This window comes from Hypomesus nipponensis, chromosome 22 (assembly GCF_054491055.1).
Source record: "Hypomesus nipponensis isolate SF chromosome 22, ASM5449105v1, whole genome shotgun sequence".
Taxonomy (NCBI): Eukaryota; Metazoa; Chordata; class Actinopteri; order Osmeriformes; family Osmeridae; genus Hypomesus; species Hypomesus nipponensis.
This window is the reverse complement of record NC_140382.1, coordinates 20529276-20601364: the sequence shown is the minus strand read 5'-3', so window position 1 is coordinate 20601364 and position 72089 is coordinate 20529276. Positions and strand designations below refer to the sequence as shown.

General features: G+C 43.0%; 5 protein-coding genes and 1 long non-coding RNA gene across 6 annotated transcripts in view; 5 read left to right on the top strand and 1 right to left on the bottom strand.

Annotated features, from left to right (window-relative positions):
* mxd4 (MAX dimerization protein 4) overlaps positions 1 to 291 on the bottom strand; it is a 23429-nt gene extending 23138 nt beyond the window's left edge. The window contains exon 1 of the mRNA XM_084687598.1: positions 84 to 291. Within this exon, the coding sequence (XP_084543724.1) occupies positions 84 to 147 (64 nt within the window). The 5' untranslated portion in view covers positions 148 to 291. The remainder of the gene's footprint in view (positions 1 to 83) is intronic.
* A 16295-nt stretch (positions 292 to 16586) lies between these two features.
* Positions 16587 to 21422, top strand: LOC146237141 (interferon-induced very large GTPase 1-like). The gene has a single exon (XM_084686252.1). It carries the CDS (start codon positions 16650 to 16652, stop codon positions 19953 to 19955), a length of 3306 nt encoding a protein of 1101 aa, XP_084542378.1. The 5' UTR covers positions 16587 to 16649; the 3' UTR covers positions 19956 to 21422.
* A 7677-nt stretch (positions 21423 to 29099) lies between these two features.
* On the top strand, positions 29100 to 36894 carry LOC146237140 (interferon-induced very large GTPase 1-like). The gene is made up of 3 exons (XM_084687091.1): positions 29100 to 29349; positions 29859 to 30131; positions 30698 to 36894. The coding sequence occupies exons 1-3, from the start codon at positions 29160 to 29162 to the stop codon at positions 35389 to 35391; spliced, it is 5157 nt and encodes a 1718-aa protein (XP_084543217.1). The 5' UTR covers positions 29100 to 29159; the 3' UTR covers positions 35392 to 36894.
* A 6576-nt stretch (positions 36895 to 43470) lies between these two features.
* Positions 43471 to 44216, top strand: LOC146237139 (uncharacterized). The gene is made up of 3 exons (XR_014740922.1): positions 43471 to 43528; positions 43769 to 44075; positions 44193 to 44216. It is a non-coding gene; the product is annotated as an uncharacterized LOC146237139 (long non-coding RNA).
* A 288-nt stretch (positions 44217 to 44504) lies between these two features.
* Positions 44505 to 51774, top strand: LOC146237138 (interferon-induced very large GTPase 1-like). The gene is made up of 5 exons (XM_084687090.1): positions 44505 to 44619; positions 44708 to 44977; positions 45073 to 45345; positions 45502 to 45753; positions 45902 to 51774. Exons 1-5 carry the CDS (start codon positions 44505 to 44507, stop codon positions 50506 to 50508), a joined length of 5517 nt encoding a protein of 1838 aa, XP_084543216.1. The 3' UTR covers positions 50509 to 51774.
* Positions 51775 to 70784: 19010 nt separating this feature from the next.
* The window catches only part of LOC146237137 (interferon-induced very large GTPase 1-like), an 8275-nt gene continuing 6970 nt past the window's right edge, over positions 70785 to 72089 (top strand). Inside the window, exons 1-4 of the mRNA XM_084687088.1 lie at positions 70785 to 71169; positions 71322 to 71594; positions 71702 to 71974; positions 72083 to 72089. The exon at positions 72083 to 72089 is cut by the window's right edge and continues 266 nt beyond it. Coding sequence (XP_084543214.1) covers positions 70785 to 71169; positions 71322 to 71594; positions 71702 to 71974; positions 72083 to 72089 — 938 coding nt within the window. The remainder of the gene's footprint in view (positions 71170 to 71321; positions 71595 to 71701; positions 71975 to 72082) is intronic.

The following is a 72089-nucleotide window of genomic DNA, read 5'->3' as shown; positions in this document are numbered from 1 at the left end:
TGAACCTTCTCAACTTTCACATCTCTACACCTACAGTAGGTTTTTGAAACTTGTCATTCTAGCGTATTAGAAAGAAAATATACCTCTATCTCTTCTTTCCAAGTACTCTGCAGCCTCCAGCAAAATTAAAAGAGAATTAAGTTCCATCTCGTTTCTTTGCTGTAGAAAAAAAAATAGAAAAAAATTCTGTATGCACAAAAAATACTGACAATGCAAAATAAAAAACGTTAAATGAAATAAAAAACTAAAACTGGGTAAGCTCGATATGAACGTCTATGTTCAGTTCTGAGTCTTGGGGACTCCCAACTAGATACATATCAACAGCACCTTACTAAAACTCACGGGATGATTGACGGCTGTGTAGTCCACTTACGAAACAGCCTCAACTTCACGGGCGGACCACCGGGAAGGGTCTTAGCCAATGATAAAGCTCAGCGACTGAAGTTCACAAGGAGAATGTTGATACATCGCGAAGTGGCTTATGATTGGTTGGACCGTGATACTAATAAGGTAGAAGCTATACTTCGATACCCTAGCAACAGCACGTGTGGCCCAGCCCCGTCAACGTTCATTGGTCTGACATCTTGATAACTGGCTTCTGATTGGCAAATAGAAGAATTGGGCGTGTCCTTTTTTCCCCTTCCTCTCAAACATTGAACTTGACTGTTGTTGCTGTATGGGTTGCCAGTTTGGAGTCATTTAAAGTGTGAGTGTCGTGAGGGAAGTCACGTCTGTGCTTCTTGAGAAAAGGAAGGAAAAGGCTTCTGTTGCAGCTGGAAGTGTTTAGAAAGTAGAATTGGCATATGGAGTTGAGGCAATACTGTGAAAACGTTGCAAGGAAAATACAGAAATGTGATAATTGAAGAGTGAAATAACCCTAAAGAGACCTTTAAATACACCCTCTCACAGTGCAAAATAAAACAAATCTTCTACTAGTTCCTCCTGAAATGGGGCGGGTCAAATATGAATTTTTCAGAGCGGGAGGGTCTATCCCACTAAATAGGTCAATATCTGGCAGCCCAAAATGCAGATAATATAATAAGCAACCTTCATGCATACAAATTGCACAGTTTGTATCCAGGCAATTGGGACATTCAGGTCATAATATGAATCTGTCTGGTTCTATTTCAATTCTTCCTACATGGTATTGTCTAAGAAAGAAACTATTTAAAGCAGGTGTTTGTGGGTCTTATTTTTTGACTATGCTGTATGATGTTGCTCAATGCGCTCAGTATTTTTTGCCTAATAGGCAGTGTAACCATGAGCAATGTGAGGGTGAAATAAAAGTTCCTGTATTGGACCTCCTCCTCAGTGTCCTTCCTGCTGAACCACATCATATCTATCATCATATCTATCATTATATCTCAATAAAGACACACATTATGTCTATGACATCATCATATCTCAGTGCTGCTCTCAGAGAGCTACTATAACTTACAGACAGGCTGTTATGGTTTTTCAAAGGCCTATATTAAAGCTTTTGTACTTTAGTTTATTTTATTTACCCGTGTGTTAATTGCCCTTCAATTATTGTTATGTTATCATAGGGAGTTTTCCAGTGTTAACAAAGCCCCAAAATTATTATTCATCATTACTATTATTATAAATATTCAAATGTAAACAGAATTACTGGTGATCCATTTTGACATTCAGTCATTTTAACAGTGTAACACAGCCAAAGATGCAAGATGATGGTATAAAGATTAGACCTAAAAGAGTCTAAAAGAGAAAAAATGTTACTATTACTTCATAAAGAGGGCATTACGTGGACATCAACTAGCCATACTGGGCATTCAAATATTGTGAAACACACACACACACACACTTCCTCTATGAACACATATTATTACATCATCGAGGAGACCAGCCAATGGTGACAGGCCCTTGCAGAGTGAAAGGCAAGGCAAGAATTCCTCTCTTGGTGATAAATGGAAACTTGTCAAAGCCCTGCCCAACCCTGTTTCTAGTAACTGCTGCAGTGGTTATGTCACACATCCAGCAGGGCCGCATGGGTGTGGCAGGGCCTCCACATCTGGGTCCTCTCTAAAGGCTACACAGACATGTCTGTGGGCATGTCTACACACACTGACTGACACACACAAAACAACCTCCTCATCCACCAGCATGGGATTGAGTATTTGTCTGGCCTTCAAAAACAAAGCAGGTACAGGCCTACATAACACAGCCAAGTCACTTCAAATGTCAGAAAACACATCCATCAGATGCCGGTGCGGTTGTTTGGTCGAACTGTTGCCCATTTGTCTTTTACGTGCCATTAATCACTGTAAGACTGTTAGGACTGTGCTCCTCTATAGATGAGCATTACAATCTGCACGGGCTACTCATAGGATCAGAGGCACATGATTACAAGGTTGATGTTTTTACATGCAGTGTGTACAATAGACAGATAGGCAGCCATCCTGGATGTAACTTGTCATAGAGTGTGGTGGGGGAGAGGGGTGATAGAGTGACAAAGAGGGAGAGGGAAGGAAGGGTAGGGTGTGAAAGAGAGGGAAAGAGGGAGAGAGAGCTTGAGGAAGGGAGGCAGCAAGCGAGGAGCGAGCGATATAGACAGTGATATCCACTTGTATTGATTGCCAAGATGCTGTTTTAGGAAGTGAGGATAGGGTTTTATCAGATTAGTCAGACATCTCTGGATCATTTGCCCCATCCCCCAGCTCCCATCCCCCAGCCCCCAGCCCCCAGCCCCCAGCCCTCAGTCCCCAGCCCCCAGCCCCCAGCCCCCAGCCCCCAGCCCCCAGCCCCCAGCCCCCAGCCCCCAGCTCTCAGTCCCCAGCCCTCAGCCCTCAGTCCCCAGTCCCCAGCCCCCAGCCCCCAGCCCCCAGCCCCCAGCCCCCAGCCCCCAGCCCCCAGCTCTCAGTCCCCAGCCCTCAGCCCTCAGTCCCCAGTCCCCAGTCCCCAGTCCCCAGTCCCCAGTCCCCCAGTCCCCAGCCCCCAGCCCCCAGCTCTCAGTCCCCATCCCTCAGTCCCCAGCCCCCAGCCTCAGCCCTCAGTCCCCATCCCCCATCCCCCAGCCCTCAGCCCTCAGTCCCCAGCCCCCAGCCCTCAGCCCTCAGTCCCCAGCCCTCAGTCCCCAGCCCTCAGTCCCCAGCCCCCAGCCCCCAGCCCCCAGCCCTCAGCCCCCAGCTCTCAGTCCCCATCCCTCAGTCCCCAGCCCCCAGCCTCAGCCCTCAGTCCCCATCCCCCATCCCCCAGCCCCCAGCCCTCAGTCCCCAGCCCCCAGCCCCCAGCCCTCAGCCCTCAGCCCTCAGTCCCCAGCCCTCAGTCCCCAGCCCCCAGCCCCCAGCCCCCAGCCCCCAGCCCTCAGCCCCCAGCCCCCAGCCCCCAGGCCCCAGCCCTCAGCCCCCAGTCAGTCACATCAGACAGTCTGATTTACTTACTCACTCCCTCACGCATCACAAAGTTTACCAATCAGAATCTCACAATGCAAAACGAAAGATAGCCGATCTGTAGCAGTTTTGCTTCGTTGTGAACAAATGTCAGGCACCAGTCTTGTTTTTATTGTGGTTTCCAACTGAGTTTCTTTCATGGTGCATGTGTGCTGAGCAACAATCCGGACGAGGTGTTTCAGAGCATATTGTTGATACTGCTAGTCTACCACGCAGATGAGAGACAGCATAGAAAGCGTTAAATGAATCAGTCTTCTGAAACCAGGACTCTTCTCAGGCTTAGGCCCCTCTGTAGTTAATGAGGGAAGTCCTTGTCTGCACTAAGACCTGGTGAAAACACAGACCTCAGAAAAGGACTGGCTGCAAATCTGTGTCTGGTTTTCATTCTTTCTCTTGTTTTCCCTGTCTCTATCTCTTTCTCTCGCTCTCTTTCTGTCTGTGTCTGTTTCTATCCCCCCCTCACTCCCTCCCTCCTCAATGACTGCCACAGCTCACTGAGAGAATATGACATTATGCAACCAATACGTCTTTATCCTCTGTGGTTTTTACCATCTCTGCCTTGCTCATAAAATAGCTGTGACATCACTTCTTGGGTTCTGGTGATCACTGACCTCTTTATCAGGGCAGACAGCGAGAAAGAGAGTTCAGAGGCTAAAGGGCTTGCTTCATGGATTGATGATCAGCAGTCACTGTTGGAAAAATTAGAAGGCATGGGTGCCCTGATAGCTTACAGGATAAACCCTGTAGGCTGAGGCCCTACTGCAGCATGTCCTTCCTCTCTCTCTCTCTCTCTCTCTCTCTCTCTCTCTCTCTCTCTCTCTCTCTCTCTCTCTCTCTCTCTCTCTCTCTCTCTCTCTCTCTGTGTCTCTCTCTGTGTCTCTCTCTGTGTCTCTCTGTCTCTCTCTCTCTCTCTCTCTGTGTCGCTTTCTCTCTCTGGTGCTCTCTGTGTCTCTCTCTCATTCCCTCTCTCCCTCTACATCCAAATCTTTTCACCTATCCCCCTCTGCCTTTCTCTCCCCCTCTCTCTCTCCCCCTCTCTCTTTCCCCCCTCTCCCCTTTGGTCCCATTACCTCCCTCTCTGTCTTCCTGGTAGCTATAGAATTCTTCTAATAGTCATTATCATCTACATAATCTCCTCTCCAAGAGGTTTTTCTTGTCCGCCAGCCTTAGGCCTGGAAACAGCTGGTCCCCTCCCCCAATCTCTATCTCTTTACTCCTCTCTCTTTTCCCCCCAGCATCCAGCCTCTGCCTCCCCCCCCCCCTCTCTCTCTCTCTCTCTCTCTCTCTCTCTCTCTCTCTCTCTTCTTGAGTTTTTTTTCGATGCTTCCCCTACCCTGCCCAGTCATCTCTACCCTACTTCCTGTATCCAGCGGTAACCAGTAATCATGCTTTGAGAGTCAGAGGGGGCTGTGGGTGTCTTGGGGGGGGGGGATGGATACTGTAGCTGCACGTCGTTTTGGAGATCAGCTACAATACGTACAAAAACCTAAAGATAAAAAGTAGGCCTGTTCGCTTTAGGACACAGGGATGGTGTTTCCCAGGCTTGGAGTTTCCCACGATGCATTGCGACGTGACTGTTGTCTCTTTCTCTTGAGGAGCTACTGTGATTATCTGCTCCTAATCGCCTCATTTCCTGTCTCTGTTGTTTACTGGTGTGTTGCCGTGGGCCCATTTGTTCAGAGATCAAGCTGAATGTATGGCACAGCAGTGCCCGCCTGGGCGGGGAAACCATAAACGCCCTCACCAGCACCAGCTCAGAGCTGCCCAGGCAGATAACACAAGGATCCATTGGTTTTGGTTATCTGTTTGTGTCATAGCTGAAAAGTGCATAGCGGTGTATTATAAAATCAAGGAAAAACGCCGTCCTTGCATCAAACGAGCGCACTGAGAAATCTTTCAAAGTTCGGCCTTTACGTGACTCCATGCTGGCGATAGTCCTTGCTTTCGTTTCGCCCCAGTTAACTTCCCAGTCATGGAAGCCTGCGATCTGCTCCCCCCCACGTGTCTCCCCCCCCCCTCACAGAGACACCCAGACAGGGCTGCCAGATCTTAGAGTGATAATCCCTCAATCAGAACCAGGCTGTAGAAGTGCAGCTCTTAGTGAGTGAATGCTTTCAGCGAGTGTCCTGGAGCTGTTTGAGGTTCTCGTCACTAGGGAGCCCTCGGCCTCCCTGGCGTTTAAACTCGTGTTAGTGGCTCGTAAAACTGTTTTCTGCGCTAAATGATCCGAAGGAGCCGGTGCCAGAGCAGCAATCATGAGGCAGCCTTCGCCGCCATTATCTTCTGAGGGGGGTTGGGGGTTGCCAAGGTTACAGAGTCTTGGTAGTTCTAGTCAGTTATAGCACCACTTCAGGGTGTGTCTATGTGTGTGTGTGTGTGTGTCTGTGTGTGTGTGTGTGATGGGAGGGGGTTTTCACTGTCTGTTTATCTGAAATGCAAATTGAGGGCCTAAGGAGCTGTTTGTTAGTTTTGGGTGCCCTGTGACAGGATGAACTGAAAGCCTGTTGAACACACACACACACACACACACACACACACACACGCCTAACTGCCACTTAGGAGAGGTAGCAGGACTTCTGGCTGAACATTTTCCATGTTTGTATTTTGAGCGATCTGTGTTTGCCTCCGCTTATTGCATGTTGATCTCTTCACAGGTGGTGAGGGTGAATGTGTGTGTGGGTGGTACCCTGACACCCCGTGTCACGAATTGTGTGACAAGTCTAGAAGACGTACCCTTCCACGATGAGGAACTATTTCCCGAGCGTCTTGTGAGGTCGGTCTCGACTCGGCCGCTACGACGTGACGAGCTGGAAGTGTTCATCTCCATAACTGTTGGCTGCCTCTCCTCTTTCTCACGCACACACACTCTGTCTCGCACACACACACACACTCTCTCTCACACGCACACACACTCTGTCTCGCACACACACACACACTCTCTCTCACACGCACACACACTCTCTCTCTCTCTCTCTCTCTCTCTCTCTCTCTCTCTCTCTCTCTCTCTCTCTCTCTCTCTCACACACACACACACTCTCTCTCTCTCTCTCTCTCTCTCTCTCTCTCTCTCTCTCTCTCACACACACACACACTCTCTCTCACACACAGACTCTCATCTCTGGGTCCAAGGTCTTGCTCTGACCAGTGGGATTTTAGCTGCAGTTGTGTGGACGGCATTTAGGTCCCTCATATAATCTGGATTAGACTCTGGTAATCCATCTTCACTTCCCTGTATCTGCAAAGAGGGGGAATACACATTCACACAGCATTACAACCCACTATACAGGGCAAGATAAGGGATCAACAACTCAATATTTGACCCTGTTCATGTTTGACTCGTAGGTCAAAGAGTTCCATAGTTCTTATCTCATCATAGCTGACCATACAGCAACATGCTGTTAGCGGACCTCACAGCAACATGCTGTTAGCGGACCTCACAGCAACATGCTGTTAGCGGACCTCACAGCAACATGCTGTTAGCGGACCTCACAGCAACATGCTGTTAGCGGACCTCACAGCAACATGCTGTTAGCGGACCTCACAGCAACATGCTGTTAGCGGACCTCACAGCAACATGCTGTTAGCGGACCTCACAGCAACATGCTGTTAGCGGACCTCACAGCAACATGCTGTAAGCGGACCTCACAGCAACATGCTGTTAGCGGACCTCACAGCAACATGCTGTTCCCGTGCGAGCAAGAAACCGAACCTCACCAACACAGTGAAACCCTTGTGACATGAGTGTAGTCTGCTAGTCAGGTGCTGGAGGAGGCAACAGTTATCACCTGTCCACACATCCTGATCTCTGTACAAGAAACACATCCTTCTTGGACCAGGACTCCACCCCTGTGGCCCTAACCCCACCCCTGTGGCTCATCCCTGCAGCTACACCTGTTTGGTCTCCACTTCAGTGGAGCTCCCCTCCCTAACCTGCTTGGTGCTTAGTCACTATAGAGGACAGTGCGTGCCACTTATCACCCCTCCCTCCCCCACACCACACCAGCCTACAGTACACACACACTACACACCAGTTACGCCAGCCTTCCACTCAAGCCTGAGTCACTATTACTGTAACGACAGTAGTACACTAGCCACGCCCCCCTTCCGCCTCTTCGCTTCCTGTGTATCAGCATGCCGATCACCTGATCACCTGATCACCACAGCTAACTGGAAAAGTCCTCTTATGACTGCGTGTGTGAAGTCACGCAACCTTGGAACCAGAGGTGTGGTTTTGTGACGTGTCTATGCGTGTGTGTGTGTGTGTGTGGGTGTGTGTAGAAACTTCACTAAGTTGGTTGCCAGGTTTGTGAGATCCGGACATCTCATCAGGTGATGATAATTGTGTCTTCTAGCACTGATTCAACCTGACTAGCAGATTGCACTCGAGTGGTGTCATTGTGTTGAGCTGTGTTGAGCTTCCAAACCTTCTTGCTCCTTAAACGCCCAAACCACACCTGCACTCAGAGTCCCAACTGGAAAAGAACCAGTGACCTCATCCCAGGAACACAATGTTCTATATCCACAACTCACACAGTCTACCTGGGTATACTTGAGGAGCTGAGGCCGTGTGGTTGCCTGGTGAGGAGGAGGATGAGGATGATGAGATGCTGGTGATCTCTGCTACTGTTCTCCAGAACCCTCAGCAGAACCCTCAGCAGGTGGCTTCTGGAGAACCCCTCCCCCCACATACACACACACATACAAGCTCTTCGCACACACACACACTTACAACACACCGAGTGCTTGTGGCAGCAACCATCCCACACCCACACATACATTCTCGGTTTCTCAGTCAGACACACACACACACACACACACTCTCAGTCGTACAGTACACACACACACACTCATCCAAACGCACGCCTTCAGACACACACACACACACACACACACATCGGCTCCAGATCTCTGATGCAGTCGTGTTCTGTGCTCCGCAGCACTGTGGTTGGATTACTGTGGCGAACACACAAGTGTTCCTGACGTCAGCCCTCTTAGAACCCAGGGGTTCCTGTTTGTTCCAGGGGGTTGTTTTCAAAACACAGATGGTGTGTGTGTCCGACAGTCTATCAGTGTGTGTATCTGTGAATGTCATTGTGTGTGTGTGTGTGTGTACGCCTGTGTGTCTGGATCTTTTCATCAGTTGCTCAAAAGTGATCAGGAGGTGACAAACACCAGCTACAACACAGCCCTGTAATTACCACAGGCCTTCTGGCCAACCTTAGTGTGTGTGTGGGTGTGTGTGTGTGTGTTTGTGTACGTGCGTCTGCGCACGCAGTAATAGTCAGGCGGGGGTGGGATGAGGAGAGACAGGGTACGAGTGTGTATGTGTTATTGTAGAAGTGTGTGTGTTCTGTTTCCATCAGCTTGCCAGGCAGTGTGTTGGAGGACATTACATGAGGGATGACTGATTCCTTAGATGTGCAGCCCCAGTTTGAAGCTGCTCACACACACACACACAGACATCTGCACAAACACATACATACCACACACAAGTACACACACTCACTCACAGTGACACACACACACACACACACCCATAAACACACACTGAGCATTACACACACAAACAGATGTAAATGTACACAGACGCATACTGGAATGTACTCATGTGCCAAAGATGCGCACACACACACACACTCACACACACACAAACTCACAGGCACACACACATTGCCCACACGGGGGTGATTACCTGTCTGTTTGGCCTCAGGCCCAAGGGACAACACCTGAAGGGTCTCGTGTGTGTGTGTGTGTGTGTGAGTGTGTGTTTGTGTGTGTCTGTGAGAGGTAAGTGCAGACTTGCTCAGAGTAATATGACCTTTGGGCCCTTTGTAACTTGTGTTTAGCATTCTCCTGTAACTCTCGGTTACTGTAAGTCTTTCTCTCTGTGATGCCTGCACACACACACACATTCCCCCCTGTTGACTGTTGACTCAGGAAGTTGTAGAGTTGAGCGGAGTTCTTCTGAGACAGCAGACACAGGTGTGACTCTACAGGGAGGAAACTTGGTGTGTGTGTGCGTGTGTGTGTGTGTGTGCGTGTGTGTGTGTGTGTGTGTGTGTGCAAATGTGCGTAGTGTTTGTATGCATGTTGGTATGTGTAAATGTGTTTGTGTGCAGAGGGCAACTTGTGGGGGTATGAATGAGTACTGAGAGAGATGGAAGACAGACACCTTAACACCAGAGTACTGAGATGGAAGACACACCTTAACACCAGAGTACTGAGAGAGATGGAAGACAGACACCTTAACACCAGAGTACTGAGAGAGATGGAAGACAGACACCTTAACACCAGAGTACTGAGAGAGATGGAAGACAGACACCTTAACACCAGAGTACTGAGAGAGATGGAAGACACACCTTAACACCAGAGTACTGAGAGAGATGGAAGACAGACACCTTAACACCAGAGTACTGAGAGAGATGGAAGACAGACACCTTAACACCAGAGTACTGAGAGAGATGGAAGACAGACACCTTAACACCAGAGTACTGAGAGAGATGGAAGACAGACACCTTAACACCAGAGTACTGAGAGAGATGGAAGACACACCTTAACACCAGCAGAGGGAGAGAAAAGAGGAGAAGTGTGTGAAGAAAAAACAATGACTCTGCCCTTCTCCTCCTCCGTGGGTCTCTGTGGCTTTTACAAATTGCTGCATATCTTTATTAACAACACAGACCCTGGACAACGGCTGAAAAACAGCTGACCACAGCTTGGATGCTCCTGATTCATCAGCCCTGGTGGAGCAGAGGTGGAGGGAGGGGGGGCGGGGAGGGTGCACACGGGGGAGGTCAGGAGCCGGGGTGAGAAGGGTTCATGGGGGAGGGAGGGAGCGAAGGAGGGAGGTTTTGGAGCGGGGGGGGGGGGGGGGAGTTGGGGGCTGTGGAGGAAGCAGGGGGTGAGGGGGGATGAGGAAGGGGGGGGTGAGGGAGGGGGGGAACGTGCAGGAAGGAGGGATGAGTGACAGTAGAGGAGGAGGAGGAGGAGGAGGGAGAGGAGGAGGAGGAGGAGGAGGAGGAGGAGGAGGAGGAGGAGGAGGAGGAGGAGGAGGAGGAGGAGGAGGAGGAGGAGGAGGGTCCAGGAAGGGGAGTACAGCTGTTTCTCATTTGTAACTCTGCACCCTGGGCTGACCTACATTCTGCAGCCAGAACCCTGCCTCTCTGACACACAGAACCCTGCCTCTTTGACACACAGAACCCTGCCTCTCTGACAGACAGAACCCTGCCTCTCTGACACACAGAACCCTGCCTCTCTGACAGACAGAACCCTGCCTCTTTGACACACAGAACCCTGCCTCTCTGACAGACAGAACCCTGCCTCTTTGACACACAGAACCCTGCCTCTCTGACACACAGAACCCTGCCTCTCTGACAGACAGAACCCTGCCTCTGACACACAGAACCCTGCCTCTCTGACAGACAGAACCCTGCCTCTCTGACACACAGAACCCTGCCTCTGACACATGGGGGAGAGGCTATGAGAGGAAGGGGAGAGAAGGAGGAAGGTTGGCAGCAGAAGTTTTTGTTTTTGAGTTTTTTTCAGTTTTAGTTATTGATACTGAGAAAATGAGAATGAGTGAGTGACAGAGAAAGAGAGAGAAAGAGACACAGAGAAAGAGATAGAGAGAGAGCACAGCCACAGTGCCTCGCGTGTTTGCAAATGTGTTTCCACAACCCACAGTGCAGCTGTGCACCTCTCCATTGGAGAGAAAAAGAGACAAAAAATCACTCAAAGAAAGCCGGGCAGAATGAAAACCAGGCCTCTGAATGGACTAACCTCCCTCCAACATCTTCTGATCTGACTTTGTAATGCACCACTGATTCAGAAAATCCTTGTTTTTCTAAATTGCTTTCCTTGTTCAAACACGCAGAGCTGTCGGTCAAAGTGTTCATAACGTTCTGCTGTCTGCATATCAATGACAACCCCCCCACACGCACACACTGTCGGGCCAGCATGCCTCTGCCCTCTTCCACCTCTCCCCTCTTCCTTCCTCCACCTCTCCCCTCCTCCACCTCTCCCCTCTTCCTTCCTCCACCTCTCCCCTCCTCCTTTCTCTAGCTGGGCAGCATTCCTTGAATGCAGAGAGGAGGACCAGAGAGAGGAGAGCCAGGGGACCCAGCACCACCCCTCGTCCTCCTCCTGCTCCCCCAGCTGAAGAGGCTCTCCCTGGGCTGAGCTGGCTGGCTGGCTGGCTGGGGGAGGGGAGGCCTCTGTTTCTGGCAGAGAAGACAAGTGGCCGCTGCAGAAACAACAGGCAGACAGACAGACAGACAGACAGACAGACAGACAGACAGGCAGACAGAGAGGCTAGGAGACAGACAGGCAGACAGAGAGGCTGGGAAACAGACATGCAGACAGAGAGGCTGGGAGACAGGCAGACAGACAGACAGGCAGACAGAGAGGCTGGGAGACAGGCAGACAGACAGACAGGCAGACAGAGAGGCTTGGAGACAGGCAGGCAGACAGAGAGGCTGGGAGACAGACAGGCAGACAGACAGACAGACATACAAACTGGCAAACCTGTAAAAGTAATTGTCAGCTGTAACTTTCCTGCCATGTTGCCATGAGTCTGTTACCACAGAGACCTGGAGGAAGTCGAAGTGGGTCACTGTGTCCCAGAGAGAGGGAGAGGGGGAGAGAGAGAGAGGGGGAGAGAGAGAGAGAGAGAGTGAGAGAGAGAGAGAGAGAGAGAGAGAGAGAGAGAGAGAGAGAGAGAGAGAAAGAGATAGAGAGAGAGAGAGAGAGAGAGAGAGAGAGAGAGAGAGAGAGAGAGAGAGAGAGAGAGAGAGAGAGAGAGAGAGAGAGAGAGAGAGAGAGAGAGAGAGGTGAAAAGATTTGGATGTAGAGGGAGAGAGGGAAGGATGTAGAGGAATGATTCCAGGAGGGGAGGAGGGGGGCGGGGTCTGAGGTGTGTTCCAGGAGGAGGGGAAGGGCAGGGGGAGGCTGCTGTAGGGGTTATTTGAGGAAACTGTTCCAACGCTCAGAATGAGAATGAAAGCGCTCTGCTGTCTCCCCCCCCCCTACCCAACACCAACACCAAAGGGCGTCGCCAGAGTTTTGGGGCGTCACTTTAAGGTATGCCACCTGGCCCATGCACACACAGCTCAGTGATGTAGTGTTTTACATCTGACTGCAGATCAAGAGGTCGTCTCCTCCCCTCATGTCTCTGTGGACGAAGGCATCTGCTGGGTCAGTGTGTTATTATGATCTAGCAAGGACTGGAAAGAAACTATTTCTCTCTCTCCCTCTCTCTCTCTCCATCCATCCCTCTCTCTTTCCATCCATCCCTCTCTCTCCATCTCTCTCCCTCTCTCTCTCTCCATCCATCTCTCTCTCTCTCTCTCCATCCATCTCTCTCTCTCCATCTCTCTCTCTCTCTCTCTCTCTCTCTCTCTCTCTCTCTCTCTCTCTCTCTCTCTCTCTCTCTCTCTCTCCTCTCAGCTCCAGTATGAATCACAGTTGTCCACATTCCCTGTGGCTCTACTCTGAGTCAGGGACTAATTACCCAGAGGCCCATGCCCACCCCTCCATAATTCATCTAGGATGAGAAGGCCTCCCCCCCCCCCCCGACGCATTCTGTGTGAGTTCCCAAATGGTCTGTGTGTGTGTGTTGCTGTGTGTGTGTGTTTATCCTGTGTGAGTTCCTATGGGTGGGCAGTGCATGACTTTATGCTTGACATGGCTGAGTGAGTGAGTGAGTGAGTGTGTGTATGCGAGTGTGTGTGTGTGTGCGCGCGCGCGCGCGTGTGTGTGTGCGTGTGTGTGTGTGAAGGGGACATAGGTGAGTCCTGGAGGAATGCAATAAGACCTGCCTGAGGAACTGATTAAAGCTTCAATTCATTACTGTAGGGTACATGCATCCCACACATTACCACACACACACCCTGCCACACACATACACACACTGCCACACACACCCTGCCACACACATACACACACTGCCACACACACACACACACACACTGACACACACACCCTGCCACACACATACACACACTGACACACACACACACACACACACACACCCACGGTTCTCTCCCCACCCCTCCAGTGTGTTTAGGTTACTACGATCCTCATTCGGTGGTAACTTAATACAAACTTTAAAGTTCGTATTAGGCCTGTGGATTCTTTTGAAATAGAGGATGACACACACACACACACACCACAGTCCCAGGATCAGCTGAAGTCTTCCACAGTATCACATGATGTTGTCATGGTACCTAGAGCGTCTGCTGTGCTGTCAGGGTGTCATTATGACCTAACCCTGCAGTCCAGACACACTAACAATCATCACACATCATCACTAACTCTGCAGTTCAGGCACACTACTGTAACACTCAACACACCATCACTAACCCTACAGTTCAGCCACACTACTGTAACACTCAACACACCATCACTAACCCCTACAGTTCAGCCACACTACTGTAACACTCAACACACCATCACTAACCCTACAGTTCAGCCACACTACTGTAACACTCAACACACCATCACTAACCCTACAGTTCAGCCACACTACTGTAACAGTAGGGGGTTGGGGGAGGAAGGGATTATGTCAACTAAGCTTCTACTGCCATCTAGTGGTGATGAGGGTTACACTACTGTAACACTCATCACACACCATCCCTAACCCTGCAGTCCAGACACACTACTGTAACACAGCCTACAGCCCCTCCTGTCATTCAGCAGTACTAGAGGGGGGAGGAAGGGTTCTGTTACAGTAATTAAACTTCTACTGCCATCTAGTGGCGATAAGGGCTACTGCAGAAATAGCAGTGGAACGTATGACTATGTCATGGGCAGGATTCGAAGTCGAACAATTAAACGTGTCGTTCGCTCGTATTTTTTTATTTGGAATGTCATAAGTCATTTATAGAGGTTGTAGGGAACATTGTTGTGCTCCATTGACACACCTCAATGGGTAACGTTCGCACACTTCATCTAAAACCATCACCATGCACTTCTCTTTTATTTAGAATATGATCACATCTCCTTCATTAATCAAATATTTCTAGGATGTGGGTTGATACCAGCCCTAAAGCTGACAGGAAAAAAACATTGTTTTCTTGGACTTCCCACTTTGATATATAAAAAGCATTAATCGACTACACAGCCTTCATTAGGTCTAAATCTACTTATATTATAGTGATTCCATTATCACAAATAGGCAATTCTTATACATCTGTAAAGTAGGCAGTGGGTATATTATATAATTTTTCACTGGTCACTAAATCGTTCTATTGTCTTCCTTGCCTATTTATGTGCGTCGTCTCTAAAGTGAAAGTGAAATTTAATTTTGACGGGTTGATCGTTCCCGTTCGACTTGTCTAGAGGAGTTGGTCAAAGGTAGGCTCAATAAATTATGTTTTATCCAAATCATCATGCCAACAATGACAAGATGTGAAGCAACTTAATTAGAAGGGATTAAATTGAATAGCGCAGTTCAAAATGGTCAAGTGTTGCCTGTTTACCTGTAGATTCTGTTGTAGCTTTCCGCGTATTAGGAAGTTGAAAGGAATGCACACCACGTACACACCTATAGGTGTGTCATATACTGTGTGTGTCGGCGTTAAACGAAGTCCGTATTGGTTTGATTTCAGCTTTGGCCATCAGTAGTAAAGAAATGCATTCATTTGAGCCCGAAATACTGCATTTTACTCATTTCAAGTTGTATAAAACACACCTGCAGCGTGTTTTGTGCTCTTAAAGGAGGAAACAGGAAAAAGGCCTGATAACGGCCGTGCCTGAGGTGCTTGTTCGGAAAAAAAATCTTACATTTCTCTATCAATCCCTCAAAAAGGAACATTTATTGTTACGTAAAATGTGGCCAAACATGTACCAGATGTACTGCTATAGTGTGAAAACAACAGGTCAGAATCATGGTACAAGGTTCTCATCTGGATATGGTTTGTTTGTGACTTGCCTCTACAGGCTGATAGGCTGCCTGCCTGCCTCATGCTCCAGTGATTCTTGGGTCTGAGGGTTGAAGGAGCATCCAGGAGTGGAGAAGAGGAGGGGGGACTAACCCCCAGAGCAGCATGGAGGAAGATACAAGTCCTCCTCAGGAGGAAGTGATCTCTCAGTTAAAGAGGTGAGACTGAGATTAGCGCATGTATTCAACTTCCTGTGCATTTTTACCTTTACAAACCTTACTTTAGTTTAGATTATGTTGATTTATGATTAAAAAAAGGCCTAAATCAACTTGTGGAGTACAGGTGAACTTCCAAACTACCATTTGTAACTATTATGTAAGTGACAAGAGCATGATAGTGTTCTATAGAACCATGTCTCTGTTTATCTAACTGTTTATCTTTATACATGTCAGGAATATTAATCTATCAAGCATAGCACAGTCAGTCGGTGAACAAGTTAAGAAAGCTTTATTACTTGCGTCCGCAAGGAGACAAAACATCACGAGCCATTGTGCTACAAAGTTTGTCTGCTAGCATGTTGTGCTAGCAACCTATTTAAACAGAAACGCTCTTGACAGTGATTGGCTAAAACAATGGCATGCAAATGTTCCATGGCTCTTCTTTCATTGGCTCTGTCAGGCCAAATAGTGTCCTAGGGCCAAATAGTGTCCTACCTGACGTCACAATGCCGTTCCGAAGCAAGGACGCGTCCGTCGCTATGCCGACCTTAAATTCCTGAGATATCTACGCGTGCTAGCAGGAAATTGTCATGGTTGCTATACTGGTTACTAGGTAGGAAGTTTTGTATTTAGACTTATTTAAACCAGTTTATCCTACTCTACTATTTAAAGTTTTCACTCGTTCGATAGCTGGTGCAAGCTAGCTAGTTGTTTTCGTCAAAAAAATTACTTATTTTGCATCAATTTTAACAGACCTGGAAGGCAACACGTATAGTATTCTACCTGCGCGCGTTGCTGTCTCGGGAATGTCGAACGAGTGAATACTTTAAATAGTAGAGTAGAATAAACTGGTTTAAATAAGCCTAAATACAAAACCTGATTTGGGTATCATAGTTGATGAAGACTACAGTCCATGTAAGAGTGCGAAATCTAAAGCAGACAAAATAACAGCAAATGTCTTTGACATACCAAAATACAAGGACAGACAGTTGCCTTTACAGCAGGACACTTGGAAAAAGCTGACTGCACTGGAAAAAGAAGAATGCAAGCTTAAAAAAGCAGGAGACAAAGACATTGATAAATACAAGAAGGAATTTGTTGAAGAGAAAGAGACACTGAGGAAGAAACAAGTGGATATAGGCATGAGTCAAAGCATCAAAGATTTCATTGCGGGTTTGAAAACTTCAGAAGAGGAGCGCTCTTATTTCCTCAAGTGGATGCAGATCAACCTGGACAATTTATCTAGAAAACGCTTATCTGAGCTCAGAAGGAAGTATCGAGACATATGTCAAAAATGCCCTGAAAGAAAAGACCTAAAAGCAAACTTAGATGAACAGATATTGAACAGTTCCTTGGGTACTGAGCATTTTTTCAGGGAAGTTGGCCAGCTATATGAGGCAACCATGTTCTCTGCTGACCTGAAACAGGAACTTCAAGAACTGCCAAGAATCTGTGCTGAGTTCATGTTGGCTGGCTCTCCATTGGAACTCATGGATGGGGATGCTTCTAACATTCCAATGAAGTGGATAACTGATGTTCTGAAGGAACTTGACTCTCTCACCAAACCCAACCACAAGATCAGAGTGGTTACAGTTCTGGGGTCTCAGAGTTCAGGGAAGTCCACTCTCCTCAACACCATGTTTGGAGTTCAGTTTGCTGTCAGCAGTGGACGATGCACCAGAGGAGCCTTCATGCAGCTCATCAAGGTCAAACATGAGTTCAGAGATAAGATCCATTGTGACTTCATCATGATCATCGACACAGAGGGTTTAAAGGCTGTACAGTTGTCACAGATAACTGACAACTATAAACATGATAATGAGCTGGCCACACTTGTGGTAGGACTGAGTGACATCTCCATTGTGAACATTGCTATGGAAAACGGCTCAGATGTGAGAGACCTTTTGCAGATTGTAGCTCATGCCTTTCTCAGGATGAGAGAGTCAGGAAAGATGCCTCGTTGTCAATTTGTACACCAGAATGTGACAGATATTTCAGCTCCTGACAAAAACTGTATGGACAACAATATCCTGTTAGAGCAGCTAAATGAAATGACAAGAGTTGCAAGCAGGATGGAAAAGATTGATGAATGTGATTTCACTGACATCATCATGTACAACCCTGAGGAGAACTGCAACATCCCAGGTCTGTGGCATGGCAGTCCACCCATGGCTCCTGTCAATGAGGGTTATAGTGCAGCTGTGGACAAGCTGAAGCAGCAGTTGATCAACACTTTACAAAGTCAGTTAGTAGCTGCTCAAACCTTCCCAGAGTTCTGTGAGTGGTTAGAATGTTTGTGGACAGCAATTAAGAAGGAGAACTTCATCTTTAGCTTCCGCAATAGCCTTGTGGCTAAAGCTTACAACAAGCTGTGTGTGGAGTTTAGCCGATGGGAGTGGAAGTTTGAGAAACACATGTACAACTGGCTGATGAATGCGAAAACAAGGGTGGCAAACTATGGTTTGAATACATTTGAGGAAATATCTGGCTTGAATACTATCTTAGATCAGTTGAAAACTGATGCAAGCAAGGAGTTAGACAGTAAAAGAGAGGTTTTTCTAAATGAAGTGACAACATACTATGAAAACAAACGAGGGACTGCCCACCTGGTTGAAGAATACAGACAATCTTTTACAAACAGCGTAGAGCACCGAACAAAGGTGATGAACAACACAATGGAAAGTCAACTGGAAGTTGCTGTGGATATGAGAAAAAGCACATTCACGGTAGACAGCATTAAAAGAAATAATAGAGAAACTCTGGACAAGAAAGTATCTGAACTTGTGAAAAAAATTGATAGAGGGGATCAGCCAATGACTGACCAGGAAATAGAGCACGAATTTAAAAAGATGTGGGACAAAACCATAAGAGAGCTCCCATTCGGAGGTCTGGAGGTAAAAAATGTGGCTAAAGATATCCATGTAGATCTAAACGTCAACTTGGGAAAAGAACCTTCAAACATAATAACAATGCTGAAGGCAAAACCCATAGAAGAGCAAGGGAAGGGTGAATTTGAAGTGAAAAAGTACGGCCATTATGTGATCAAGTCAATCAAGAAAAAAATGTCCAAAGAAACAAATGAAAGTGAGAAAGCAAAAACAGAAAGTAAACAAAAGTTTGCTAATGAAATCATAGTCAAGTGTAACACACTTATAGCAAACAAGTTGAAGCAAGGACTAGACTACCACTGTACTCACACCAGGGAAATACTGGAATTGATAGATGAGAACCTTGAAAAACAGTGTGACTTTAACATCAGTGCTGAGATTGCTGCAGCTCTGAAAATACACATCTGTGGGCATGCAGCAAGGGAATTCCAGAGCATGCATGATGCTTTCATCAGAGACAATGACCCACGACAAAACCTGGAGAAATTGAAACCACTGTATCTCAAGGACTTCAAGGACCTTTACGACAGTAAGGATTTGTGCAACAGGAAGGCTGATGAGTTTACTGACCAATGTGTTAAACAATCTGTCAGAGAACATATCAAGAAAGGTATTGGAAAGAGAATTTTTGATGAAATGAAATCAGATAACTTCAGGTCATTAAGATATTTTCAGTTCTCTATGATGAAAAACCTGATATCATCAGACTTTCCCACATTCTTTAGGTGCATTGATTACTATGATGGATACTCCTATGAGTTCATGCTCAATGTATTGGTAAGCCATTTGTCAAAGGGAAATGTCAGTCTTGCAGACATCCAGGTGAAACGCTTAAAAGAAATCTGTTTTAAGATACAATCCGCTGTTTCAAAGATATCACAGGAGTTAGGTAGTAATGGAAAGGCTCTATCAGTCTCACAGTTCATTCAGAAATTAGTCACAGAACTGTCAGAAGATCTGGTGATTCACAACGAAACAACAGGATTGAATTTGGACAATTCCAAGACCCAAGAATTCTCCAAAATGTTGACAGAATGTATCACAAAAATGGAAAACTGCCTCATAGAAGAGTTTCATAGTGATCAGGATGTGCTGGAAACGTTGATAAGTTTACCTGACTTTCCTCAAGACATGCTTCACAGTAGTTTACTCGGCTGTGGGGAAAAGTGTCCATTCTGCAAGGCACCCTGCAATGTAGAAGGGAAAACTCACAGAAAGCACCGATCTTTCATTCATCGACCTGTAGGATTTGGAGGGATCTTCATGAATTCATCTGATAAACTTCTGACCGAAAACTGCTTGCATTTTCAAAAAAAAAAATTCATGTGGTTACCTGAGTTGGTGCAATATCGCAAAATAAGCAAAGTCTGGAACCTACAGCCCATCAACAGCACAATCTCAGACTATTGGAAGTTCCTGTTAGTGAAACATAATGAGGAGTACGCTGAAAATCACGGTGCACTGCCAGCCGATATACCAGAAGACTGGAAAGAAATCACAAGCGAGCAGGCTTTGAAGAGCTTGACAGAGGAATATTACCCAGACACAGAAGATCAATAAACATAGAATGTGATACAGAGTTGGAATAGTGACAAACAAGCTGTAGATCAGTAATTTTACATCAGTAGGGCTGTCCCTGACTAAGATTTTCTTTGGTAGACCAAGAAAGAAAAAAAACGTACTAACATTTTCGCAATCTGACTCTGGCTGCTGGACATTGCAGATTCAGCAAATATCCGATGTGACAAAATCCTGGACGTTTTTGGAATCCCTGCCGGACGCATTTTTTTGGTCTCGAAAAGAGGACATGTCACAAAATCGAAAAAAAGAGGACAGAAAATCGATAAGTCGACTAAGTGGGGGACAGCCCTTTACATCAGCTATCAAGCTAACGGTCGTGACAGCATGCTTACAGTTTACCATCAAAACGATAACTGATGAGGACATAAAACAAATGTTATGATAAGCAATTAGATTTAAATTAAATTACAAGTGATATTCAATAAACATGGCATGGACATACTGTATAATAATGCATGAAATAAAAATGCATTGTTTCGTTTGTCAATAATATAGTAGTGTTGAAGGGAAAAAAAATGAAAATACATCGTAGTAGTTGGAAATCTTCCAACTAATTTGAGTTATATGTTGACGTTGTTTTTGATGAATTACTGTGAATATGTGTGTTGTTTGCGATTTTGGAAAAAAAACTTTTTATGCATATGTAGGGAATAGGATTCAGCTCAGTGGAAGATTGCTTATAATCAAGAGATTGCAGTTTCAAATGTATCCTGTGTGTCACTTTAGACACAAGTGTCTGTTAAATGTAAACATTAATATTACTATGCTGACAGGTTTTTGATTTAATGTAAATTTGTCAAAATTCTGGAAATTTGTAAAAGATGCCTTTACATTATATGGGAAATATCTCTTCAACCCAATAGTTCACGTTTGAGTGTTTGATAGTACGGAGTTTAAATTGACTTTAATGATGGTTTAGGGGGATGGGATGACTATGTCATTTTTCTTAAGGAGTTGAATGTATAGGTCTAATAAAGAAATTGGTCATATGATTTAGCTACAGATTTGGAAAAACTCTCAAATGTGATATCAATGCTTCAATATAGAGTAAAATAATGTTTTTTTGTGTAATTGTTTAACTGACCATGTTTGTATAAGATTTATGTCCTCATGGAACTGATTTTTATATCATACAGATAATTTCTCTTAACGTTTTTTCTTAAGGAATGTCATGCATATAAGTTGTGAATGTTTTTATCAAGGCCAGATTAGTACCCCAAAGGGCCCCTGGGCATTGCAGCTCATGTGCCAAGCAAGCCTTGTGTAGACTGTTTTTATGTAGCCAATTTTTTTTTACAATTCTACAATCTCGGAGGGCCCCTAAAAGCCCAAGGGCCCCTGGGCACGTGCCCAGATTGCCCATATGGTATGGTGGATCTGGCCTTGCTTTTTGTCATATATATATTGTATGTATGTATATATATATATTGAATTTACACAATATTATGAAAATCCATTGTCAAAATATATATTCTATTTCTTTGCTGATATAAAAGAGTTTAAACCCAACATGAGTCAAATTCATTTGCCTGCAATCAAACTGTCAACACAGTTTATAATATTATTCCTTATTTTTCTAGTTACATTATTTTTTTTCTTTTTTTATTTCAAGTGCCATTTGACCAAAACTAAAAGTAGTGTTGAGTGAGAAACAGACGTCCCCGGTGTGGAGTTTATGATGTTAGTGTGTCAGTGGTCCTTCATGATGTTAGTGTGTACGTGGTCCTCCATGATGCAGTCACATCATAGATCAGAACTCACTCAAACACGGCAACATACTGATACAACTTAAGGATAGTTATCAACTCTGATAGTGCTGGAATCTGTTTCAAATCTGTTACAAAACATGTTTTCTAATCCAATATGTTCTTTAATCTCAGATATGCACAACATTCATAAATATATTAGATAATACAGTAAATAGAAAGTGGACCCATAAGCTGACAGTGTTTAGCAACCTTTTATGTTGCTAATGTAGTTTCATAACAACTCTGTCCAAGACAGTATTTTGAGTTGTTCAACATGTTAGAATACTTAAAACTGAAACGCAACATCATTATTAACGTGTTTGAAGGTACGAATGTCTTTGTGACTCTACAGGCTGATAGGCTGCCTCATGCTCCAGTGATTCTTGGGTCTGAGGGTTGAAGGAGCATCCAGGAGTGAGAACAGGAGAGGGGACAAACCCCCAGAGCAGCATGGACAACAGGTTGCTGCACCCTCAACAGGTCCTCCTCAGGAGGAAGTGATCTCTAAGTTAGAGGTGAGATTGAGAGGATGCATGTTGAGGGTGCAGCAACCTGTTTAAAAAGAAGGAATTTAATCTTGTGGATGACATAACATAGGGCCTACTTGCTGTACTATTGTGTCTGACATACCTTTGGCTTCCTTATTATACGGGAACTCTTTATTGTCACCGCAATCAGGGTTGCAAGGTCAGAGAACATATTTCAAAACCTAAAGTTAAAAACCCGCCCACAAGAAAGGAAAAGTAGACCCCTGCAAGTAGTTTCCCTAGCACCCCACGCCCACCCTGCAAAGCAAAAACTGTGCATCGTGTCATATCATCATATCAATACAATACATATCATGTTAATAACAGCAACGATACGCAGAGGCTCTGGGTTAGGGGCCCCCTGAGCTCATGGGCCCCTGGGCCTGGGCCCGGTAGGCCCGTTGGTTAATCCATCCATGCGTGGGGCGTGGATGGAATGAATCAATCAATAAATGACACTGCTAGTTGAGAGATGAGGAGAGGCCGCAGTGTGTTGTCTGTCTTAAAGTGTTAGCTTGTGAGCTAGCTTGTAGGCTAAGATATCCCTTGGAGACAAAACATCCAGAGCACAAAGACAAGCCAGTTAACTGCCATGCTCAACAGTCTCTCTTTACTAAAGCTGCATCCGTGCCGGCAAATGCTCAACTCGCCTCATATAAAGTTGCCTACCAAGTGGCACAGTGTTAAAAGCCGCACACAATAGCAGGGCTGCAAGCTTTTCAAAAAGCTTAAGAGTGAGATTTGGTGGGGCCAACCACAATTTAGCAGCGTACAAAGCAAGAGTCTGCAGCTTTGGTGAGTTTAGCAGTTTTGTTCGTTCCAGTCATTGTCAGCAGAGAACTGGAAGGAGGCGGCCAAAGGAAGAATTGGCTTTGGGGGTGACCAGTGAGATATACCTGCTGGAGCGTGTGCTACAGGTGGGTGCTGCTATGGTGACCAGTGAGATATACCTGCTGGAGCGTGTGCTACAGGTGGGTGCTGCTATGGTGACCAGTGAGATATACCTGCTGGAGCGTGTGCTACAGGTGGGTGCTGCTATGGTGACCAGTGAGATATACCTGCTGGAGTGTGTGCTACAGGTGGGTGCTGCTATGGTGACCAGTGAGATATACCTGCTGGAGCGTGTGCTACAGGTGGGTGCTGCTATGGTGACCAGTTAGCTGAGATAAGGCGGGGCTCACAGTCAACAAGAGCGTACAGGTCGCAGTGGTGGGTAGTATAGGGGGCTTTGGTGACAAAACGGATGGCAATGTGGTAGACTGCTTCCAATTTGTTGTGAGTAGAGTGTTGCAGGCTATTTTGTAAATTACATCACCAAATTTAAGGATCGGTAGGATGGTCAGTTTCACGAGGGTATGTTTGGCAGCATGAGTGAAGGATGCTTTGTTGCAAAATAGAAAGCTGATTCTAGTTTTAATTTTGGGTTGGAGATGTTTAATGTGAGCCTGGAAGGAAGGTTTACAGCAGGGGTCGGCAACAGGCGGCCCGCGGGCCAATTGTGGCCCGCCAGCGATTTTATTTGGCCCGTCAAAATATTTCCGATAATGAAAAAATGGGCGCCATGCGCGCTCGCATTAATGTCAACTTCTGAATTCACCTCACATCCAAACCTTGACTAGGTCCTAGTAATCCTATTCTCACTGGATGAGACAGTATTCATGTGCACCAACAATGACGACCCACCATGTTGGGATGACAGTTGTCCACATACTCTAAGTCAGATTTGAGTATTGTTCCTCTGATAATCTGTGCCTTGTTTTTCTGTATGGTTAAAGAAAACATCTGTGTTCATGTTAACACTTTGTAATATTGTTGTTTTTTCCTGTGTCATATTCTACACTTCATCAGTGCTGCGCCCTCCTGGAGAGATTGGCTTCCAGTCAGTGAAGCCAGACTCTGTGACTCTGACCTGCGGACTTCCTGTGGGTCTGGAAGGATCCAGGAAGCTCAGAGTTACCTGGGAGAGTGATGGAGGATACAGGATAACCTTATAGTAACAGACATATACAAAGTGGTAATAATTGGAGTCCAGTCTGGTCAACATTATGAATCATATCATTATGAACATTATATCAGCAGGTTATGATTACCCACTCTTATTAATGTTCCCAATCATCACCATAACATGCTGGGCCCTATCTTGCACCCAGCGCAATTGACTTAGTCAACGACGCAAGTGTCATTCCTAGTTTGCACTCGACTTTTCCCTCCACAGACGCACGTCGAAATGACTTTGCGCTCCCTTGGGCGGTTCAGCGAAAAAGGAGGCGTGTTCTGGCGCAAACGTTCCCTGGTGCTATTTTGCAGTTTCCGAAAACCAATTCCGCCACTGACCAGGAAAAACGTGGTCTAAAGTCAATGGCGTAATATTCAGATGCTATTTTAAGGGCGCACGCTTGGTCCGTGCGCACTGCTGGCAATGCAGGGTCTTCTTTCTGCGAAGCTACGTTACATTGTTTAGATTTATGGCGTGTTACATTTCTTCAATGATTACAAAAAGATTTTCATGAGAAATCTCTATGTATGTGAACTTGATTTGTAACAATTGTGGCAATTTCCTCCCATGACTGTTTAACCGAAGCTAATTTGGGTGGGTTTCTTCTATCTCCATCAGGATCAGAATCAGAATTCGGTTTACTCGCCATGAAGCCTATGTTACACAAATACGGAATTTAATGTGGCAGGAAGGCGCAAACAATAAACATATAGGGCCTACCGTTTCTTAAACTGAGTAAAAAAGTACAATAGTTCAACGAATTCTAAGAACTAAACAATTTAAAAATATAACAATTTAAAACATAATATATATATATATATATATAAATAAGAATGTGAATGAGCAGCATGAGCGGGCAATTTAGTGCATTGAAAAACTGCTTTGCCTTTCCCATACAATGTCATTTCTCTATCTTTTACGGCCCTGACGAGAATGTCGGTCTCCTCGGCTGTGAACCGCTGGCGTGCGCCTGGCAAATCCGCCGTTATAATAGCAATTCGCCATTGAACAAGCGCTGCTCTTAAAGGGAATGTGAGATGATGCTCTGATTGGTTTATTGCACGTTACGCCCAAACCACACCCATTAGTAATGTAGCTACTTCAGACCAACCCTTTTTAGATTTGAGCCGGGGGCAAAGTCATCTATCCCGCCGGCAAAATAACAACCAAGCTGAAGTCACGCCCACAAAGTTACTTGCGCTTTGCGTTTTGATACTTGCGTTTCAGATCGTCAAAATAGGGGGGGCTGTATGTTGAAGGATAAATATACTTCCTTCTTGCCCAAACCAATGGAAATTAAGATGTCCATGCTGTCACTTGTTGCCATGAAGGATGATCTCTTTTAGGTTTTCTGGTGTTTTACCAGTTCTCTCTGGAATGCGGATCTCAGGTTGGTATTTTAAGCAGAGGCAAGTCTTTGACGGGCACAGTCAGATGAAGACACAAACTCAGAATCACAACAACTCATTTAGGTAAGTACTGATTAAACAGTGTTTAAATGTTATCATTTTATTATATTGAGACGTCAATTTGACAAGTCTTTATTATAGAATTATTAACCTTAATTTGACTTTCAAACATTTCCTTTACAGGATTTTTGTACATAAAGAAATCTAGCCCAATTACATATTTGACTTGGTTTTAAGACAACCATGTGGCCTACACATGTCTACACAGCATAAGAAGAGACACATTTCTGTTTAGAGATTATATTTTGTTACCATTTAGTGGTGTAAGACTATGGTTAGTTGGGGACATTTGGATTCCATTCTATCCAGAGCAGAGGCTGGGCTGCTGGTGACTGAGCGTGACGGGTTCACCTAAATATATAGTAAAATGTATACAGCAGTCTAAGGCTATTCAACTTACCAACAAGGGGGCCAAATATGGTAAATTTATTGGATAATGTGGGCCACATCTGAATATTTTGTTAGAAAATAGCTACAAATGGACTCCTTTTATATAGCGCTTTTCTACCTAAAGAGTACCTTAGCCCCAGTTATAGGCAACAGTGCTATGGTATTGTGTTTAAGATGTGTAAATAAAACAAAGGTTTGTCATCCAAGCTATTTTTTTGTTGTATTTGGCATTCAAAGCTTGCAACATCCTAATAATCACAGACACGGATGACTTTAATATCTCAAACTGGATTTAGAATACAGTATTATCTAAACATGCATGCCCATTTGCAATATCTACATACAAGGATCTACATTACCCGCACAAAATGCAGCTGCAACACAAGTTATAGCCTACTCTATAACTAAAGCCATGATATATAATTAAATCCATCTGTGTCAAAAAAATAAAAAATATATGTGTATAGCCAAAAGTATGTCTACTTGTTTTGTATGAGTATGTGGCTACTTTATGTTGATTTCACTGAATTTATTGTTTTATTAGTGCCATCTAGTGGTTTACTTATAAGGGCTCTATTTTGGGAAAAGCAGAGGGGGTTTCTAAATCCTATTGTTCCCTTTGATGTCTATGAAACTTGCTACACTAGGCTATTCTGCCACATGTTGCATAAAAGTACTTAATTTCTGCATCCAAATGCATTCATTTTCTTCCCCATTTCATGTATTGAGATGATATCGGTTTTATCAGTTGTCCCTGCCTCAGATAAACTGACAGAGTGGTCTCAGTCGACACCACATCAGCCACAAAAACTAATATTCTTGCAACTGTAGCCGACGTGTAGTGATGCGCCGACTTCGCCACCTAGTTGTAAGTCTAGGAACTCAATTGGTTCGTTCTGAGAGGGAGGAACCCGCTTGTTTGACCAAAGGAACCGTCCACAACCATTCCATATAAAATATAGTATTTTAATAAGGAAAAAGGTATTTCCAGGCTTTCGAAATGTCTAAAAGTTTAAAAGAGAGAATGTCTGTCTAACAGCGTCACCCTTGTGTGCTGACTGGTAGCCACATCCGTAGGTCTCTCTCCGTAATCCGGATCACTGTCTGTCGGTCCTCTGATTACCTCCGTTCCCTTGATTGTCCCGATCGGTTTCTCCGTGACTTCGTCTGTGGTCTATGACTTGCCTGTTTCCCCGTGACTTCCTCGTTTTAATGGCCAGGTAGCCCGCCCCCACTGCGCTCCAATTGATCCTTTTCCTTATTGTCAATCAGGCTCGGTGATTCCGGAGGTACAGCTCCGCTGTCAAAAGAGAAAGGCAAAACAACCACACAGCAACCAAACAACAACAAACCAAGCACACCACTGAGAAACCAAATAATAACCCAATTAACTAAATATACAAATACCTCACCTGTGTACCTCACAAGTACCTCACCTCTGTACCTCACTGTACCTCACAAATACCTCACCTCTGTACCTCACAAATACCTCACCTCTGTACCTCACTGTACCTCACAAATACCTCACCTCTGTAACTCACTTTCAAGCCTGTGACACAACCACCACTTTTAGTCTGCACTGTCTTCTAAAAGCTTTAGGTTACAACATCCATACCATGATAACAGTCAAATGGTTCTGTGTTTCGCTAGAAGGCAGTCTGCAGACTGAAACTGTGGTATTTTGTGGTCATGTGATTTTAGGTAGCCTACCAGAGGTTGTTGTGGTGTTCTGCGGCAGTTACAGAAGAAAGGAGGAGGACTCACCCTGATCAAGATGGAGAGAGGCCCCACGGAACCTCCAGGGGTGGAAGTGGAGGGAGGGCCCAAGGAACCTCCCCTGTATGTTAACTTTGAAAGGTATGAACTTCATCCAATTCAAACATGAAGATATGTTAGAGTTGTGTGTTGGTGAGATTGGGTTTAGATACCACAGTAAAGACATGTTGAAGTCGTTTTATAAATTTAACTGGGTATTGGTTTCTGTTTTCACTAAGTTCTCACTTTATCTCTGGGTTGCTTCACTTTTTATCTCAACCACTTGTAGTCAAAGTATGTTGTTATTATATCATGTTTAGTATCTGTTGTAATTACAAGTATTTTAGTAGTCAAATACTCTATTACAAGTGTTTCTCTTAAACATTTTAGATCAGGAGAAGTGCTTTGTGACATATGTTCAGAAATGGACAATAAAACAACAGCTGTGAAGACCTGTCAGACCTGCAGCAGCTCCTACTGTGAGAAGCACATCAGGAAGCACTACACTGAAGCACGCTTTCAGACACACCAGTTAGTGGAGGTGACGAAACCACAACTTTTTCCTTCTGGTGAGATTGAGTTCCTGATAATTGGACAGACATTGACATTGACAATTGGACAGACATTGAAATATTCTCCAGTTTATATCCTCAATGCAATTCCATATCCTTTCAAAAACATTCAGTCTAAATTATTTATACAAAAATATTTACAGTTCAGTGTCATTTCTGGAATTATTGACACAATCAATGCATCTTTTTGATTTTCTTCCCAAAAATATTTTAACCATTTAAATGTTATTGTTGTACAAGAATTCATTGATATAGTCAAATGATTCTTCCTAGCGAGAGTGTTGCCAGTTTTGGTGAGGTGGAATATTGAAACATTTACCCTTAGGTAGGTAGATAGGTAGGCAGGCACACAGGCGATTAGCCAGTCTAATCATTGCATTGGGTCCAAATGCCGTCCAATCATTTTGTTTGGTCTGAACAAAATGATTGGTTGTGTTTATTGCAGTCCTGTGACAACCACATATCAGAATTTATTTTACTGTCAAATCTTATGATTTATTGGTTGTTATCAGGATGTGAAATTTAATTCAGCAAATGTGACAGAAACTGCCTCTCAACAACATTACCTACCCTTCCTTTAATATTTTAATACCTCAACATTGTTTCAAATGTTCCGGAACTTCTGAAACTGTATTTCCTTTATCAGGTGTCCCTGCTCCAGTCAAGCTGTCAGTTGTCTTAGTGGACGCCACATCAGCCACTGTGAGCTGGGAACAGCCAGGTGGAATGGACCAGACCCAACTCCAGTACCAGGTCTCGTACCAGAGTCCAGGAACAGATCAACTCACCATCACCACCTCCTCACTCAGCATCACTCTCTCTGACCTGAGACCTGCCTCTGAGTACTCTGTCAGTGTCTGCAGTCTGCTAGACAACAGAGAGAAGAGTCCACCTGTGTTACACACCTTCACAACCAGTAAGTCCTTGTTAGGAAAATACTGTGTTTAATTCATGAGTTCAGTAATCACACCATAGATTGAATAGATAGCTTTTATTGAAGCAGGGCTGGTAGCAGAGCCGAGCCTGGGGTCCTGGGAGGACGGGAGTGTGATTACGGGATGCACAGAATAAATTATTGTGGTGATGTGAAGGGTGCATGCATAGTGACTTGGCAGTGAACTCAGGGTTTGGCGGAGAGTCCTAGTGGGTCACGGCAGCTCAAGTAGATCCCCCCGGAAGCCTGGAGAGGTGACAGGGAGAAGCAGAGAAGACAGGGAAGGGTGGGGGGGTGATAACAACATGCTATCACGAGGACCATAAGAACGGAAGAGACTTTACACAGGCCTCGTAATTGAAAACGGGGAGTTCGGTAGCATTCCTCCATGCTTTTGCTGGGCTGATGCGTATTAGTTGATTGGAGTGACAAAGAAGTTTTGGTGCGCTATCTTCCTCCCGAACTTTAGTTAATCTAACTCTTTACTTCAGGAGTTCCACCACCAGCTGACCTGACCACAGAGCAGGTGCAGCCCTCCTCTGTGACCCTGCGCTGGACCAAGGCTGGAGGAATGGAGACAATCCCACATCACTTCCTCATAACCTACAGCAGCCCAGGATCAGAGTCCCAGAAGACACAGACTGCAGACTGCTGCACAACCCTGACTGACCTGCTACCTGGTACTCACTACACTGTTGGAGTCTCAACTGTGCTGGATCATGGAGGAGAAAAGAGTGAACCTGCCTCTACAACAATCATCACTGGTGAGACAAATGTAGATTTCCCTACAGCCCTCTACACTCGTAGGATATTTATTTTAAGTAAATCTTTTTCTACGAGAACATTATCTAGATGTACGTGTTATCTGGTCTTGCCTTATATTGCGTTTCTTTTATTTTCATACTAGTGCAACAAACAGTTTTAAATAATTATAAACAAAAAAACTATACAATGTAAAATATAGTACAAGGTGTACAGCAATGTTCAAAACAACAGGTTCACAATATAAAATATGTTTGAGATTGAGAGTTAGGAGTTTAACAGTGTAAAAAAAAGATATTTAAACTTAATTGAACATTTTTAAAAATCAATTAATTATTTGATAACACACAACGTGAGCAACCAGTGGCAGTTTTTTGCTCAATAAATAAATGATAGAATAATTGTTTTTGTAAATTAAGTATAAATCTCTTTTTTCTATTGTTATACTCCTAACTCTCAAACTGTGCACAAGACACTAGAGAGTTGGGAATATACCAGTTCCTGAACCATAAACTGCCTCTGTGGTTTCTCACTCAGGAACTAACCCATTTTATTTCCTATATTACAGTCTATGTTCTGAACAGGACACTGGAGAGTTTGGGAATACGATGTTTCTTTGACAAGAAACTGACTGTTGAAAAGGTGAGAGAGATCGGTGAGGATGCTGCTTCTGATCAAACTGCAACTGATCGCCAATCACAAGTCCTGCTGTTCTTACGAAGACTGATGATGATGAACATGAAAGCAAGAAGTCTAATATGGCACAACAACCAAGATTCTGGTTCTGATGCCCTCTGGGCAAGTGAAGATGAAGAGTTGCCTGATGAATCAAGGGACATTAACCCTCTAGACCTGATAACTGCTCTCTTCCTGTGCTCAGATGGTATCTTGCAGCAACAGCTCAATCTTAAACTGTCCCTGTGTCAGTTTGCTGTTCCTCTCCTGCTGCCCAATCCTGATACACAGCAGAGCACTCTGATGCTGTGGGCCATGAGGGACATAGTGAAGCAGTTTAGATCCAGCTTTCCTGAAGACAAACACAAGTTTGTTGATAAAAGTGCTGTAGACACTAAAGTTCCAGGGGACTCAAAGTATGTAGAGAAATGTATTGTGGATGCTGAAGTTCCATTGATTTCTTTTGTCAGATTTGGTAGAAGCAGCTTGTCAAAGTCAAAGTTTCTAAATGAGGTTCTCAGCAATTCTTCCCAGATCAACAGGATCTTTGTACACCATAACATGACAGGAGGAAATACGCCAAGACAGATCTCTGACGGCTTGGTAGAAACAAGCTGGTACCTGCCCAGTGGAGACCCAGACACTGATGTCTTCTCTGAACCTGTGGCTGTGGCTAATCTGCGTGGGGATCTACAGAAATATCAAACTCAGTTTGCTTTCCTCTCTCACATATCATCTGCTGTGTTCGTTTTTTGTGATGATCTGAGCTTTGATGCTCGTATTGTGAGTCTACAATCTACACAAAAACTCTTTGTTGTGTGTGATTCTCAGTCTAAGAGCCACGATGATGCCAGTTTAAAGAAACTTAATGCTGAGCTCAAGAAAAACAAAGGTGGGGTAATAAAGAAGGGCCGAAACATGAACGATGCAGATCTTGTGAAGAAGCTACGCTCTGCAGTGAAAGATGTCTTGAAGACAAAACCTCTCACTATTGAAGGCAAGAGAATGGCTGATGTTGCATGTGATTTGGGTATCATAGTTGATGAAAACTACAGTCTATGTGAGAGTGCAAAATCTAAAGCAGACAAAATAACCGCAAATGTCTTGGACATACATAAATACAAGGACAAACAGTTGCCTTTACAGAGGGACACTTGGAAAGAACTCACTAAACTGGAAAAAAATGAATGCAAACCTAAAAAGGTTGGGGACGAATACATTGAGGTGTACAGACAACAGAAAAATGAACTAAGAAAGAAGCAAGTGGATATCGGTATGAGTGAAAGCATTAAACATTTCATTACGGGTTTGAAAACTTCACACGAGGAACGCTTTTATTTCCTCAAGTGGATGAAGATCAACCTGGACAATATAACTAGACCACATTTGTCTGACCTCAGGACAATATATCGAAATATATCTCAGAACTGTCGTGAAGAAAATGAACTTGCCAACATACGTACATTTATTTTGAACAGTTCCTTGGGTACAGAGCATTTCTTCAGGGAAGTTGGCCAGTTATATGAAGCAGCCATGTTCTCTGCTGAAACCACTGACCTGAAACAGGAAATTCAAGAATTGCCAAGAATCTGTGCTGAGTTAATGTTGGCTGGCTCTCCATTGGAACTGATGGATGGAGATGCGTCTAACATTCCAATGAAGTGGATAACTGATGTTCTGAAGGAGCTTGACTCTCTAACCAAACCCAACAACAAGATCAGAGTGGTTACAGTTCTGGGGTGTCAAAGCTCAGGAAAGTCCACTCTCCTCAACACCATGTTTGGAGTTCAGTTTGCCGTCAGCAGTGGAAGATGCACCAGAGGAGCCTTCATGCAGCTCATCAAGGTCAAACATGAGTTCAGAGATAAGATCCATTGTGACTTCATCATGATCATCGACACAGAGGGTTTAAAGGCTGTACAGTTGTCACAGATAACTGACAACTATAAACATGATAATGAGCTGGCCACACTTGTGGTAGGACTGAGTGACATCTCCATTGTGAACATTGCTATGGAAAACGGCTCAGATGTGAGAGACCTTTTGCAGATTGTAGCTCATGCCTTTCTCAGGATGAGAGAGTCAGGAAATATGCCTCGTTGTCAATTTGTACACCAGAATGTGACAGATATTTCAGCTCCTGACAAAAACTGTATGGACAACAATATCCTGTTAGAGCAGCTAAATGAAATGACAAGAGTTGCAAGCAGGATGGAAAAGATTGATGAATGTGATTTCACTGACATCATCATGTACAACCCTGAGGAGAACTGCAACATCCCAGGTCTGTGGCATGGCAGTCCACCCATGGCTCCTGTCAATGAGGGTTATAGTGCAGCTGTGGACAAGCTGAAGCAGCAGTTGATCAACACTTTACAAAGTCAGTTAGTAGCTGCTCAAACCTTCCCAGAGTTCTGTGAGTGGTTAGAATGTTTGTGGACAGCAATTAAGAAGGAGAACTTCATCTTTAGCTTCCGCAATAGCCTTGTGGCTAAAGCTTACAACAAGCTGTGTGTGGAGTTTAGCCGATGGGAGTGGAAGTTTGAGAAACACATGTACAACTGGCTGATGAATGCGAAAACAAGGGTGGCAAACTATGGTTTGAATACATTTGAGGAAATATCTGGCTTGAATACTATCTTAGATCAGTTGAAAACTGATGCAAGCAAGGAGTTAGACAGTAAAAGAGAGGTTTTTCTAAATGAAGTGACAACATACTATGAAAACAAACGAGGGACTGCCCACCTGGTTGAAGAATACAGACAATCTTTTACAAACAGCGTAGAGCACCGAACAAAGGTGATGAACAACACAATGGAAAGTCAACTGGAAGTTGCTGTGGATATGAGAAAAAGCACATTCACGGTAGACAGCATTAAAAGAAATAATAGAGAAACTCTGGACAAGAAAGTATCTGAACTTGTGAAAAAAATTGATAGAGGGGATCAGCCAATGACTGACCAGGAAATAGAGCACGAATTTAAAAAGATGTGGGACAAAACCATGAGAGAGCTCCCATTCGGAGGTCTGGAGGTAAAAAATGTGGCTAAAGATATCCATGTAGATCTAAACTTCAACTTGGGAAAAGAACCTTCAAACATAATAACAATGCTGAAGGCAAAACCCATAGAAGAGCAAGGGAAGGGTGAATTTGAAGTGAAAAAGTACGGCCATTATGTGATCAAGTCAATCAAGAAAAAAATGTCCAAAGAAACAAATGAAAGTGAGAAAGCAAAAACAGAAAGTAAACAAAAGTTTGCTAATGAAATCATAGTCAAGTGTAACACACTTATAGCAAACAAGTTGAAGCAAGGACTAGACTACCACTGTACTCACACCAGGGAAATACTGGAATTGATAGATGAGAACCTTGAAAAACAGTGTGACTTTAACATCAGTGCTGAGATTGCTGCAGCTCTGAAAATACACATCTGTGGGCATGCAGCAAGGGAATTCCAGAGCATGCATGAGGCGTTCATCAGAGAGAATGACCCATACCAAAACCTGGAGAAATTGAAACCACAGTATCTTAAGGACTTCAAGGACCTTTACAACAGTAAGGATTTGTGCAACAGGAAGGCTGATGAGTTTACTGACCAATGTGTTAAACAATCTGTCAGAAAACATATCAAGAAAGGTATTGGAAAGAGAATTTTTGATGAAATGAAATCAGATAACTTCAGGTCATTAAGATATTTTCAGTTCTCTATGATGAAAAACCTGATATCATCAGACTTTCCCACATTCTTTAGGTGCATTGATTACTATGATGGATACTCCTATGAGTTCATGCTCAATGTATTGGTAAGCCATTTGTCAAAGGGAAATGTCAGTCTTGCAGACATCCAGGTGAAACGCTTAAAAGAAATCTGTTTTAAGATACAATCCGCTGTTTCAAAGATATCACAGGAGTTAGGTAGTAATGGAAAGGCTCTATCAGTCTCACAGTTCATTCAGAAATTAGTCACAGAACTGTCAGAAGATCTGGTGATTCACAACGAAACAACAGGATTGAATTTGGACAATTCCAAGACCCAAGAATTCTCCAAAATGTTGACAGAATGTATCACAAAAATGGAAAACTGCCTCATAGAAGAGTTTCATAGTGATCAGGATGTGCTGGAAACGTTGATAAGTTTACCTGACTTTCCTCAAGACATGCTTCACAGTAGTTTACTCGGCTGTGGGGAAAAGTGTCCATTCTGCAAGGCACCCTGCAATGTAGAAGGGAAAACTCACAGAAAGCACCGATCTTTCATTCATCGACCTGTAGGATTTGGAGGGATCTTCATGAATTCATCTGATAAACTTCTGACCGAAAACTGCTTGCATTTTCTAAAAAAAAAATTCATGTGGTTACCTGAGTTGGTGCAATATCGCAAAATAAGCAAAGTCTGGAACCTACAGCCCATCAACAGCACAATCTCAGACTATTGGAAGTTCCTGTTAGTGAAACATAATGAGGAGTACGCTGAAAATCACGGTGCACTGCCAGCCGATATACCAGAAGACTGGAAAGAAATCACAAGCGAGCAGGCTTTGAAGAGCTTGACAGAGGAATATTACCCAGACACAGAAGATCAATAAACATAGAATGTGATACAGAGTTGGAATAGTGACAAACAAGCTGTAGATCAGTAATTTTACATCAGTAGGGCTGTCCCTGACTAAGATTTTCTTTGGTAGACCAAGAAAGAAAAAAAACGTACTAACATTTTCGCAATCTGACTCTGGCTGCTGGACATTGCAGATTCAGCAAATACCCGATGTGACAAAATCCTGGACGTTTTTGGAATCCCTGCCGGACGCATTTTTTTGGTCTCGAAAAGAGGACATGTCACAAAATCGAAAAAAAGAGGACAGAAAATCGATAAGTCGACTAAGTGGGGGACAGCCCTTTACATCAGCTATCAAGCTAACGGTCGTGACAGCATGCTTACAGTTTACCATCAAAACAATAACTGATGAGGACATAAAACAAATGTTATGATAAGCAATTAGATTTAAATCAAATTACAAGTGATATTCAATAAACATGGCATGGACATACTGTATAATAATGCATGAAATAAAAATGCATTGTTTCGTTTGTCAATAATATAGTAGTGTTGAAGGGAAAAAAAATGAAAATACATCGTAGTAGTTGGAAATCTTCCAACTAATTTGAGTTATATGTTGACGTTGTTTTTGATGAATTACTGTCAATATGTGTGTTGTTTGCGATTTTGGAAAAAAAACTTTTAATGCATATGTAGGGAATAGGATTCAGCTCAGTGGAAGATTGCTTATAATCAAGAGATTGCAGTTTCAAACGTATCCTGTGTGTCACTTTAGACACAAGTGTCTGTTAAATGTAAACATTAATATTACTATGCTGACAGGTTTTAGATTTAATGTTAATTTGTCAAAATTCTGGAAATTTGTAACAGTTCCCTTTCATTATATGGGAAAAATCTCTTCAACCCAATAGATCACATTTGAGTGTTTGATATTAGGAGTTTAAATTGACTTTAATGATGGTTTAGGGGTATGGGATGACTATGTCATTTTTCTTAAGGAGTTGAATGTATAGGTCTAATAAAGAAATTGGTCATATGATTTAGCTACAGATTTGGAAAAACTCAAATATGATATCGATGCTTCAATATAGAGTGAAATAATGTTTTTCATGCAATTGTTTAACTGACCATGTTTGTATAAGATTTATGTCATACAGATAATTTCTCTAAACGTTTTTTCTTAAGGAATATGATGCATATAAATTGTGAATGTTTTTATCGAGGCCAGATTAGTACCCCAAAGGGCCCCTGGGCATTGCAGCTGATGTGCCATGCAAGCCTTGTGTAGACTGTTTTTATGTAGCCAAAAAATATTTACAATTCTACAATCTCGGAGGGCCCCTAAAAGCCCAAGGGCCCCTGGGCACGTGCCCAGATGGTAGATCTAGCCTTGCTTTTTACCATATATATATATTGTATGTATGTATGTATGTATGTATATATATATATATATATATATATATATATATATATATATATATATCTACACGATATTATGAAAATCCATTGTCAAAATATATATTCTTTTTCTTTGCTGATATAAAAGAGTTTAAACCAAACGTGTCAAATTAATTTGCCTGTAATCAAACTGTCAACACAGTTTATATTATTCCTTATTTATCTAGTTACATTATTTATATATATTTTTTTTTCAAGTGTCATTTGACCAAAAGTAGTGTTGAGTGAGAAACAGACATCCCCAGTGTGGAGTTTATGATGTTAGTGTGTCAGTGGTCCATGATGTTAGTGTGTCAGTGGTCCTCCATGATGTTAGTGTGTCAGTGGTCTTCCATGATGTTAGTGTGTCAGTGGTCCTCCATGATGTTAGTGTGTCAGTGGTCTTCCATGATGTTAGTGTCAGTGGTCCTTCATGATGTTAGTGTGTCAGTGGTCCTTCATGATGTTAGTGTGTCAGTGGTCCTCCATGATGTTAGTGTGTCAGTGGTCCTTCATGATGTTAGTGTGTCAGTGGTCCTCCATGATGTTAGTGTGTCAGTGGTCCTTCATGATGTTAGTGTGTCAGTGGTCCTCCATGATGTTAGTGTGTCAGTGGTCCTTCATGATGTTAGTGTGTCAGTGGTCCTTCATGATGTTAGTGTGTCAGTGGTCTTCCATGATGTTAGTGTGTCAGTGGTCTTCATGATGTTAGTGTGTCAGTGGTCCTCCATGATGTTAGTGTGTCAGTGGTCCTCCATGATGTTAGTGTGTCAGTGGTCCATGATGTTAGTGTGTCAGTGGTCCTCCAAGATGTTAGTGTGTCAGTGGTCCATGATGTTAGTGTGTCAGTGGTCCTCCATGATGTTAGTGTGTCAGTGGTCCTCCATGATGTTAGTGTGTCAGTGGTCCTCCATGATGTTAGTGTGTCAGTGGTCCATGATGTTAGTGTGTCAGTGGTCCATGATGTTAGTGTGTCAGTGGTCTTCCATGATGTTAGTGTGTCAGTGGTCCTTCATGATGTTAGTGTGTCAGTGGTCCTTCATGATGTTAGTGTGTCAGTGGTCTTCCATGATGTTAGTGTCAGTGGTCCTCCATGATGTTAGTGTGTCAGTGGTCCTTCATGATGTTAGTGTGTCAGTGGTCCATGATGTTAGTGTGTCAGTGGTCCTCCATGATATTAGTGTGTCAGTGGTCCTCCATGATGTTAGTGTGTCAGTGGTCCTTCATGATATTAGTGTGTCAGTGGTCCTCCATGATGTTAGTGTGTCAGTGGTCCTTCATGATGTTAGTGTGTCAGTGGTCCATGATGTTAGTGTGTCAGTGGTCCTTCATGATGTTAGTGTGTCAGTGGTCCTCCATGATGTTAGTGTGTCAGTGGTCCTCCATGATGTTAGTGTGTCAGTGGTCCTTCATGATGTTACTGTGTCAGTGGTCCATGATGTTAGTGTGTCAGTGGTCCTCCATGATATTAGTGTGTCAGTGGTCCTCCATGATGTTAGTGTGTCAGTGGTCCTCCATGATGTTAGTGTGTCAGTGGTCCTTCATGATGTTAGTGTGTCAGTGGTCCTCCATGATATTAGTGTGTCAGTGGTCCTCCATGATGTTAGTGTGTCAGTGGTCCTCCATGATGTTAGTGTGTCAGTGGTCCTCCATGATGTTAGTGTGTCAGTGGTCCTTCATGATGTTAGTGTGTCAGTGGTCCATGATGTTAGTGTGTCAGTGGTCCTTCATGATGTTAGTGTGTCAGTGGTCCTCCATGATGTTAGTGTGTCAGTGGTCCTTCATGATGTCAGTGTGTCAGTGGTCCTTCATGATGTTAGTGTGTCAGTGGTCCTTCATGATGTTAGTGTGTCAGTGGTCCTTCATGATGTTAGTGTGTCAGTGGTCCTTCATGATGTTAGTGTGTCAGTGGTCTTCCATGATGTTAGTGTGTCAGTGGTCTTCCATGATGTTAGTGTCAGTGGTCCTCCATGATGTTAGTGTGTCAGTGGTCCTTCATGATGTTAGTGTGTCAGTGGTCTCACTCAAACACTGCAACATACTGATACAACTTCAGGACTGTTATCAATTCAGTGCTGGTATCGGTTTCAAATCTGTTACAAAATCTGTGTTCTAATCCAATATTTTTCTTTAACCTCAGACATGCAAAACATTCTTAAATATATTAGATAATACAGTAGATAAAGTGGTCCTTCATGATGTCAGTGTGTCAGTGGTCCTTCATGATGTTAGTGTGTCAGTGGTCCTTCATGATGTTAGTGTGTCAGTGGTCCTTCATGATGTTAGTGTGTCAGTGGTCCTTCATGATGTTAGTGTGTCAGTGGTCCTTCATGATGTTAGTGTGTCAGTGGTCTTCCATGATGTTAGTGTGTCAGTGGTCTTCCATGATGTTAGTGTCAGTGGTCCTCCATGATGTTAGTGTGTCAGTGGTCCTTCATGATGTTAGTGTGTCAGTGGTCCTCCATGATGCAGTCACACCACAGGTCAGAACTCACTCAAACACTGCAACATACTGATACAACTTCAGGACTGTTATCAATTCAGTGCTGGTATCGGTTTCAAATCTGTTACAAAATCTGTGTTCTAATCCAATATTTTTCTTTAACCTCAGACATGCAAAACATTCTTAAATATATTAGATAATACAGTAGATAAAGTGGACCCAGGCCCTGATTGGCTAAACTCAAACAACATAATTTAATACATGGGATTGTTCCTATCTTGCAAAGACAAAAGAGACACCTGCAAAGTATTTCTAAAATGTATCAGATGAATGACAGCTGAGAACACTATGTAGCATCAGATATATTACAGCAGAGAACACTATGTAGCATCAGATGAATTACAGCAGAGAACACTATGTAGCATTAGATGAATTACAGCAGAGAACACTATGTAGCATCAGATATATTACAGCAGAGAACACTATGTAGCATCAGATGAATTACACCAGAGAACACTATGTAGCCTCAGATGAATTACACCAGAGAACACTATGTAGCCTCAGATGAATTACAGCAGAAAACACTATGTAGCCTCAGATGAATTACAGCAGAGAACACTATGTAGCTTCAGATGAATTACAGCAGAGAACACTATGTAGCATCAGATGAATTACACCAGAGAACACTATGTAGCCTCAGATGAATTACAGCAGAGAACACTATGTAGCCTCAGATGAATTACAGCAGAGAACACTATGTAGCATCAGATGAATTACACCAGAGAACACTATGTAGCCTCAGATGAATTACAGCAGAGAACACTATGTAGCCTCAGATGAATTACAGCAGAGAACACTATGTAGCATCAGATGAATTACACCAGAGAACACTATGTAGCCTCAGATGAATTACAGTAGAGAACACTATGTAGCCTCAGATGAATTACACCAGAGAACACTATGTAGCATCAGATGAATTACAGCAGAGAACACTATGTAGCCTCAGATGAATTACAGCAGAGAACACTATGTAGCCTCAGATGAATTACAGCAGAGAACACTATGTAGCATCAGATGAATTACACCAGAGAACACTATGTAGCATCAGATGAATTACAGTAGAGAACACTATGTAGCCTCAGATGAATTACACCAGAGAACACTATGTAGCATCAGATGAATTACAGTAGAGAACACACCAAAGAAGACTGAGTCTAAACAAGACAAAAAAAAATGTTCAGGAACAGTTAGTTGACACAAAAAGACAGTCAAAAATGACACTCCTTTGTAACATAAAAAACATGACATGGTGAATGTATACATTAAAGTTTTTTATTCCATAGAAATGGAAAGCTCAAATTGCTATGCAAATTGTATTGATATTAAAAGCTGGCATTTTTTTTTACAAAAGTCAGGTCAGTTACTACCTAAACCTGCACTTCAACTGATTCATTTAATTGATGTAGAATTGTTTTGTGCTTTAAAACATTTAGCATTATTTCATTTGGGACTTTGGATCAAAATTGACATATTCCTTTGAGATTGTGAGGAGTGGTTGTTGACATCTAGATAATTCTGACATCTTTGCCATTTGTCTGCGCATCCAAGCTATTGTTCTGGTTGGTTGTGTAATATAAAGCTGCTGTCACTTGTTGTCATCCAAGATGAGCCCTTTTAGGTTTCCTCCAACAGACCTGTTCTAGTTTTACCTGTTATCTGGAACGCAGAATCTCAGGTTGGCACTAGGGTGAAACATCAACGTATTTGATGGGCCAGTTTTGATAAAGACACAAACTGAGAAACACTGTCGGCTGATTTAGGTAAGTTCTGATCTAACTGAATGGTTTAGCAGCCAATTTTGTTTGAATGGTCATCTCTTTTAAATTAAGAGACTGTTGAGAGAGTGTTGTCTGGCCTGGGTAGACAGTCCAATACATTTGATTAATACCTGATTTCTTAATAAGGGTTGGTGTTTATGTAACTCTGTCACTCGGACACACTGCTTTACACAATACCTACTCCCAGTCCCACCTGATACTCAACATGACTTATAAAGGAAAAGGTTTTTATTAATTTGGCTTCAACTGATTTTACTTAATCTTGTGGTGTAAGTAGATTCTGCAGCATTATGTACTGTATGGTTTTATAGATAGGAGTCATAGATAAGATAAAAACTATTACAAACCTCTTTTTAGGTAATGGTTTTCTTATGTAATTAGAAATCTTCATAATATTATACTTACTCACGAAAAAAAGATTATAGATTTTATTAAATCTATCCACACAAGTTAGTTTGACATGCGTGAACTGTACGTCGCTTTGGCCAAAATGCCTGCTGAATAAATGCATTAAAAGTACAATAGATATGTTTCAGCAAAGACAAATTAAAAGTTCTGTCTATTATAAACATGTTATGTAGATAATTAGGCCCTCTGAGAGTAGCTTAGCAACACAGACGGCTCAGTGCCAGTGGAATGTCAGTTTTCTAGTTTTGCAGCGGCCTGCTACTTTCCGGCCAATTATGTTCCAGCATTCCTGTTCCAGCCAATTGCATTCAGAGAGGCGGGCCTTTCTCCTTGGCTTATTTTGTGAAATCACTGTCAACAACATGTTAGAATACTTAAGACTCAAACGCAACATTAACGAGTAAGAAGGTATAAATGTGTTTGTGACTTGCCTCTACAGGCTGATAGGCTGCCTTATGCTCCAGTGATTCTTGGGTCTGAGGGTTGAAGGTGCATCCAGGAGAGGAGAAGAGGAGAGGGGACAGGAGAGGGGACAGGAGAGGGGACTAACCCCCAGAGCAGCATGGAGGAAGCTACAGGTCCTCCTCAGGAGGAAGTGTTCTCTCAGTTAAAGAGGTGAGATTGAAAGGATTCCTGTTGAGGGTGCAGCAACCTGTTTAAAAAGAAGGAATTTAATCTTGTGGATGACATAACATACGTGCTGTACTATTGTGTCTGACATACCTTTGGCTTCCTTATTATATGGGCCGTCTTCATTGTCACCGCAATCGTAGTTGCAAGGTCGAAAAAAATATTTCAAAACTCAAAGTTAAAAACCTGCCCACAAGAAAGGAAAAGTAGACCCCTGCAAGTAGTTTCTCGTCCAATACAGAGACAAATGCTGGATTCCCACATTTAAAAAAAGAGATGTTTACCATTGCTTTTGTTATATTTATTCAATATCCATAAAGAAACGATTCAATTCGTTTTTTTCACAACAAAACATTTCTGCAACTGCGGCACATTATGATAGTAGCCCCAAAAAAGCGCTGCTCACTAATTTTTCCTGACTGCATTTTCCCAATCATGCTGGGAAATCATGACCCAATACTAGCCAGTCAGTCTAAATGTTAGATACTCAAGTCATATTTTTTTTTAATAATGCGCAGTCGCAGGTGGGTTTTACTGGAGAGCAGCGCAAAAAGAGCTTATCAGAGATACACCACCTAATTTAATTATATAATCACAAGACTCATCATCCAAGCACATTTATCTATTAAGCACTGTTCAAAGCAGAAAACAGCTGAACTGTGTAGCCTTTTATTTATTAATAAAAAAATATTTACATTGGAGTGTAAATATCCTCAGCTTTACCTTGAGAGTCCTTTAGCTGTGACATAATAACCATATACCACGGTCTGAGCTGTTGCTCCATTATATGATGATGGTCTCAGTGGTTGATATGTTGATAAATCAGAATTCAAAGTGCATCATCATGGGCCCTGCACTTGTTATTAATTAATTGATGGCTCTCTGATGCTATAATGTGTAACCATCTCTGAATTGTTTGTATACATAATAGAATGTCTTTGAAGGAATCAGAGTTACCGTCCGCTAGAAAGGACGACCAGTCCATCCATGAGGGAGATCAAGACATGGAGCCCAGGTACTGTCCATCTACAGTGTGTCAAACTGATGAACTCAGTGTTTGAATGTGACTGTAGGATGAACCACTGATGCTGATGAACTGTTATTGTAGGGTGGGGGAGGAGAGGCCAGTGTCACCAGCACCCAGTTATCTATCAATGAGGTCGATGGACAAACTCATTGATATAAAAAGAGATAGTACTCAAGATATGTAAGTATCTATGAATGTTATAAATGACTGGTTAATAAATGTTGACATCAATGTTGATTGATGTTTGTTTTGTCACTGCCAGTACTCAGATCTGCACGGTTCATTCTGCCAGATCAGAATCACCAATTCTCAGTCATTCAGCCATGAGTGACTCTTCAATGGAACACCCTGTCAACTCCAATGATGGAGGTTTACCAAAGATGTAAGATATATTCTTTCACAATGTTTCAATAACAGAACATTTTGAATTATTTAAAAGTATTTGACTTTCAACTGTGAATCAAGTACTTTGACTATCTTATATGTAGTTCACTTGGTTCTACAGTAAAAATAGTTACATGTATACTTTATTGTATACTCATTACTTTACACGGAGATATATGTTTGGTCTGTAATATAGAAGTATAAAAATGACTGTTCTTCACAACCTCTCTACTAACAGGAATCCTGGAGACGTTCTCTGTGACTCCTGCTCTGAGTTCTTGGACATCGACAAGAGAGCTGTGAAGAGCTGTCAGACCTGCTGCAGCTCCTACTGTGAGAAGCACGTCAGGAAGCACTACACTGAAGCACGCTTTCAGACACACCAGTTAGTGGATGTGCCAGGAGGTCTGGAACTCTGCCAGGATCATCACAAGCCCCTTGAGGTGTTCTGCTCAACTGACCAGATGTTCGTCTGCAGTCAGTGTTCTGTGACAAAGCACAGAGGACATGACATCCATCATCAGACACAACAAGCTGGAGGAAAGGTAGGCTTTTCTGCTGTTTCTGCTTTTAAGGAAATATAGATAACAGTATGCAATACTAAAACATTCCATGCAGAATGAACAGACATGCCAATTATTATTTGAACTCTGTTCATGTAGCGCTCTGCTGGAGTGGGAGCCCAGAGACATTTGGTTCATGGTAGGTTTATGGCCTCTCTTTTTTTCCATAATTCCCAAGTGTATTTCCATTTACTTTCATCACTTCAATAAATATAGGTCATCCAAATCCTTCATGTCTGCTTTCTTGTTTCCATATCAGTGCTGCCCCCTCCTGGAGAGATCAGCTTCCTGTCAGTGAAGCCAGACTCAGTGACTCTGACCTGGGGACCTCCTGAGGGTCTGGAAGGACCCAGGAAGTTCACAGTGATCTGGGAGAGTGATGGAGAACACACAAGCCTTACAGTAACAGACATGTACACCTTAGAAATAACTGGACTCCAACCTGGTCAGAAATATGACTTTAGTGTGGCCACTGAGGGGGACCATGGCAACTACAGTAACCTTGTCTTAGCATCGACATACACAGGTAGGATCCATTGAGAGTATCTTTGGGTTTGTGTGTTTAAACAACTGTTTGTAAACTTTTTATTTTTATTTATCTCAACGTCTTTCAGTGGTCCCGCCTCCCATGAACATATTGGTTGACCGGTTAGGACCATCTTCCTTCAAAGTTCACTGGTCCAGATCCCCAGGAATGGACCATGTTCCACAGCGTTTCCTCGTATCCTACAGCAGTCCAGGAGAAAAGCCTGTCGCGAAACATACTGCTGACTTCTGCACAACACTGACTGACCTGATACCTGACACTCTGTACACTGTTGGAGTCTGTACTGTGCTGAACAATGAACAGCAGAGTGATCCTGTCAACACAACTATCTGCACTAGTAAGATCATTTAAGAACAAATTTGTTAAAGCAGGGCATCTACAGTAAATGTTTCATTAATATTAAAATCACTCAAATTGCATTTCCTTTATCAGGTATCCCTGCTCCAGACAAGCTGACAGTTGTCTCAGTGGACACCATATCAGCCACTGTGAGCTGGGAACAGCCAGGTGGAATGGACCAGACCCAACTCCAGTACCAGGTCTCGTACCAGAGTCCAGGAACAGATCAACTCACCACCATCACCACCTCCTCACTCAGCATCACTCTCTCTGACCTGAGACCTGCCTCTGAGTACTCTGTCAGTGTCTGCAGTCTGCTAGACAATAGGAAACAAAGTGAAACCGTGTTTACAACCATCAGAACAAGTGAGATGTCTCTACTGTACAAGTGCTGAGAAAATTAAATGGAAACTGGATTTAGACAGGTCGTTAATATAAGTGTTTTAAACACAATGTCTCAAATGTCTCAGCTTTTTGTTTGACTGACTCATTTTTTCTTTCTTTTTTGTGTGGGTTAAACAGAACCACCCAGCCCAGCCCAAGCCTGTGTCAGATCCATTAACACAACATCAGTCCAGCTGACCTGGGATCTGCCTGGGCCAAGAAACGCTCAACTCAGCTTCAAGGTGACATGGAACCATGGCTCTGTTGTTACAACAGACAACAGAGCAGATATTACTGGTCTCAGACCTGAGACTGAGTACATCTTCAGCATCTGCACCACTGTTGAGGAGGGGCTGGAGAGTGACCCTGTCACTGCTAACATACGCACAAGTAAGTACGGTTATGACTTGAGTGTGTACTTCCATTTCAAGTAATTTCTTTCATTACTTGTTTCTAGAAAGTACAGCATACCTAATATTTCAAACATTGCGCATGAGTTCAGTACACTCACGAGAGCATGTTTTCTTCACTGTTGCAGAGTGCAGCCTGAACTCATATCTGAAGACACTGGGACTGGAACAGTCTTATGGAAAGAAAGTAACACTCAATGAAAAGCTTGCTATCAATGCCCAAATGTTTGATCCAAAACATGTTCCAACTCCTAAATCTCAATGTCGTTTTTTTCTTAGAGAACTGATGAAAGCTAATGTGTTAGCACGAGATAAGTTAAGTAATCTGTCTGATGAGAAAGATCTTGTGAATCCCTTAGACCTCATAACTGCACTGTTCTTGTGCTCGGGTCATTTCCTGCAGCAGGAGATTGCCCTCAAAATGTCCCTGTGTCAGTTTGCTGTTCCTCTTCTTCTGCCAAACCATGACACACAACAGATCACCCTGATGTTGTGGGCCATGAGGGACATAGTGAAGAAGTACAGAACTCATTCAAAAAAGTTTGTTGAGGACAGCATTGTGCTTGCTAACCTTCCCATGGTGTCCTTTGTCAGACTTGGGTACAGCAGCTTGTCAAAGTCAGAGCTTCTAAATGGCGTATTAAGCAAATCTCAGCAGACCAATCGCTCCTTTGTTCACCGAAACATGACAGGAGGCAACAGTCCAAGGCAGATCTCAGACGGGATAGTAGAAGTAACCTGGTACTTTCCCAGTGGAAACCCAAACACTGATGTCTTCTCAGAACCTGTGGCTGTGGCTAATCTTCGTGGAGATATCCAGGACTTTCCAACCCAGTTTGAGTTCCTCTGTAAAACATCAGCTGCAGTGTTTGTGTTCTGTGATGGTTTCCGCTCAGACAGTCATGTGTTGAGCTCCAAGCACCTGGCAGATCGACAGTTCTTTGTTGTCAGTAACACTGAAGCAAAGAACTATGATGCAGCTGCATTTGAACTTCTGCAGCTAAAACAATCTGCACACATTAAGAAAGACAGTCAAATGAACAATGTCCAGCTTGTTCAGAAGCTCCACTCTGTTGTCAAAGAAGTTGTGAAGGCAAACCCAGTCAAGTTCTCTGTGGAGAAAATGGCAAAAAAGGCAAAGAAGTTTAATATCCATGTAGACGAAGACTTTAAGCTCTGTCAGGCTGGAAGGAAGACAGCATGTTCAATCACTGACCATATATCTGACATATCAGACTTCAAGAACAAACATCTTCCACTACATGGAGATATACTAGTGGAGTTAGTCAAAGTTGAGAAAGAGCAAAGTAAGCATAAAAATGCAGGCAGGAGAAATATTGAAGAATACAGAAGTGAACTTAGGATGAAACAAAATGAATTAAGGACAACACAGGTCAACAAGGGTGTGAATAACATTATGACCACATTCATTGATGCTTTGAAAAATTCTGAACAGTGCTGCTTTTTTCTCAAGTGGATGAAGATTAACCTGGATAATCGTTCAAGAGAACATCTAGCAAAACTGAGAGAAATGTACAAAAACCTTTGTGAAAGCTCTTTTGGTGACGAGACAAAAATCTCAGACTTGGGAAAAATCATATCTTCCAGCTCCTTAGGAACAGAACACTTCCTGAGGGAGTTGGGACAGCTATACGAGTCCGCTCAGTCACTGACAGAGAATCATCCCACTCGCCTGCAAGTCAAAGATCTGCCAAGAATCTGTGCCCAGTTGATGTTGGATGGCTTTCCATTGGAGCTGATAGATGGAGATGCATCGTACATCCCAATTAAGTGGATATCAGATGTGTTGAGAGAACTTCACAGCTTGACCTCCAGTAACAGCAAGGTCAGAGTGATCACAGTGTTGGGGGTTCAGAGTTCAGGGAAGTCCACTCTCCTCAACACCATGTTTGGGGTCCAGTTTGCTGTCAGCGATGGAAGATGCACTCGAGGAGCCTTCATGCAGTTGATCAAAGTGGATGAAGATCTGAAGGAGCAGCTGGGCTGTAAATTCATCATGGTCATCGACACAGAGGGTCTGAAAGCCCCAGAATTGGCACAACTGGACAACAGTTATGAACATGACAACGAACTGGCCACTCTGGTTGTAGGTCTCAGTGACATCACAATCATCAACATTGCTATGGAGAATGCTGCAGAGATGAAAGACATCCTACAGATTGTGGTCCATGCTTTTCTCAGGATGAAGGAAGTGGGGAAAAAGCACATGTGTCAGTTTGTACATCAAAACGTCCCAGATTGTTCTGCACATGCAAAAAATACCAATGACAGACAGCTGGTACTGCAGCAACTGAATGAAATGACAGAGGTGGCTGCCAAAATGGAAAGGAAAGAGCACAATAAGAGGTTCACAGACATCATGGATTATGATCCTGAGAAACACAGCTGCTACCTCCCAGGTCTGTGGCATGGTAATCCACCCATGGCTCCTGTCAACGCAGGCTACAGTGAAGCTGTGAGTGAGCTGAAGAAGAACATTATTCAGAGGTTAGTTGATGTAAAAACACCTGGCGTCTCAATCCTACAGTTCTGTGAACGGACCAAAGATGTGTGGAATGCGGTGAAGCATGAGAACTTTATCTTCAGCTTCCGTAACAGTCTTGAGGCTGATGCCTACAACATGCTCTCAGTGGAGTTCAATGAGTGGGAGCTGGACCTCAGAAATCAAATGCAAAGTTGGTGGCAACAAGCTGAGGCGGAGATATCAAACCACGGCACGGTGGCCAGTAGTGTTGGAACACCCTCTCACCTTGAAGATCTCAAAAAACATCTCAAGCATGAGTGTTCTTCTCAATTGGAAGAGGACGTAAAGGCATTGATGCAGAAACTGACCCAATATTTAGAAAGAAAAGATAAATATGCCCATCTCTTAGAGAAATACAGGGAGGACTTTGTCAACAGCATTCATATGCTGAACATGGAGACTAAAAACTCACTAAGGAGCAAAGTTGATATGGCAGTAGAATGTAAAAAAGACCAGGTTAAAATAGAGGGGCTCAAAGAGACCCAATCTGACAAGATGGAGGAGCAGGTGATTAAACTTCTCGACAAATGCAGAAACAATCAGAAGCATAAAAGATCAGAGCTGAGATCTGAAGAACTGCAGAAGGAGTTTGATCAAACATGGGACGCTACAGTGAAATCATTGGACATCAGAGGGCTTCATAAACAGGACATAGACACAGACATACTTAGATGTTTGAGAAATAACACGGAGAGAAAAGCAAGTTCAGTCCAAGAAATTATCAATGAAATAAATCGCTTGGATGAAGCCTCTGACCTCAATGAGGACTGTACAGCAAAATCTCAAAACTTGGTTCAGGAAAATAAAAACGGAACCATGGTATTCGAGATCAAGCTCAAGTGTAAAAGATTCATTGATGAGAAACTTTCTGCAAAGTCAGATTACCACAGCACGTACACGATACATATCTTGAAGATGATAGATGACAGTCTTGAGAAAATCCCTGACCTTCACATAGATGCAGACTTTGAGGCTAATCTAAAGGTTCAGATTTGTGGCCATGCATCTAGAGAATTCCAAAAAATGCAAACAACTTTCCTTGAAGCCAATGACCCTTTGACATGTCTGGAGAATTTCAAACCTGAGTACTTCAGGAATTTCAAAGACTTATTCTATCAGAGGGACCAGTGTGATAGAAAGGCAGAGGACTTTTCCAAACTCTGCTTGGAGCCCGCAGTGAAAGAACATGTCAACAAATCACTTGGGTTAGACATTGTTAATGAAGTAATGAATGAAACAAACGCAGGCATTGCATTTGGTACTAGAACCTTCTTCCAGTTCTCAATACTGAAAAATATTATTAAAGGTGAATTTGAACAGTTTGAGAGATACATTAATCAATATTCATCCTTTGTGGAAGCATGGGTTTTTCAGAGAATTGTAGATTTTTTCTCTGGTGATCACAGACTTGCAGATTTAGAGGACAAGCAACTTGAGAAGATAACAGAGAAGATAGAGGATGTGATCAAGGATCTGGAAGCTCCCCCAAAAGAGGGAGACATGAAAACAGACGCTTGCAGTTTCATAGAAGCCATTTGCCAGACATTAAGCAAAGACCTCGTCATTCCCCAAGATGCACTCAAATCTGTCCTTCATTTGAACAAGGCTCAGACAAAACAATTTTCTGATTGCCTGAAAATCTATGTCAGAGAGATGAAGCAGTCTCTTAGTGGCGAATATCATGAAGACACAGACCTGAGTGCCAAGCTAAAGAATCTCCCATTGAAGCCTCAGGAAGACCTCTTCGATCGCTTGTTCGGTTGTGGAAAAACATGTCCGTTCTGCAAAGCACCGTGTGAGGCTGCTGGGAGAAGTCACAAGGAACACTTTGTGACCATCCACAGACCACAGGGACTTGGAAATTGTCAGAAAGATTCTAAACACCTGTTACTTGACATATGCAGCTCTCTAGTGGCTAGTGAGTCTAGATTCAAATCCTTGGATACAAACGATGTGCTCCATCCATTCAAGGATTATCGGTCAATATACCCAGACTGGCGTATTCAGGCAGACTCCAGCATTGAGGCCTCTGACTACTGGAAGTACGTTTTTGCAAAGTACAACCAACAGTTTGCAGATGTGTACAAGGCCCTGCCTGCTGACATACCTGCTGAATGGCACAGTATCACCCAGGAGCAGGCTGTGGAGAGCTTGGAGAAGACTTACAGACTGAAACCACATAACAGCTGAGTGTCAAAGTCACCTCAGTGATGTGGGACAAAAGTAAGGAAGATAAAGAGTCACTCAAGCCACCAGTGGACAAGAGAGAAATAGATGTTAAAGAAATAGAAATGTATGCGAAGTGCCACATATTATGAAATTGTGCATCACCTAAAAAGGTCTTATACTGTTTATATGGCCAATCCTTCTTGCATTTTTCTTTGTTAGCTTAGTTTTCCTGACAGCTGGTAAAACAAGTAATGCTGATATTTGAACGTGTGTACAACAGTAAGTTTTCAATCACAAAATGCCAAGAATACACAATACATTAAAAGGCAGGTTTTTTTTAATGTATGTTGCAACAATATATTTTACATGATGACAGAGCCAGATGGTGGGGAACCAGAGTGATGACTCAGAACTGATTAGAAAGTCATCAGCATCACAGAAGTCATCAGCCGTTTAAAGCGTGAAACAGATTAAGGTTTGATGACATCAAACCTTGTCACATGACAAGAATGCACACATTTATGAAACGTACAACATTAACTCAGGACACATCACTAAAAGAGTTGAACCCCAAAGTATATTTTCTGTGAACATTTGTTCACTTATTGTTTTCCTTGGCATTCCACAGGACAATATATGTTATAAAATGTATTTTACCATGTAACACATCACACATTATTGTGTTTGCTCTACTGTTTAACATTGATAATATTGACATTGATGATGGTGACTTATCGGTTATTTTGGAATACTTAAACATAGTACAAAGATTGGAAATGTAGGTTTCCTTTTGATAGTGAGTTTAATTGTTGAGGCCGCAAAATGTATTTCACCACATCCTGAAACTGCTGTTTTCATTTGCTTTGGAATTATACTGATCTACATATGGATTTGGTAATTTTCTTCTGTTCTGTTATTACAGTTGTACCTCACATTTGACAACAAAAAAAAATACCGTTTGCAATGTGTTTTGACACACCATTTGTTGTAGATAACTTCTACACTAGATAACTTCAGTTTATTTCTTGTTTGATGTGCAAGAGCCTGTTCAAATACTACATACATTTAGCATTTTTATTTCCATCATGTTCATGTTTAGTTTCTTTCTGAGTTAATCTCCTGTGTTCATTAATGTTGCTTGTATTAAATCACCATATTTGTAGAAGATCTATGTCATATTGGAATGGATGTTTATTATCGTATAGTTAATGTCTCTTTTCTTTCTTAAAGTTTTTTCTTGTTGATGTATAGGATACATTTGGGATACATTACAGTTGTATATGTGTATATCCAGTATATGTATAGTCCTACAGTAGGCCTATATTATAAAACATTATACAACAATAACTACTCTATATCTTTCTTTGCAAATATAACTTGTTTATCCTCTTTTGGATCCTGTTAAATGTTCCCAAAAATGCCTAAACAGCATACCCAACGTAAATTGACTGCTGTTCTTGAATCATTTGGAGTACATGCATGTGAATGGACTCTTTTGAAAGCTGACACTCTGAAGTTATGTTTCTTGTTGTCAGGACCCCTGTCAGTCCTGCTGGTGTTGAGTAATAGAAGCTTGAACACAAGGAAAGTGAAAGTTTCTCTTTCCACCCAGATCTTGTGTTGAAAACAGAGGCCTGAAGAGGCCTAGAGGTGGTAGGTATTAGCTGGAAGACAGCATTGGACCACAGGTTGAAGCCTTACCCAATTCAAATCAAAAGTCAAACATAATACCACAATATATTCTGATTTGACTAAGGTTTTTATAAGAGTACATTCAGGCGTTTTCTTTTGGAGATTCCAGAATGACCCTTGTAACCAAGGTCAAATTCTTAGTATAAAAAGGTGTAATTGTTATCTATAATGAAAGGTGGTACTTAGAACTATCATATATAACAGCTAAATCCCTCATCAGTACTACTGAAACACAAAAACTGCATGAACACATTGGAGTGCTTTATCTGATTTCCAGGATTGGCACTCATAGAACAATGACATATTGCGCAATCGACTTTTATTTTGAAGGCTCCAAAAACACCTAGCATGTGTAGGATTATAGGGGCCAAAACTAAATAAATAAATATTAAAACACAAAGCTTAAATAAATGACTAATTATATAATGTAATGCTTAATTGACAGACAAAATATATAAATTACAAATTAAATGAGACACTAAATATATAAATGTTACATGTATTTGTGTGTGTGTATATATATATATACACACACGTTTTAATGTGTTCAAATGTATTTATTTATACTTACATGTATTTAATTATCCTTACATTTATTTATTTATCCTTACCTTTATCCACGGTGTAACTTGCTGCAGCAAAATAAATCCGTCGTCCCACGTCACCAAGTCAGGGGGCGGGTTCAAGCCTCTGATTAGTGGTTCAACTTCAGTCGACTGCTTTTGACTATTCCAAGAAGGCAGTACCTTGTGCGGATTCAATGAATTAAATATTGAATGCTACAGTGGTCGAAATGCTGGCTGTAGCTGAAGAGATGGAGGCACCTGCCAATTCACTTCTTTTTTACGTCATATTGAGAGCTTCGCTGAAATTATAGGAATGATATTGGCCCTAACTGACACAGACATCAATGAAAATGTGTTCACGATCCCCAGCTAGATGATACAGCATAGGGGTGGGCGAATCGATCACAAGACCGACAGTGGCCGGGTTGGGAAACCCGGCAACTATCGATACCAACGTTGGTATCAATAGCCTGATTGATAGCGTGATAAGATCGATACTTAAGTTTCATTCCACATTGAGTACACAACTCCCTTTACATCATAGTGGTTGTGCAAACACCGTCTAACCTCGCTCAAACTCACTTTGCCCCTCCCCTGCTAGGCTGAGTTGTTGCCGTGTACGTGCAGTAACACGACTCAGCGGCAGACATAAACAGTATTTTTGACAAAACTCGTTGTTCTGTGTTTTATTATGATCATAATCATGAACAATTAATTAAAGGAAACATTTTAAATGTTCATTCAAATATTCATATTAATGATGCATTCACTTAATCAATTATGAGAAATTGCTTTCCCCGACACGAAAGTAGATAAACTGCTTTTCTAAGCCAAAAGTATCGGTATTGGCAATACTGGCCCTGTATTTACTCCTTGGTATCGGATCTATACCACATCGTGCAGTGTCGCACACCCCTAGCAGCTGTAGAGTGAAAGACGCACAGACCTAGTTGGCTTTTGAGGGCTGTCACCGGGGCATGGAAACTCCTATTGGGTCGAACAAGGTGTCAATCAAAAGGTTAGAGTGTAGCGGCCATTTTAAAGTGGAATTGAACTGCGATTAGACACAGTGATATTATAATAGTATATACATTTAATGAATTAAAAAAATATATAACATACAACTCTATGCCATATTCTAAAAATCATCGACATTTCTTGTGTGTAAATTATGTACTCAAAAAGAACTGGGCGCCACCATGTTTAAATGACGTACACATCTGACGTCACAAGAATGGTTGCTCTCAATTTCAACCCGTCAAACTGCAGGAGCTAGGGGGGCGAGCCAAGATGGCGGCGTGACGAGTCAACTTTTTCCGAGCTCTTGCTTATCTCTTATTGTATGCATAGATTTTTATAGTATGGAACTCAAGTTTAACTCTTAAAAATTGTAGAAGTATTCTTTTTTACTTTTTTGACTTACAAAGTTTACTGTATAGTCAAAATACTGTAAGATGCCTAAGCCGGTACAGAAAAGACCGAGTGCACCTAGCATTGAAGTGAAAAGTTGCACACCTGCTAGCGATCATGACTATGTCGTTGGGATGGAGTGTAACGTGCAAGGGGTTAACGAAGAAGAGTTCCCTCCATTGCCAGTGACGCCAAGTAAGCCACCCATTGCTAAAAAACCGACCATCTCTCATGTTGGATTGGGCAATGCGCTTAACTCAGATGACGCCGTTCACACCCTGATTAACCTCATCAACTCTAGGAGTGATAAAATTGAAAAAATGGTGGAATCCGTCTGTGTCGAAATAAAGGTCTTGAATGAGAAGTTTATCACCATCGAAAAGCGTGTGGAGAGAAGTGAGGAAACTACGGCGGAATGTGTGACTAAGTTTTGCCATACAACTGCGGATAATTACCTGGACTCTCTGAATGTTAAAACTATTGATAAGAGCCAAATGGAGATGTGCGATAAGATTATCTCTCTACAGGAGATTAAAAATAATTTGATTCTGCTAAAAAACAACAAATCACCTGGTACTGATGGGCTGACGTCTGAATTTTACAAGGCATTTGCTGATGAACTAGCTCCGTTTTTATTGGAGGTCTTTACGGAATCCTTAAAGAAAAATTGCCTCCCAACTACTATGACTCAAGGGGTGACTGTTTTAATTCCCAAACCCAACAAAGACAAACTGCTAATTGACAATTGGCGCCCAATTTGTTTAACAATGATTATAAAATTCTAGCGATACTTTTGGCTAAAAGACTCAAGATGGTGTTGACTTCTATTATTGATGAAACACAATCTGGTTTCATGGCAAAAAGACATATTACAAATAATATTAGGCTGGTTTTGGACATTTTGGATTATTCAGACGTGATTGATGATAATGGTTTATTTTGTTTTTGGATTTTTACAAGGCCTTCGGTACTGTGGAGCATCAGTTTATTTTGCATTCTCTGAGAAAGTTCGGATTTGGTAATTATTTTTCTAGGGCTATTAAAACTTTGTATATGCATAGTAATAGTTCTATTCAGTTAACAGGCGGCACATCCCCTAGATTGGAGGTGTCTAGAGGTATACGGCAGGGATGCCCTACCTCCCCCTATCTCTTCCTTTTAGTAGCTCAGTTGTTGGCTGACCATATTAAAGCTAATGCTGTGAAAGGTATCTCTCTACTTGGCAGTGAATTACTATTGACACAGCTGGCAGATGATACCACACTATTTCTGAAGAATCAGTTTCAAATTCCTGCTGCTATAAAAACAATTAAAGAATTTTCAGAGGCATCTGGTTTACATTTGAATGTTAATAAGTGTGAACTTCTGTCTATCAACGAGTGCACTTCCTCCTCTCTTTACAATATTCCAGTTAAAAATGAAGTTCTCTATTTGGGTATTGTAGTTACCAAAGACCAAAATAAGAGACGTCATTCCAATTTTTCCCCGGTCATTAAAAAATCTCAAGAAAGATTTAATCAATGGCTATTAAGAGATTTATCAATTAGAGGTAGAGTGTTGATTACTAAGGCAGAGGGTCTCTCTCGTTTTGACTTATGCAGCTTTGGCCCTGCATCTGGATAATAAGATACTAAAGGAGATAGACAAAATGATATTCAATTTCATCTGGAAAAATAAGACACATTATATAAGAAAGACTGTTCTTATGGATTCCTATGAAAATGGTGGACTAAATGTATTGGATTTTGGTACTTTAAATAATACTTTTAAAATATATTGGCTGAAACAGTTTTTTGGAAACCCCTCTTCAGTTTGGAATATGATACCTCTCCATGTCTTGTCTAATCTTGGTGGCTTAAACTTTTTTCTTGCTTGTGACTATGACATTGACAAAATTCCCGTGAAATTATCTGAGTATCACCGACAAGTTTTTTTGGCTTGGTCTCTCATATACAAACAAAATTTTTCTCCTCACAACTATTTGATATGGAATAACAAGAATATTTTATATAAACACAAATCTCTCTTTTTGGAAAATTGGGTCTGTAATAATATCTTGCGGGTAGATCAATTATTTAATGAGAAGGGTCGGCCTTTCACTTATGAGGAGTTTCTTGCTAAATACAGGATTCCAGTCACACCTGGGGATTATGTAAAAGTATTTGGCGCAATTCCCTCTGGTATTTGTATGCTTTTTAAATCTCAGCCAAGGGTTATACTCCAAAATTGTCCCCTTGTGCATAATCCTGTTACATTCTCCCCTATAGGCAAAACCTGCTTTTCCAATACTGGTAGAAATAATAATAGATCTATTCGATCTTTGTTTCAGAGAGATATAACTACGGTGTCTTGTGTTATTCCTTACTGGAATCGTTTTGTCAATGATATTGTTTGGAAGAATGTATGGCTTTTACCTAATCTATATTTAGTCACAAATAAAGTGAAGGAAATTTATTTTAAACTTATCCATAAATGTTATCCAGCAAAAAGCTATATTAAGAAAAGATTTAAGAAAGACATTGATGTTGTTTGCACTTTTTGTAATGAATGTGAAGAAACGGTTGTGCATTTATTCTGGCATTGTCCAATTGTAAAATAATTTTGGCAAAATCTTTGTAAGTTTATTACTGAAAGTATTGAGGCAGATTTTTGTTTATTCTGGAAGTATGTATTGTTTGGGCTTTTTGACGGTTCCAGGAAAAATAACAAATAATAAAAATAAAAAAATAAATTAAAAAAATAACCCCCTCCTTGAGTCACCACCTTACCGCGGTGGAGGGGTTTGCGTGTCCTAGTGATCCTGGAAGCTATGTTGTCGGGGGCTTTATGCCCCTGGTAGGGTCTCCCAAGGCAAACAGGTTCCAGGTGAAAGACCAGACAAAGCTGGCTCAAAAAAACAACCATGAAGAAATACAACAATGGTTCTCAGTTGCCCCTGGCCGGAAGCGGGTCACCGGGGCCCCCCCCTGGAGCCAGGCCCGGGGGTGGGGCTCGATGGCGAGCGCCTGGTGGCCGGGCCTTTTCCCATTGGGCCCGGTCGGGCACAGCCCGAACAGACAACGTGGGACCCTCTTCCAGTGGGCTCACCATCCGCAGGAGGGGTCATGGGGGTCGGGTGCAGTGTGAGACGGGCGGCGGCCGAAGGCGGCGGCCGAAGGCGGGGGCCTTGGCGGTCCGATCCTTGGCTGCAGAAGCTAGCTTTAGGGACGTGGAACGTCACCTCGCTGGCGGGAAAGGAGCCTGAGCTGGTGCGCGAGGTAGAGAGTTTCCGGCTAGATATAGTCGGCCTCACCTCGACGCACAGCACAGGCTCCGGAACCAGTCTCCTTGAGAGGGGCTGGACTCTCTTCCACTCTGGAGTTACCCTTGGGGAGAGGCAGCGAGCTGGGGTGGGAATACTTGTTTCCCCTCGGTTCAGCGCCTGTACATTGGGGTTCACCCCGGTGGATGAGAGGGTAGCCTCCCTCCGCCTTCGGGTGGGGGGACGGGTCCTCACTGTCGTTTGTGCTTATGCACCAAACGGCAGCTCAGAGTACCCACCTTTTTTGGAGTCTCTGGAGGGGGTGCTGGAAAGCGCTCCTCCCGGGGATTCCCTCGTCCTCCTGGGGGACTTCAATGCTCATGTGGGCAATGACAGTGAGACCTGGAGGGGCGTGATTGGGAGGAACGGCCCCCCCGATCTGAACCCGAGTGGTGTTCTGTTGTTGGACTTCTGTGCTAAACACGGCTTGTCCATAACGAACACCATGTTCAAGCATAAGGGTGTCCATATGTGCACCTGGCACCAGGACACCCGAGGTCTCAGTTCGATGATCGACTTCGTAGTCGTGTCGTCGGACTTGAGGCCGCATGTCTTGGACACTCGGGTGAAAAGAGGGGCGGAGCTGTCAACTGATCACCACCTGGTGGTGAGTTGGCTCCGATGGTGGGGAAGGACGCCGGTCAGGCCTGGCAGGCTCAAACGTAATGTGAGGGTCTGCTGGAAACGGCTGGCGGAACCCTCTGTCAGAAGGAGCTTCAACTCCCACCTCCGGGAGAGCTTCGATCAAGGCTTTGGGGGGGGTCGGGGGCATTGAGTCCGAATGGGCCATGTTCCGGGCCTCCATTGTTGAAGCGGCAGACCGGAGCTGTGGCCGCAAGGCGGTCAGTGCATGTCGCGGCGGTAACCCTCGGACCCGGTGGTGGACTCCGGAGGTGAGGGATGCCGTCAAGCTGAAGAAGGAGGCCTATCGGGCTTTATTGGCTGGTAGGACTCCTGAGGCAGCTGATGTGTACCGGCAGGCCAAGCGGAACGCGGCTTTGACGGTCGCGGAGGCAAAAAGCCGGGCATGGGAGGAGTTCGGCGAGGCCATGGAGAATGACTTCCGAACGGCTTCAAAAAGGTTCTGGACCACCATCCGGCGACTTAGGAGGGGGAAGCAGTGCCCTGTCAACACTGTATACGGTGGGGACGGTGCGCTGCTGACTTCAACGGGGGACGTCCTGGATCGGTGGAAGGAATACTTTGAAGACCTCCTTAATTCCACCAACACGCTTTCCGACGTGGAGGCAGAGTCTGGGGACATCGGGGAGGGCCCTTCTATCTCTGGGGCCGAGGTCGTCGAGGTGGTTGAAAAGCTCCGCGGTGGCAGGGCCCCTGGGGTGGACGAGTTCCGCCCGGAGTTCCTTAAGGCTCTGGATGTTGTAGGGCTGTCTTGGTTGACACGACTCTGCAACATCGCGTGGACATCGGGGACAGTGCCTCTGGACTGGCAGACCAGGGTGGTGGTTCCCCTCTTTAAAAAGGGGGACCGGAGGGTGTGCTCCAACTTTGGGGGGATCACACTCCTCAGCCTCCCTGGGAAAGTCTATTCAGGGGTCCTGGAGAGGAGGGTCCGCCGGATTGTCGAACCTCGGATTCAGGAGGAGCAATGTGGTTTTCGTCCTGGCCGTGGAACAGTGGACCAGCTCTATACCCTCCGCGGAGTCCTGGAGGGTACATGGGAGTTCGCCCAACCAGTCTACACATGTTTTGTGGATTTGGAAAAAGGCGTTCGACCGTGTCCCTTGGGGGCTCATGTGGGGGGTGCTCCGAGAGTACGGGGTACCGGATTCCCTGATCGGGGCTGTCCGGTCCCTGTACGACCGGTGCCAGAGTTTGGTCCGCATTGCCGGTAGTAAGTCGAACTTGTTTCCGGTGAGGGTTGGACTCCGCCAGGGCTGCCCTATGTCACCGATTCTGTTCATTACCTATATGGACAGGATTTCTAGGCGCAGCCAGGGTGTTGAGGGGGTCCGGTTTGGTGACCACAGGATCGGGTCGCTGCTTTTTGCAGATGATGTGGTCCTGTTGGCTTCATTGGGCCGTGACCTTCAGCTCTCACTGGAGCGGTTCGCAACCGAATGTGAAGCGGCTGGGATGCGAATCAGCACCTCCAAATCTGAGGCCATGGTTATCGACCGGAAAAGGGTGGAGTGCCATCTCCGGGTCGGGGAGGAGATCCTGAACCAAGTGGAGGAGTTCAAGTATCTCGGGGTCTTGTTCACGAGTGAGGGTCGATCTACGTTCCTACCCTCACCTATGGTCACGAACTATGGGTAGTGACCGAAAGAACGAGATCGCGAATACAAGCGGCCGAAATGAGCTTTCTCCGCAGGGTGTCCGGGCTCTCCCTTAGAGATAGGGTGAGAAGCTCGGTCATCCGGGAGAGGCTTAGAGTAGAACCGATGATCCTCCGCGTCGAGAGGAGCCAGCTGAGGTGGCTCGGGCATCTGATTAGGATGCCTCCTGGACGCCTCCCTGGTGAGGTGTTCCGGGCACGTCCCACTGGGAAGAGGCCCCGGGGAAGACCCAGGACACGCTGGAGGGACTATGTCACTCGGCTGGCCTGGGAACGCCTCGGGGTCCCCCAGGAAGAGGTGGTGGAAGTGGCCGGGGAGAGGGAAGCCTGGGCCTCCCTGCTTAGGTCGTTGCCCCCGCGACCCGATCCCCGGACAAGCGGCAGATGACGACGACGAAGACGACGACGAAAAATAACTGTGTATATATAATTAATCTTATTATTATTATGGCCAAGTATCATATTCATAGATGCAAATTCATGGGAAGAAAACCTTGCTTTATTGCCTTGAACGGAGAGCTCAGACAATATATTTTGGGTCACAATGACTGATGGGTCAGATGACCGGAGGAAAACACAAGGGTTAAATAATACAGACACTAACCATGCTTAGTTGACTGCTGACATTGGTCGCGATTATAGGGATATTACTATCCAAGGGATCATATAGGCCTACTTATTACTAGTTAAAATCACTTTTGAGTTGCTAGTCTGCTGGTACTATGCTAAACTAGCACAGTCTCATTATGGGTAGATTAGCTTTATCCTTCAACAAGACCTGCTGCTGCTAACAACACACTGGTCGAAAGATTGCAGACGCTAGGGATAGATTTAATACAAGCAAAAGTTACATGCTCTACTCTAACAACTTTCAAAACATGTTTCCATTGTAGAATGGGTGGTGATGTAAGGCTAGCAGGTTTGCACTGTGTGGGTAGTTTTCCTACTAGCTAACTAACAACAACCTTGCAATTGCAAGCTCTAGCTACTTACTCTCTGGGTGGTGAAAAAACACGAAAGTGTCAAAAATATCAATGCTGAGACCAAATGAAATACTAATATGAGGCTTTATTATTTCCTGGCGTATTTAGTAGTTTACCGTGTCAGACTACTGACAGCTCTCTTTCTGCAAGTCAAGATTCACAGAGTTTTTCTGACTCTGCCACTTCAGCCAATTAAATGACATAATCTTGTTTCGCAAGCTCTTGGGCGCATTGGTTAACTTTTTTTCACTTTTTTGGGCGACGGACAATAATAGGAAATGCGTTTTTCAAATATATTGTGCAAAATACTTTTTCGGAATCGATACAAATTGCATTACAAAGGAGTTCACTAAAATATTGGTGGGGACAATTTTGTCATTTTTAAATGTTGGTGGGGACAAGTACCTAGCGTCCCCCCCTAAATCTACGCCCATGTAAACAAGGCATGTGTCAAGTCAATTTGCCAGCAATACAACTGTCAACACAGTGTATAACTTGATTAATTTTTATTCAAGTGACATTTGCCATGGCCCTAGACTATGAAATTCCCTGCCACTAGAGATTAGGATGGCACCCTCCATTTTTAGTTTTAAGACCAGGCTACATGCAGACCCACCTATTCGCTCTAGCCTTTCCATGACTGGTCTGGGGTTTATGTTTGTCTATATTTTTTTTGTTATGGTTTTATATAACCATCACTGTGTCCAATCCCGACCGCTGTAAACTACTATTGTCCAAACCCGAACGGGGTTTGGACACTCAGTTTCCGGTCTTTTTTCCACAATTTTCTTTTGCAATCGCTAGCAAAGTGTAAGTAATATTATTTTAGGTATACCAAACAATCTACGTGTCAAATTTCATAAACATATAGGGACGTTTACATGTCTAAGTAATTTAGGAAAGTTACATTGATGAGAGAAAGCCGAAAGACCACTCGGGCGACGATCTCTACTCTGACATGAGAAGAGTTTAACAAAACATCCAGCAGGTGGTGGTAAACAGTCAAATTGAGATTGAGACTCTTTCAGTGTGCACATGTGTATGTGTAAGGTCAATCATACTGTGAAGCACTTTGGCCAGCAGTGTGGCTGTTTTTAAATGTGCTATATAAATAAAATTGAACTTGAACTTGATGTGACCAAAGTAAAAAGGAGTGTTGAGTGACAAACATACATCCCCAGTATGCAGGACATGATGTTAGTGTGTAAGTGGTCCTCCATGACGCAGTCACACCACTAGTCAGAACTCACTCAAACACTGCAACATACTGATACAACTTCAGGATTGTAAATGTATTTAATTGAGAGTGGACCCAGGCCCTGATTGGCTGTACTCATACAACATCATTTGATACATGGGTTAGGGTTAGATAATGGGTTAGGGTAGAGCATCAGATGAATTACAGTACAGAACACTATGTAGCATCAGATGAATTACACCAGAGAACACTATGTAGCATCAGATGAATTACAGCAGAGAACACTATGTAGCATCAGATGAATTACAGCAGAGAACACTATGTAGCATCAGATGAATTACAGCAGAGAACACTATGTAGCATTAGATGAATTACAGCAGAGAACACTATGTAGCATCAGATGAATTATAGTAGAGAACACTATGTAGCATCAGATGAATTACACCAGAGAACACTATGTAGCATCAGATGAATTACAGCAGAGAACACTATGTAGCATCAGATGAATTACACCAGAGAATACTATGTAGCATCAGATGAATTATAGTAGAGAACACTATGTAGCATCAGATGAATTACACCAGAGAACACTATGTAGCATCAGATGAATTACAGCAGAGAACACTATGTAGCATCAGATGAATTACAGCAGAGAACACTATGTAGCATCAGATGAATTACAGCAGAGAACACTATGTAGCATCAGATGAATTACAGCAGAGAACACTATGTAGCATCAGATGAATTATAGTAGAGAACACTATGTAGCATCAGATGAATTACAGCAGAGAACACTATGCAGGTCCGTCCGTCCGTCATCTGCCGCTTGTCCGGGGATCGGGTCGCGGGGGCAGCGACCTAAGCAGGGAGGCCCAGGCTTCCCTCTCCCCGGCCACTTCCACCACCTCTTCCTGTCTTCCCCGGGGCCTCTTCCCAGTGGGACGTGCCCGGAACACCTCACCAGGGAGGCGTCCAGGAGGCATCCTAATCAGATGCCCGAGCCACCTCAGCTGGCTCCTCTCGACGCGGAGGATCAGCGGTTCTACTCTGAGCCCCTCCCGGATGACCGAGCTTCTCACCCTATCTCTAAGGGAGAGCCCGGACACCCTGCGGAGAAAGCTCATTTCGGCCGCTTGTATTCGCGATCTCGTTCTTTCGGTCACTACCCATAGTTCGTGACCATAGGTGAGGGTAGGAACGTAGATCGACTGGTAAATAGAGAGCTTCGCCTTTCGACTCAGCTCCTTCTTCACCACGACGGACCGATGCAGAGCCACTGCGGACGCCGCACCGATCCGCCGGTCGACCTCGCGCTCCATTCTTCCCTCACTCGTGAACAAGACCCCGAGATACTTGAACTCCTCCACTTGGTTCAGGATCTCCTCCCCGACCCGGAGATGGCACTCCACCCTTTCCCGGTCGATAACCATGGCCTCAGATTTGGAGGTGCTGATTCGCATCCCAGCCGCTTCACATTCGGTTGCGAACCGCTCCAGTGAGAGCTGAAGGTCACGGCCCGATGAAGCCAACAGGACCACATCATCTGCAAAAAGCAGCGACCCGATCCTGAGGTCACCAAACCGGACCCCCTCAACACCCTGGCTGTGCCTAGAAATCCTGTCCATATAGGTAATGAACAGAATCGGTGACATAGGGCAGCCCTGGCGGAGTTCAACCCTCACCGGAAACAAGTTCGACTTACTACCGGCATTTACAGTTGCAGATGAATTACACCAGAGAATACTATGTAGCATCAGATGAATTACAGTAGAGAACACTATGTAGCATCAGATGAATTACACCAGAGAATACTATGTAGCATCAGATGAATTACAGTAGAGAACACTATGTAGCATCAGATGAATTACAGCAGAGAACACTATGTAGCATTAGATGAATTACACCAGAGAATACTATGTAGCAGGGGCGTTGTTAGACCCTTTTTACTGGGGCACGTGCCCCAGTATAAATCAGCTGTGCCCCAGTAAAATCCAAAGTTTGAGTTTCAACAATTTACTTTATTAGTCAGTGCATTCATTTAGATTAATAATCCCGGAAAAAATAAACGTATCAACGCTTGTAAAATCAAAGCAGTTTAATAAAAAATACAAACCGATGCCTGCAGAATTCCATGTCACCGCGCTCTTTGGAGCTTGACAATAGCCACTGCAGCACACACAAAGAAGTCCAGGTGTCGGACTCGGACACAAGAATTGAGGTAGGCTAAGAAAACATTACAAAACCAAAGAAAGTTTCAAAATGATAGGCCCACAATCATCTTATTTTGACTCAAACATAAAAACAATATTACATGAAGCTCATAAAACAGTATTTGCTAATGAATACAAAAATGAATGCGCGATGGCATTAACTATTGATGTCCCTGCCAAAGACCGAGGTGAAGTTAGTTTCATATTCGACATTTGTATCACATTCGGAAGACGCTACTTTGCAGTGTCGCGTTAGGAACCAGGTGAAAACAAACCATACAATTTTGAAAAATGACTTTTGTAATATTTTTATGAATATAAAACCTCAAACGAACAGTAGAGTATTCCAACAATGTCTATACCTCTCCCTGCCACCAAAGCTGATATCAAACCTGCGTCCCTGAGCTGTTGTATAGTGGGTTAAACAAGGGGAGTTTCTATAGCCGAGTAGTGCATTGTGCAGAGCACGCATAGAAGAAAAAAATAGGGGCCTGTGCCCCAGTAGAGTTTTATGTCTTACAACGCCTCTGCTATGTAGCATCAGATGAATTACAGTAGAGAACACTATGTAGCATCAGATGAATTACAGCAGAGAACACTATGTAGCATCAGATGAATTACAGCAGAGAACACTATGTAGCATCAGATGAATTACAGCAGAGAACACTATGTAGCATCAGATGAATTACAGCAGAGAACACTATGTAGCATCAGATGAATTACAGCAGAGAACACACCGAACGAGTCTAAACAAGACACAAAACACGTTCAGGAACAGTTCAGAATAGTCGATACAAAAAGACAGTCAGAAAGGACATATCCCTTTGTAACACAAAAACATGACATGGTGAATGTATACATTTTTACAGATTTTTTATTCCATAGAAATGGAAAGCTCAAATTGCTATGCAAATTGTATTGATATTAAAAACTGGCATTTTTTATACAAAAGTCAGGTCAGTTACTACCTGAACCTGCACTTCAACTGATTCATTTAATTGATGTAGATGTTTTGTGCTTTAAAACAATTAGCATTATTATTATTATTATTTCATAGTTTACAGCTTTAGAGCTAGAATGTAGCTGCCAGTTTAGAGATTTGGGACTTTGGATCAAAATTGACGTATTCCTTTGAGATTGAGAGGAGTGGTTGTTGACATCTAGATAATTCTGACATCTTTGCCATTTGTCTGCGCATCCAAGCTATTGTTCTGGTTGGTTGTGTAATATAAAGCTGCTGTCACTTGTTGTCATCCAAGATGAGCCCTTTTAGGTTTCCTCCAACAGACCTGTTCTAGTTTTACCTGTTATCTGGAACGCAGAATCTCAGGTTGGCACTAGGGTGAAACATCAACGTATTTGATGGGCCAGTTTTGATAAAGACACAAACTGAGAAACACTGTCGGCTGATTTAGGTAAGTTCTGATCTAACTGAATGGTTTAGCAGCCAATTTTGTTTGAATGGTCATCTCTTTTAAATTAAGAGACTGTTGAGAGAGTGTTGTCTGGCCTGGGTAGACAGTCAAATACATTTGATCAATACCTGATTTCTTAATAAGGGTTGATGTTTATGTAACTCTGTCACTCTGACACACTGCTTTACACAATACCTACTCTCAGTCCCACCTGATACTCAACAACACTTAGAGGATGAAGGGTTTTATTAATTTGGCTTGTCCTGATTTTACTTAATCGAGTCATAGATACAAACTATTACAAACCACTCCTTAGATCATGATTTTCTTATGTAATTAGGAATATTCCTAATATTATACTTACTCATTTAAAAATATAATAGATTTAATTTAATCTATTCAAACAAATTAGTTTGACACATGCGTGAAGTGTACGTCGCTTTGGCCGAGACCCCTGCTGAGTAAATGTATTAAAAGTACAGTAGATATGATGTTACAGCGAAGAAAAATTTAAAGTTGTGTCTATTATAAACATGTTATGTAGATAATGAGGCCCTCTGAGAGTTGCTTAGCAACACAGACGGCTCAGTGCCAGTGGAATGTCAGTTTTCTAGTTTTGGAGCGGCCTGCTACTTTCCGGCCAATCATATTACAGCACTCATGTTCCAGCCAATCGCCTTCAGAAAGGCGGGCCTTCCGGCTTACTTTATGAAATCACTGTCAATCAAACTTGAGAAGATGTGAATATCATAAAATGTATTTTGCACTACTACTCCTACTACTATAAATGACTATTTTAGTATTTAACAGACCTGTTTGTATTGTGGTTTGTTTATTCGTTGTCAAATTAACTGTCATGTATGCATGAACAGAACAATTCTTAGGTGAAGGCTGTCAACGATAACAGAAACAATGTACTGTAAAGAAGATTATAGATATAAATGTAATACTAACAATAAGATCGATAATACTTTTATACAATATTAGTGAAAATGTTGTGGCGTTTACGTCATTTTCTGCTGCTTATGTAGTTCAATAACAACTCTGTCCAAGACAGTATTTTGAGTTGTTCAACATGTTAGAATACTTAAGACTGAAACGCAACTTTATTATTAACGAGAAAGAAGGTATGAATGTGTTTATGACTCTACAGGTTGATAGGCTGCCTTATGCTCCAGTGATTCTTGGGTCTGAGGGTTGAAGGTGCATCCAGGAGAGGAGAAGAGGAGAGGGGACAGGAGAGGGGACAGGAGAGGGGACTAACCCCCAGAGCAGCATGGAGGAAGCTACAGGTCCTCCTCAGGAGGAAGTGTTCTCTCAGTTAAAGAGGTGAGATTGAGAGGATTCCTGTTGAGGGTGCAGCAACCTGTTTAAAAAGAAGGAATTTCATCTTGTGGATGACATAACATACGTGCTGTACTATTGTGTCTGACATACCTTTGGCTTCCTTATTATATGGGCCGTCTTCATTGTCACCGCAATCGTAGTTGCAAGGTCGAAAAAAATATTTCAAAACTCAAAGTTAAAAACCTGCCCACAAGAAAGGTAAAGTAGACCCCTGCAAGTAGTATCCCATCCAATTCAGAGACAAATGCTGGATTCCCACAAAAAAATATTTAATAGAGATGTTTACCATTGCTTTTGGTTTATTTATTCAATACCCATAAAGAAACAATCCAATTCAATTTTTTCACAACGAAACATTTCTGCAGTTGCGGCACATTATGATAGTAGCCCCCCAAAAATGCGTCTCAGTCATTTTTCCTGACTGCATTTTCCCAATTGCCCAATCATGCTGGAAAACCATGACCCAATACTGGCCAGTCAGTCAAAAATTTAGATACTCCAGTCATAATTTTTTTTCTTCTTTTTAATAATGCCCAATCACAGGTGGGTTTTACTGGAGAGCAGGGCAAAAATTGATTCTTCATCAGAGATTTCTTACACCACCTAATTTAATTATATAATCACAAGACTCATCATCCAAGCACATTTATTGAGTACTTCAAAGCAGCAAACCGCTGAACTGTGTAGCCTTTTATTTATTAATAAAAAAAAAGAATTACATTGCAGTGTAAATATCCTCAGCTTCACTTTGAGAGCCTTTTAGCTGTGATATAATAACCATATACCACGGTATAAGCTATGGCTCAATTATATGATGATGGTCTCAGTGGTTGATATGTTGATAAATAACCAATTAGAAATCAGAAAACAAAGGGCATCATGGGCAGTGCACTTGTTATTAATTAATTGATGGCTCTCAGATGCTATTATCTGTAACCATCTCTGAATTTTTTATATACATAATAGAGTGTCTTTGAAGGAGTCAGAGTTACCATCAGCCAGAGAGGACGACCAGTCAATCCATGAGGGAGATCAAGACATGGAGCCCAGGGGCCTGTACTACGAATCAAGATTTGGCGTTAGCGAGGTAACTTCAGGTTCAACCCAGGGTTTTCTGTACTACGACGGTGGATTACTTGTTACCGGGGTATATCGCCATGGTAACATATGCTGAACGGCTAACCTGGTCGGGAGCAGGTTAAGTTGGAGATCAGAGATCAACCGGTATAAAAACCCCGCCCATTAACTCATTCTTGACGATAATGTCGTCACCGTTCATAGAAGAATCCTATGGAGCTTGGTACGCGGATTGTCAGAGGTGCACTCAGAAGAAACAGAACATTTAGAGACTGACAAAACCCTTTCGCATTTCCTCATCAGTATCTTTCTGAAAGATATAGGTTCTTAGCAGAGGGAATTACGTAGGCCTATATTTCCAGCTTCTTGAGCCGTATTTGGCCAATGCTACACATTGAAGCTGTGCACTCACAGTCCCACAGACTGTATGCATATAGTTTCGTTATTTCGCTATGGGTACTTTGATAGTGTGGGTGATGCAGAGAACCTGAGCAAGAGCAAGAACAAGGTCTGCTCCACAATTTGCAACAGATTTTATTTAATGGTTGTTGCCACCATATTCTGATTAATGTCATGGTGAAAAAGAGATTTCCAAAGTGCCCTTTGTAAAAACTTTGGACTCTAATATGTTGACAAAATGAAACAAGGTTTTTCACTCAATGTTCTGATTTCCCTTCTGAATATGTATGCAAATGATATCATATTTCACAACTTAACCCATTCTGTTGTCCTTGGGTGGCTTTGAGCCATTTTCTAATCATTTCCGTATCAGAAATGTGTTTTTTTCCCCCCAATCAAAACCTTTCAAACCAAGAAGAACAATGGGTATCTGTACAAAGCTCTTCACAAGTGATACATAAATGATCATTTCACTACTTTCATTGAATTTTGATGTTTCATTCACTTTTATAGCATTTTTAGGACATTGAAAGAGATAAGTGGTGAAAACCCCCAGAAAAGATTCAAACGGCACAACAAGAAAGCCACAAAAAGGTATTAAAAATACCAAAACGTAAAACAAAGTTTAACAAATACATCCTCATGTGTTCTCCCTTCCCTAGGAATACAGAAAAATATGTCAGTGTAACTAATTTTAGTGTCATTCATTCAGTCAATTACTATATCTTCTCATATTCCAGTTTTTCTGTCTCCAGCCTTGTTTTTTTAATTAAAAGCCTCTTATAATCGAGCTCCAGGGTTTTTTTTAATACAGGGCCCCTCACATTGTCTGCTCCAACCTGAAACAAAAGAACATTGTCCCTTTCCAAGGCACACTTGGTCAAAGTTGAAGGTGTCCATTTGACTATTACAAGGTTCATTGCTTATTGTGGTAAATACAACTCAAAAGTGTACCCCCAAAATGAGCAGGCAGACACAGTTTCCTGATCATCTAGGACCTGGATGAGAAAGTAAATGGTATATTGGATCAATATTTAGCAACCACATATGGCATACATACTGGCGTATGACTATTAGTTTCACTGTTACCTCTGTATGGCACAGTGGGACGACAGTCACTGCAGAGAACAGTAATACATTTCACTCCTACAATATTCATTAATAATTGTTGAATGAAAAAAAAAAGGGACGAGTTCAGGCAATTCAGCCTTGTACTTGTTGGCCTTAAAATATGTACAAGTATTGGCTAACCGTTTTGAATTATGGTTTTATTTTTTATTTGCTCCCACAATCGTTTGCCACTGCAGGGTTGCAACTAAAATAATACAGCAACAAAAGTTTAACGTTGTGGAATGCACCCGTGTAATTATGGTCACATCTTCAATAAGTCATGTAGCTTACGCATTTACAGCTGCTATTTTCTGCCAGATTGGCTGCAGCGACGTTGTTGAATTTTGCCTATATTATATGTCTGTATTCCTGATATGATTGTATTACAATATTTCATGCAAGAGAAGCAGACAAAGTTTGTAAGATTGTCTGCTCCACCTTCGTGAAATATGCGTCTCTTGTTTCGTCCATGTTTGCGATTGGACATACGGTGCAAACACCGCCCCTTTATGTGAACGCGCACGTCTCTAGATTGGAAAGATCTGGGTTGAGTTAGAGAATTGATAACCGCCGTCGTAGTACCACTTATCGTGACTGCGATTGTTAGGCTTCGCGTAGCCGGGTAACTGAAAGTAATCCAGAGCATGTTGATCTTGATTCGTAGTACAGGCCCCAGGTGCTGTCCATCTACAGTGTGTCAAACTGATGAACTCAGTGTTTGAATGTGACTGTGGTATGAACCACTGATGCTGATGAACTGTTATTGTAGGGTGGGGGAGGAGAGGCCAGTGTCACCAGCACCCAGTTATCTATCAATGAGGTCGATGGACAAACTCATTGATATAAAAAGAGATAGTACTCAAGATATGTAAGTATCTATGAATGTTATAAATGACTGGTTAATAAATGTTGACATCAATGTTGATTGATGTTTGTTTTGTCACTGCCAGTACTCAGATCTGCACGGTTCATTCTGCCAGATCAGAATTGCCAACTCTCAGTCATTCAGCCATAAGTGACTCTTCAATGGAACACCCTGTCAACTCCAATGATGGAGGTTTACCAAAGATGTAAGATATATTCTTTCACAATATTTCAATTACAGAACATTTTGAATGATTTAAAAGTATTTGACTTTCAACTGTGAATCAAGTACTTTGACTATCTTATATGTAGTTCACTTGGTTCTACAGTAAAAATTGTTTGACGTATTGTTACACGTATACTTTATTGTATACTCATTACTTTACACGGAGATATATGTTTGGTCTGTAATATAGAAGTATAAAAATGACTGTTCTTCACAACCTCTCTACTAACAGGAAACCTGGAGTCGTTCTCTGTGACTCCTGCTCTGAGTTCTTGGACATTGAGAAGAAAGCTGTGAAGAGCTGTCAGACCTGCAGCAGCTCCTACTGTGAGAAGCACATCAGGAAGCACTACACTGAAGCACGCTTTCAGACACACCAGTTAGTGGAGGTGCCAGGAGGTCTGGAACTCTGCCAGGATCATCACAAGCCCCTTGAGGTGTTCTGCTCAACTGACCAGATGTTCGTCTGCAGTCAGTGTTCTGTGACAAAGCACAGAGGACATGACATCCATCATCAGACACAACAAGCTGGAGGAAAGATAGCCGGTGACCTGCAGCCTGACACTCAGTACACTGTTGGAGTCTGTACTGTGTTGAACAATAGACAACAGAGTGATCCTGTCAACTCAACTATATGCACTAGTAAGATCATTTATGAACACATTTGTTAAAGCAGGGCATCTACAGTAAATGTTTAATTAATATTAAAATCACTCAAATTGCATTTCCTTTATCAGGTATCCCTGCTCCAGACAAGCTGTCAGTTGTCTTAGTGGACGCCACATCAGCCACTGTGAGCTGGGAACAGCCAGGTGGAATGGACCAGACCCAACTCCAGTACCAGGTCTCGTACCAGAGTCCAGGAACAGATCAACTCACCACCATCACCACCTCCTCACTCAGCATCACTTTATCTGACCTGAGACCTGCCTCTGAGTACTCTGTCAGTGTCTGCAGTCTGCTAGACAACAGAGAGAAGAGTCCACCTGTGTTAAAGACCTTCACCACCAGTAAGGCCTTGTTAGGAATATACTACGTTTAATTATTCAAACAAAACAACTGGCAACATCTGTTGATCCCAAATGGTAACTTGTTAAAATGTTGTTCTTTACTCAAGGAGTTCCACCACCAGCTGACTTGATCCCAGAGCAGGTACAGCCCTCCTCTGTGACCCTGCGCTGGACCAAGGCTGGAGGAATGGAGACAATCCCAAATCACTTCCTCATAACCTACAGCAGCCCAGGAACACGGTCCCTGACGACACAGACTGCAGACTGCTGCACAACCCTGACTGACCTGCTACCTGGTACTCACTACACTGTTGGAGTCTCCACTGTGCTGGATCACGGAGGAGAACACAGTGAACCTGCCTCTACAACCATCACCACTTGTAAGACACTTGTACATTTCAAATAAAGCTTTTGTTACTATAACTTTGTCTGCTGTAAATGTTGTCAAGGGACTCACAACATTTAGGATATTTCATTTCCTTTATCAGGTGTCCC

Bases quoted from the DNA above. Each gene is read 5' to 3' on its own strand.
- LOC146237140 (XM_084687091.1), top strand. From the start codon at position 29,160: ATGGACCAGACCCAACTCCAGTACCAGGTCTCGTACCAGAGTCCAGGA. The intron at 29,350-29,858 runs GTAAGTCCTTGT...TCTTTACTTCAG, and splicing joins GTTACACACCTTCACAACCA to GAGTTCCACCACCAGCTGAC. The intron at 30,132-30,697 runs GTGAGACAAATG...CCTATATTACAG, and splicing joins CTCTACAACAATCATCACTG to TCTATGTTCTGAACAGGACA.
- LOC146237138 (XM_084687090.1), top strand. From the start codon at position 44,505: ATGTACACCTTAGAAATAACTGGACTCCAACCTGGTCAGAAATATGAC. The intron at 44,620-44,707 runs GTAGGATCCATT...AACGTCTTTCAG, and splicing joins CTTAGCATCGACATACACAG to TGGTCCCGCCTCCCATGAAC. The intron at 44,978-45,072 runs GTAAGATCATTT...TTCCTTTATCAG, and splicing joins CAACACAACTATCTGCACTA to GTATCCCTGCTCCAGACAAG.
- LOC146237141 (XM_084686252.1), top strand. From the start codon at position 16,650: ATGAGTCAAAGCATCAAAGATTTCATTGCGGGTTTGAAAACTTCAGAA.